The sequence below is a fragment of the Bombus flavifrons genome, chromosome 3 (genome assembly GCF_040668555.2).
Source record: "Bombus flavifrons isolate JBK064 chromosome 3, iyBomFlav1_principal, whole genome shotgun sequence".
NCBI lineage: Eukaryota > Metazoa > Arthropoda > Insecta > Hymenoptera > Apidae > Bombus > Bombus flavifrons.
Window position 1 is genome coordinate 5013078 of NC_138444.1, and position 59436 is coordinate 5072513.

At 30.8% G+C, this 59436-nt stretch overlaps 4 protein-coding genes across 16 annotated transcripts; 2 read left to right on the top strand and 2 right to left on the bottom strand.

The window, feature by feature from the left end:
- Window positions 1-5652: 5652 nt before the first annotated feature.
- Window positions 5653-8404, bottom strand: LOC138177949 (small ribosomal subunit protein eS6-like). Its single transcript, XM_069109309.1, has 5 exons — window positions 8384-8404; window positions 7827-8028; window positions 7566-7714; window positions 6007-6207; window positions 5653-5906 (listed from the first exon to the last, which is right to left on the bottom strand). The coding sequence occupies exons 1-5, from the start codon at window positions 8387-8389 to the stop codon at window positions 5709-5711; spliced, it is 756 nt and encodes a 251-aa protein (XP_068965410.1). The 5' UTR covers window positions 8390-8404; the 3' UTR covers window positions 5653-5708.
- Window positions 8405-10107: 1703 nt separating this feature from the next.
- On the bottom strand, window positions 10108-15086 carry LOC138190195 (small ribosomal subunit protein eS6-like). Of its 2 annotated transcripts, none has more exons than XM_069132827.1 (5): window positions 14960-15086; window positions 12287-12491; window positions 12029-12174; window positions 10470-10670; window positions 10108-10369 (listed from the first exon to the last, which is right to left on the bottom strand). In XM_069132827.1, the coding sequence occupies exons 1-5, from the start codon at window positions 14963-14965 to the stop codon at window positions 10172-10174; spliced, it is 756 nt and encodes a 251-aa protein (XP_068988928.1). In that variant the 5' UTR covers window positions 14966-15086; the 3' UTR covers window positions 10108-10171. The 2 variants fall into 2 exon arrangements, with proteins under 2 accessions (XP_068988928.1, XP_068988929.1); XM_069132828.1 differs by lacking the exon at window positions 14960-15086 and adding an exon at window positions 14673-14790.
- Window positions 15087-15589: 503 nt separating this feature from the next.
- Impbeta11 (importin beta11) lies at window positions 15590-20472 on the top strand. 3 transcript variants are annotated; one of them, XM_069132826.1, is made up of 18 exons: window positions 15590-15739; window positions 15831-15957; window positions 16160-16260; window positions 16351-16464; window positions 16546-16952; window positions 17036-17299; window positions 17374-17529; window positions 17618-17658; window positions 17763-17945; window positions 18019-18130; window positions 18203-18423; window positions 18517-18681; window positions 18827-19019; window positions 19093-19330; window positions 19398-19494; window positions 19576-19853; window positions 19953-20079; window positions 20190-20472. In XM_069132826.1, exons 2-18 carry the CDS (start codon window positions 15835-15837, stop codon window positions 20292-20294), a joined length of 2925 nt encoding a protein of 974 aa, XP_068988927.1. In that variant the 5' UTR covers window positions 15590-15739; window positions 15831-15834; the 3' UTR covers window positions 20295-20472. The 3 variants fall into 3 exon arrangements, with proteins under 3 accessions (XP_068988927.1, XP_068988924.1, XP_068988925.1); XM_069132823.1 differs by having other exon boundaries at window positions 15591-15739; window positions 19938-20079; XM_069132824.1 differs by having other exon boundaries at window positions 15619-15744; window positions 15835-15957; window positions 19938-20079.
- Window positions 20473-20910: 438 nt separating this feature from the next.
- Window positions 20911-48992, top strand: EndoA (SH3 domain containing GRB2 like, endophilin-A). 10 transcript variants are annotated; one of them, XM_069132932.1, is made up of 13 exons: window positions 20911-21002; window positions 29430-29527; window positions 42058-42126; window positions 42400-42616; window positions 42865-42998; window positions 43159-43225; window positions 44178-44243; window positions 44828-44928; window positions 45102-45205; window positions 45755-45873; window positions 46662-46754; window positions 47461-47576; window positions 47992-48992. In XM_069132932.1, exons 2-13 carry the CDS (start codon window positions 29483-29485, stop codon window positions 48109-48111), a joined length of 1251 nt encoding a protein of 416 aa, XP_068989033.1. In that variant the 5' UTR covers window positions 20911-21002; window positions 29430-29482; the 3' UTR covers window positions 48112-48992. The 10 variants fall into 10 exon arrangements, 9 of the variants coding, with proteins under 9 accessions (XP_068989033.1, XP_068989034.1, XP_068989032.1 ...); XR_011176247.1 differs by lacking the exon at window positions 20911-21002 and adding an exon at window positions 26181-26405 and having other exon boundaries at window positions 46662-46861; XM_069132933.1 differs by lacking the exon at window positions 20911-21002 and adding an exon at window positions 26194-26405 and having other exon boundaries at window positions 44843-44928.
- Window positions 48993-59436: the final 10444 nt, after the last annotated feature.

Genomic DNA, 59436 nt, shown 5'->3' on the forward strand with positions numbered 1-59436 from the left:
CGTAATACGTTATAACGTTATACCATACAACGTAATACGTTATAACGTTACACCATATAGCGTTATACTATATAACGTAACACGTTATAACGTTGTACCATATAACGCATTACGTTATAACGTTATACCATATAACGTATTACGTTATAACGTTATACCATATAACGTTATACCATATAACGTAATACGTTATAACGTTATACCTTATAACCTTGTACTACATAACGTAATACGTTATAACGTTTTACCATATAACGTATTACGTTATAACGTTATATTATATAACGTAATACGTTATAACGTTATACCATATAACGTTATACCATATAACGTAATACGTTATGACGTTATACCTTATAACCTTGTGCTACATAACGTAATGCGTTATAACGTTATACCATATAACGAAATACGTAATAACGGTATACCATATAACGTTATACCATATAACGTTATACCATATAACGTTATACTGTATAAAGCAATACGTTATAACGTTATACCATATAACGTTATACCATATATGGAATTACGTTATAACGTCATACCATATAACGTTATACTATATAACGTAATACGTTACAACGGTATACCATATAACGTTATACTACATAATGAAATACGTTATAACGTTATACCATATAACGTAATACTATATAACGTAATACGCTATAACGCTATACCATATGACGTAATACGTTATAACGTTATACCACATAACGTTATACTATAAAAAGTAATACGTAACAACGTTATAAGAATACAACTTGCTACGTTATAACTTTATACCATATAACGTTATACTATATAACGTAATACGTTATAAAGTTATACCGTATAACGGCATATTATATAACGTAATACGTTATAACGTTATACCACATAACGTTATACCATATAACGTAATACGTTATAACGTTATACCTAATAACCTTGTACTACATAACGTAATGCGTTATAACGTTATACCATATAACGAAATACGTAATAACGGTATACCATATAACGTTATACCATATAACGTAATACTATATAACGTAATACGCTATAACGCTATACCATATGACGTAATACGTTATAACGTTATACCACATAACGTTATACTATAAAAAGTAATACGTAACAACGTTATAAGAATACAACTTGCTACGTTATAACTTTATACCATATAACGTTATACTATATAACGTAATACGTTATAAAGTTATACCGTATAACGGCATATTATATAACGTAATACGTTATAACGTTATACCACATAACGTTATACCATATAACGTCTTACGTTATAACGTTATACCATATAACGTTATACTATATAACGTAATACGTTATAACGTTATACCATATAACGTTATGCTCTATAACGTAATACGTTATAACGTTATACCATACAAAGTATTACGTTATAACATTATAGCATATAACGTTATAGTATATAACGCAATACGTTATAACGTTATACCATATAACGTATTACGTTATAACGTCATACCATATAACGTTATACTACGTAACGTAATAGGTTATAACGTTATACCATATAACGTAATACGTTATAACGTTATACCATATAACGTATTACGTTAGAACGTTATACCACATAATGATATACTATATAACTTAATACGTTGTAACATTATACCATATAATGTATAACGTTACTACGTTGTTCCATATAACGTGATACCATCTAATGTAATACTACATAACGTAATAAGGTATAACGTTATAACACATGACGTATTACGATATAACGTAATACGTTTTAACTTTGTACCATATAATGTATTACGTTATAACGTTATACCACATAACGTTATACTATAAAAAGTAATACGTAACAACATTATAAAAATACAACTCACTACGTTATAACGTTATACCATATAACGGAATATTATATAACGTAATACGTTATAACGTTATACCATATATCGTTATACTATATAACGTAATACGTTATAACGTTTTGCCATATAACGTTATAGCATTTAACGAATTACGTTATAACGTTATAACATATAACGTAATACTATATAATGTAATACGTTATAACGTTATACCATATAACGTATTACGTTATAACGTCATGCCATATAAGGCTACACCATATAACGTATTACGTTATATCGTTATACCATACAACGTAATACGTTATAACGTTACACCATATAGCGTTATACTATATAACGTAATAAGTTATGAAGTTATACCATACAACGTATTACGTTATAACGTTATACCACATAACGTTATACTATAAAAAGTAATACGTAACAACGTTATAAAAATACAACTTGCTACGTTATAACGTTATACTATATAACGTTATACTATATAACGTAATACATTATTACGTTATACCATATAACGGTATATTACATAACGTATTACGTTATGACGTTATACCATATAACGGTATATTAAACAACGTAATACGTTACGTTATACTACATATAACGTTATACTACATAACGTAATATTATACGTTATAACGTCATACCATATAACGTTATACTATATAACGTAATACGTTATAACGGTATACCATATAACGTAATACTATATAACGTAATACGCTATAACGTTATACCATATGACGTATTACGTTATAAGGTTATACCATATAACGTTATACAATATAAAGTAATACGAAATAACGTTATACCATACAAATTAATACGTTATAACGTTATACCATATAACGTAATACAATATAATGTAATACGTTATAACGTCATACTATATAACGTAATACGTTATAACGTTATACCATATATCGTTACACTATATAACGTAATACGTTATAACGTTTTGCCATATAACGTTATAGCATTTAACGAATTACGTTATAACGTTATACCATATAACCTTATACTATATGTCGGGTTTGCATTGGAATTAGGATTAGGGGCGTGAAACGAATCGTCGTTTGGTTTACGCATTGTCGATAAGCTATACAGAAGACATTGACTAGTGCAGATACGATTATTATGGAATTGGACATGTAACTGTTGCAATTAGACACTCGAGAAACTAATGATAATGATCCTAGGTTCAATAACGAATCCGCGGTCGACGGGGTGATGGATGAACGTGCCCACAAAATCTAAGTCGGACTCTTTGTTAAAACGGGGAATATCCACCGAGCGTACAGACGCTAAGTGAGTCGCTAATACGATCTCGCGAGAGAATGACTTTTCGTCGCGATGATGCTGCAGAGGAGAACTATGATGGGGTGTGTCTAAGGACACGACATCATCGGATTCGTCGAGGATAGTCTTCGTTCAGAAAGTAAGGGAAATTAACGTTGCTGCTAATTGGTCAATCTCCATATCGGTGGTTAGAAAAGATGCTAGCCGCCCTCGAGGGAAAGTTGCTAGTGGGAGACGCCGTTCGTTGAAAAAAATAGATCTCCCCTATCTTCCCGTAGTTGGGACAAAGACTATTTATCTGTTTGAAGGACTTTAGGTAACTAGATCTTAGTGTTTATAACGGCCCTCGGGCTAGCTGATCACGTACTGAAGGGACACATCGACATCTGGCAATCATCTTACTCGAAGAATAGGGATTGCGTGTGGCCACGGGACAGAGACCGTTGGAATGTTTACTGTCGTGTGTCGCCAGAGATATTTCTTTTAAGGAGAGCTATAGAATTACTTCATACCTTTGTTAGGCAAAGCGTTCATCCCGTGACCGCGGCTACGTTCGGCGACTGGCTATCGCCTCGAGCCCAAGCTCATTATCACAAATCTTGAACAAATACAATCGGATCGAAAGACGACAATTGTTTAGTTACGCCTATGATAGAATCTAGATTACGGTGTTAAGGGATTTTCGCGGGGTTCCAAAGGGAAGACTCCGATGTCCCTTTCATCTCCGACATATATAACGTAATACGCTATAATGTTATACTATATAACGTAATACGTTATAACGTTATACCATATAACGTATTACTATATAACGTAATACGCTATAACGTTATACTATATGACGTATTACGTTATAAGGTTATACCATATAACGTTATACAATATAAAGTAATACGAAATAACGTTATACCATACAAATTAATACGTTATAACGTTATACCATATAACGTAATACAATATAATGTAATACGTTATAACGTTATACCATATAACGTAATACAATATAATGTAATACGTTATAACGTTATACCATATAACGGATTACGTTATAGCGTTATTCCATATAACGTAATACTATATAACGTAATACTTTATAACGTTATACCATACAACGTATTACGTTATAACGTTATACCATATAACCTTGTACTATATAACGCAATACGTTATAACGTTATACCATATAACGTTATACCATATATGGAATTACGTTATAACGTCATACCATATAACGTTATACTATATAACGTAATACGTTATAACGGTATACCATATAACGTTATGCTACATAACAAAATACGTTATAACGTTATACCATATAACGTAATACTATATAACGTAATACGCTATAACGTTATACCATATAGCGTTATACTATATAACGTGATACTGTATAATGTTATACTATATAACATAAAACCATAAAACGTAATTGTTGTAAAGTAATTCTATATGTCGGGGTGGCTTTATTGATAGGGTTGTGGGTGTTTGGTGAATCATCATTGGAATTTGCCATCGTTGTTGTATAACAAAGATACGGTTTATTAACACGAGTATGGATACCACAGACTTGACAATCAACCACGGCGATTAGGCGCTCGCAACACTTGTGCCAATGGCCTTAGGTTCGATAACGCATGCGCGATCAACGGGATCATAGCGTACGTACTCACAAAATCTAAGTCGGACTCTTTGTTAAAAAAACGCGTAATATTCACTGATCGTTAGGTGTTACTCTTTTCGTCGATGAGGTCGCAAGAGAGAATGACTTTCCGTCCCGATGATGCCACAGAGTCAAACTATGGTGGGGTGTTTCTAATGACACGAGATCATCGGATTCGTCTAGGATAGCCTTCGTTCGGATAGTGTTGGAAATTAACGTTGCTGTTAATTGTTCAATTTCCATGTCGGTGGCTAGAAAAGTATGCTAGCGGTCCTTCAGGGAATGTTGCTAGCGGGAAGCTTCGTTTGTTGAAAAATACATCTCCCCTATTTTCCCGTAGTTGGGACAAAGACTGTTTGTCTGTTTGAAGGACTTTAGGTAATAGATCTTAATGTTTATAACGGCCCTCAGACTAGCTGAATATGTACTGTGGAGATGCGTCTGCATCTGGTAACCATCATACCAGAAGAATAGTGTCTGCGTTTGGCGTGCTACGTTACAGAAACCGTTGGGATGTTTACTGTCGCGTGCCGCTACAAATATTTCTTTTAAGGAGAGCTATAGAATTACTCCATACCTTTGTTAGACAAAGCGTTCATCTTCGTGGCGTCAATTACTCAAATCGTAACGGGAATTTACCACTCCCGTTGGCGCGTTTCTTCGAGATCGCGTCTTCCCGCAAACGTGCGAAAGTTCAAGTATAATAGTGTATATATGAACATTATGAATATGGAACATATAAGTAAATATATTACAACAAAAATTACAACAAAAATATAAATATTTATTAGGCTTATATACAACTTACATTTAATAGGTTTATATATAACATATTTATACACAATTTATTAGTTTCATATTTTATTAGATCGTAACATTGCAGTCTTTTACTTTTGAATTGTAGGTGCAGACTGACTGGATGATTTGGAATCTCGCATAGATGCGCTACGTCTTCGCTTTAGTTCTTCTTGACGTCTATTCTTAGCTTCCTTTTGCCGTTGTGCTAACAGCTTCGCATACTCTGCTGCTTGTTGCTTGCGAGCCAAGCAACGCCTCCTCTTTAGAGCCAGTCTATGCCTCTTTCTCTATATAAACATATTTTTATTTTATTATAAACTCCATACTTTTGGAAAATTTTAACTGAAACAAAACAACAATACAATATAGATACATATATGTACAAACCTGGAGTGTAAGTGGGGTAATAAGACGTTGAATTTTAGGGGCTTTCGACCGCTGTGGTTTGCCCTCTTTTTGAATTGGTCGTTTCACAACGAATCGACGGACATCATCTTCCTTGGATAAATTAAATAGTTTGCGAATTTTGCTTGCTCTCTTGGGTCCTAAACGGCGTGGGACTTCCTTGTCAGTTAAATCCGGGATATCCTGTAAGAATTTAATCAACTTATACATTAAATGCTTCTTAGCATTAAAAATGTTCTTTAACACGTTCACGTGGGCGCTGCTTTTTGTATTTCCCGCCGTGGGGCAGCGCTCATATGGATTATTATTTGAAGGCCACATGCAATTTATAGATAGCTATTATACGAGAGTCCCTTTGGTTGAAGAACATTTGCAGAAAAAAAACATTTATTTGTGGTACTATAGAATAAACAAAAATTTTCTACCGCCACGGGCGTTACAAAAACAAAAACGGGGTCACATTGTGAGTTTTGAAAATCGTAGCAGAGTTAAATTTTTTAAATGGACTGACAAAAGACCAGTTTATATGTTTACTACTTCCAAGAATCACATTTGTGCAATTATTCAAGGAAAAAATGGAGAACTAAAGCCTGATGACTTTTTTTATAGTAATGCAAAAAAGAGTGATGACTTATCCTATCAAATGATATCGTACTATAGTTGTTTACGGAAAACCGTTAAATGGTACAAAAAAATTATTATACAATTAATATGGGGGACTTGCCTTATAATTCTGTGGTACATATATCAAAGACGATGTAATAAAGATATTAATATTTTGCAATTTAGAGAAAAAAAATTATTGTTCATCTTTGACCAATAATCACTACATTGCAGAAATGGCTATTGAAAAGCAAATACCTTCACAAAATGTTCACATTTTCTCCATTCACATAAAGGATCTGTAAGAAAGTCAAGAAAAAAATGTAAGGGATGTTACAAATGCTTATATAAAAAAAAAATTAGAGATTATGCCACGGAAAAAACTAAAAAAGTAACGATATATTGCAATCGTTGTGAGAGCCAGCCAGCACTTTGTTTAAAATGCTTTTAAAAATTGCATAGAAATAAATAAACAATTAAGTTAAGTTTATAATATTGAGATGAAATAAAATAAATCCTACTTCTTTTTTATTTAATAGACGTTAAATTTCCACTTAAATTTTCAAATATTCCAAATGGCGACTTTTTCTAGTTACTAAACGAACTACATTTTCGATGGTACACACCATCTGATGGAACATTCAAGTGTGAGTCAGGTGCACGCCGCCTGATGTGAAACTCGAGCGCGAGCCACCGGTGGTACGCGCCGGCGTGAACGTCTTAATGACTTAACTCACTGATCATTACATCCATAGATATGTTGACTTTTAGTGTATCGCTTGTACACTGAGAAAAAGTGTAAATTACATGACACTGTCTCCCAAATCAACACGATAGTTAATCTTCCATGTTTACGATAGTATCGTAAGATAATAAGTCAATTCTAAGATACACCCTGAAACATGGATAATAGATAGAAAGTACAGTCAAATTAATACCTTTTCTCCTTTTTTGACAATGACGAGAGCGAGTACTGAAAGGTTGGAATCGACAATGCATCCACGGACAGATTTACGTTTACGCTCACCATCACGTCTAGGTCTGTAGCATGAATGTCCTTTTGAGAGCAGTAAACGTACGCGCCCCAGTTACAGGAATTTTTAAAAAATTAAAATCAATGCACTATACCAAATCTATAAAATGCATAAACACATAAAGCTGTTACAAACGAAATTAGAATAGAAAATGCTTGTTACCATTAGTCAGAACGCCCTGTTTCATAGGAAATCCTTGTTTATCATTGCCGCCGGAGATACGAACGACATATCCCTTCCATTCGTTACCGAGAGCATCAGCCTCTACTTCTGCACCCATACGCTTTTCATAAAAAATTCTCAACTTATGCTCATCGGAGATTTCAAACAGTTTCTGACATCCTGTTGCAGGATATGATACGTTCAACTAGAAAACACATAAATATCATACAGAATGTGCAAAGATTTAACAGCCTTTGTCAGTTTATTCAATGTACATAATCAAATAAAAAATGTTATATATACATAGCCACATAAAGCTTTATTAAAAAGTTAGAACAAAAATTCAAATTACAAGGGGAATTGTAAGAAACTCGTGATTACTATGTTATAAAATAAGAGTAGATATATCACCTTGTAATAAGACTTCAATTGACTTATATTTATAAAGCATATTTTCCTTGATAATAGCCATAAAATATATTCACAAAGGTTGGCCGTTTGTACTTGTACAGTGACATATAAGTTAAACGTCTAAGACATTTTAATGAGGTTATGCTTACTTTCATAGTATAATAATGAAAATTGTAAATTTTAATGCTCTGAAGAAAATTTAAGTATTCCTCGTTAGAATATGACTTGCTTAATGTTGTTTATAATGTCAAAGTTAAATAAAATGTGTCATATTTCAAAATTGGTTAAGTATACAGATAAACGAATGTTTCATAAATTATATATATCTAAAATTATTTATAGCATTTCAATATATAAATTTGTATAGTAATTGTTTGTAATATTTGTTAGATTCTGAAATTATTACTGGATGCGTACCTTCGTTTCGACAAGTATAAAACAGCACTGCGAGCTATAAACAGAAAGATAGGATGTCGCATTAACGGACACTGCGTGCGTACTGTGAGTGCGTTAACCGGATATCCGGTTTAAGTCCAATGAAATATTAAAGTGAAAATAACAATAAACAAACTCTGTACAAATCTGTAAACAAACCATATTAATATTTATGTTTATATAGTAATTACATAAAACTTAAATTTTTAATGTTAAATTAGTTCATCAACGAATTATATTTCTCTGACAGACAGATGTGATGAAAATTAATAACATTTCTTTCAAATATTTAAAATCACTAATGTGTATGTAGATATTTTATTATATAGAAAATATATAAATGCAAGAAGAAACATTATTGTTTCTTTATTTTTAAAGGATAAGTAAATATCCAAATATTTTATCAAAAGTATTATTTATATTGTTGTCTATTAGAAAGAACTAGTTTTTAGTTCTGGGATAGTTCTTTGGAAAAATTGGAATTTTTGCTTGAGTACATGAATAAATAACATTATTATAATAGATTGATCGTATATGACGATATATGAATAATGGATAAATAAATCGAGAGTAGAATCGCGTTTTGCGCGTGATAAGCTAGTTTACACTATGGCAATAACTGACATTTTGTAGAAAGAGAAAGAATAGCAATAAGTTGTTTAATTAATGTATTTTCAGTCCTATTCATACATATGATTTTAATATGATTAAATCATTTTGTACTTCATTAAAATTTTAAATTATATCGTCAACAATAATTACGAGTAAATAGGGAAACTAAAAATTAAATTAATAATAGACTTTTCATTGATCAATCAATTATAACATAAACAAAATTGTTACTTAGTGTACAAATAATGAGGTTATGTAGATTATGCTTATATATAATGTCTATTTAACGAGACGAGGTAGTAAACGTAAACATTATTTGACTGCCACAGCTGCAATATACAGATTATACATACTTTATCTAAAATCTACATATGTATCTCTGTATATATTATTCGAAATTGAAGAGTTAGGTTCATTACAGAATATCAAATAGGATATGGAATATATTGTGACGTCTTTATATAAAAAATGTATGTGAAATTAAAACAAAAAGTATCAGACAAAAGATTATTTTGCTGTAAACATTTTTTCGGTAAAAAAATTTTACCGAATTTAATAAATTTAGAATCTGCTAGAACTAAACTTTAGTACAATGTTAAGAAATTAAATTCGATATTCGTCTTAAAATAAGAATACTATTAAAATTACCGTTGATGTTGCTAAACACTATAACTCGGCCTAAATCCTTTCAGAATCTTTAAAAATTACTAATTAATTAAAATGATAAGCCTCTACCTTACGTATATGCTGTATAAATTTAAATGAGTATAGTAGTGAGTAAATGAATATTACGAATATGGAACATATAAGTGAGGCCAACAAAGTATTACAACATATTTATACACAATTTATTAGTTTCATATTTTATTAGATCGTAACATTGCAGTCTTTTACTTTTGAATTGTAGGTGCAGACTGACTGGATGATTTGGAATCTCGCATAGATGCGCTACGTCTTCGCTTTAGTTCTTCTTGACGTCTATTCTTAGCTTCCTTTTGCCGTTGTGCTAACAGCTTCGCATACTCTGCTGCTTGTTGCTTGCGAGCCAAGCAACGCCTCCTCTTTAGAGCCAGTCTATGCCTCTTTCTCTATATAAACATATTTTTATTTTATTATAAACTCCATACTTTTGGAAAATTTTAACTGAAACAAAACAACAATACAATATAGATACATATATGTACAAACCTGGAGTGTAAGTGGGGTAATAAGACGTTGAATTTTAGGGGCTTTCGACCGCTGTGGTTTGCCCTCTTTTTGAATTGGTCGTTTCACAACGAATCGACGGACATCATCTTCCTTGGATAAATTAAATAGTTTGCGAATTTTGCTTGCTCTCTTGGGTCCTAAACGGCGTGGGACTTCCTTGTCAGTTAAATCCGGGATATCCTGTAAGAATTTAATCAACTTATACATTAAATGCTTCTTAGCATTAAAAATGTTCTTTAACACGTTCACGTGGGCGCTGCTTTTTGTATTTCCCGCCGTGGGGCAGCGCTCATATGGATTATTATTTGAAGGCCACATGCAATTTATAGATAGCTATTATACGAGAGTCCCTTTGGTTGAAGAACATTTGCAGAAAAAAAACATTTATTTGTGGTACTATAGAATAAACAAAAATTTTCTACCGCCACGGGCGTTACAAAAACAAAAACGGGGTCACATTGTGAGTTTTGAAAATCGTAGCAGAGTTAAATTTTTTAAATGGACTGACAAAAGACCAGTTTATATGTTTACTACTTCCAAGAATCACATTTGTGCAATTATTCAAGGAAAAAATGGAGAACTAAAGCCTGATGACTTTTTTTATAGTAATGCAAAAAAGAGTGATGACTTATCCTATCAAATGATATCGTACTATAGTTGTTTACGGAAAACCGTTAAATGGTACAAAAAAATTATTATACAATTAATATGGGGGACTTGCCTTATAATTCTGTGGTACATATATCAAAGACGATGTAATAAAGATATTAATATTTTGCAATTTAGAGAAAAAAAATTATTGTTCATCTTTGACCAATAATCACTACATTGCAGAAATGGCTATTGAAAAGCAAATACCTTCACAAAATGTTCACATTTTCTCCATTCACATAAAGGATCTGTAAGAAAGTCAAGAAAAAAATGTAAGGGATGTTACAAATGCTTATATAAAAAAAAAATTAGAGATTATGCCACGGAAAAAACTAAAAAAGTAACGATATATTGCAATCGTTGTGAGAGCCAGCCAGCACTTTGTTTAAAATGCTTTTAAAAATTGCATAGAAATAAATAAACAATTAAGTTAAGTTTATAATATTGAGATGAAATAAAATAAATCCTACTTCTTTTTTATTTAATAGACGTTAAATTTCCACTTAAATTTTCAAATATTCCAAATGGCGACTTTTTCTAGTTACTAAACGAACTACATTTTCGATGGTACACACCATCTGATGGAACATTCAAGTGTGAGTCAGGTGCACGCCGCCTGATGTGAAACTCGAGCGCGAGCCACCGGTGGTACGCGCCGGCGTGAACGTCTTAATGACTTAACTCACTGATCATTACATCCATAGATATGTTGACTTTTAGTGTATCGCTTGTACACTGAGAAAAAGTGTAAATTACATGACACTGTCTCCCAAATCAACACGATAGTTAATCTTCCATGTTTACGATAGTATCGTAAGATAATAAGTCAATTCTAAGATACACCCTGAAACATGGATAATAGATAGAAAGTACAGTCAAATTAATACCTTTTCTCCTTTTTTGACAATGACGAGAGCGAGTACTGAAAGGTTGGAATCGACAATGCATCCACGGACAGATTTACGTTTACGCTCACCATCACGTCTAGGTCTGTAGCATGAATGTCCTTTTGAGAGCAGTAAACGTACGCGCCCTAGTTACAGGAATTTTTAAAAAATTAAAATCAATGCACTATACCAAATCTATAAAATGCATAAACACATAAAGCTGTTACAAACGAAATTAGAATAGAAAATGCTTGTTACCATTAGTCAGAACGCCCTGTTTCATAGGAAATCCTTGTTTATCATTGCCACCGGAGATACGAACGACATATCCCTTCCATTCGTTACCGAGAGCATCAGCCTCTACTTCTGCACCCATACGCTTTTCATAAAAAATTCTCAACTTATGCTCATCGGAGATTTCAAACAGTTTCTGACATCCTGTTGCAGGATATGATACGTTCAACTAGAAAACACATAAATATCATACAGAATGTGCAAAGATTTAACAGCCTTTGTCAGTTTATTCAATGTACATAATCAAATAAAAAATGTTATATATACATAGCCACATAAAGCTTTATTAAAAAGTTAGAACAAAAATTCAAATTACAAGGGGAATTGTAAGAAACTCGTGATTACTATGTTATAAAATAAGAGTAGATATATCACCTTGTAATAAGACTTCAATTGACTTATATTTATAAAGCATATTTTCCTTGATAATAGCCATAAAATATATTCACAAAGGTTGGCCGTTTGTACTTGTACAGTGACATATAAGTTAAACGTCTAAGACATTTTAATGAGGTTATGCTTACTTTCATAGTATAATAATGAAAATTGTAAATTTTAATGTTCCATATGAAGAAAATTTAGCCTCTTGCCTTATGATTTAAGTTCCAATAGTGCGTGCCATAAGCAACAACAAGGCTGGTCAAATGTCGAACCATTTCACGATTTGGCTGAGTGTTCAAAATTATGCAAATGGTTCATGCCTTTTTGTAAATGCATGTGTAAGGCACAATTAATTTTATTTTGCAAGATGTTTGATAAATAAATACTACCAACTGATCATTGGACAAGCAAGATTTATTATCTTGAAGTCAATAATATATCAATAACATTTTTATTACAATTTCTAAAGAGACATATATTTTAAATTATGAACGTCTTAATAAAATTTACAAAAATTTAATAATCTTCAATCGTGTGGTATCTTTCAAAGCATATTGGTACATGTAATGCAACTTTACATCTTTTGCACTCCCACGTTGTTTCACTACGTTTTTTATGTTTTGTGCAAACTTTACAGGCTCTTGATGGCTTTGATTTCGATGGTGTTGGATCTATATGCTTGGGAAAATGACCCCAATGTTTCCCGTGTAGTCTCTCTGGTAAATCTCCATTCGATAATCGTCCTTTTCGTTTATACTCTGGTAATGGTACATTTTTTAGTAATGATTGGGCTATTTCAATTCTATATTCAGCATAAGTCTGTTTTTTGTTAGTATCTATTTTGTTGAATAAAATGTACGAGTTAAACAGAGCAATATCAAAGAGGTAAAAGAAAACTTTTCTGTATTCTTCCATACATTTCCTCATCACAGGGAAGCACGCTAGCATTCGATCTTGCCGGTCAATTCCAATCATTCCTTTATTGTACTCAATGACACATTTTGGTTTTGAAGTACAATTGAATTGATTTTTTTCTGTTTCAGTCATTTCTGCTGTTTCGTGTTTTGAAGAAAGAATATAAATGTCTCGTATATCCTTCCATTTTAATGCCAGTATTCCATTGCAGCTTCTCATTATACTTCTTTAAATCTTTGATTCAAAAAACTTATCACAGGTTTTATTTTACATAATTTATCTGTATTGTTAGCTGAATTGTTATCTGCAAAATGCAAACATCTAGTTATTTGCAGAAATCTTTTGAACGGCATTGTTTTTCTGAAAATTGGAGTTTCTATAACTGCTTTCTTAGACCAATTCATTTGAATTGTTGGTTTTTTAACTTCAGCCATTATTATACATAGTGCAAAATATATTTTGATTTCACCACAGTCTACAGGAAACCAAGTTTTATCTATTTTTAGTCTTTCATTGTTCATTATTTGGTTTGCATATCGATTTGTCTCCATGACAATATTTTCCCAAAATATATTATCAAATATTATATTAAAAAAGTCTAATTCTTTTTTGTTTTCACCTAACTGACTCAAAATTGCCACTTTTATGCCAGGAATCTCTGTATAGTTCCAGATTTTTGGATCATTAGTTTCTTCTTTCCAAATCCATAGCTCTGATTGTTGATGATTACTGTGGTCTTCATCGTCGGTATCATCTTCAATAATCAATCGCTTACAACGTTTTCGTACAGGAAGTGAAATATCACTACTATCACTATCACTATTTAAAATATCTATCAAATCACTTTTTGCAATGTTAGCTGAATTTTCAATGTCCTCAACAACGCTTAATATTCTTTTTGAAGACATTTTTGAGGGTACCTTTCTAATATTTTTCAAGAAAATATATCTGCATGTCCGAATGCGGCCAAGAAAATTAGTATTTGTCGCGTGTAGCCCGAAGAACGTACCACGTCTCTCACACGTATTATTTACTTTTGGTCCGAATGACTTACCATGTTTCTCACACGTATTATTTATATTTGGCCCGATCGACGTACCATGTCTCTCACACGATATCGTAGGATAAGGATATCTACATTTGGATATGATTTGCTTGATACTATGATTTGTCGAAGATAAATAAAATAAGTCATATTTCAAAATTGGTTAAGTATACAGATAAACGAATGTTTCATAAATTATATATATCTAAAATTATTTATAGCATTTCAATATATAAATTTGTATAGTAACTATTTGTAATATTTGTTAGATTTTGAAATTATTATTGGATACGTACTTTCATTGTGACAAGTATCAAGTAATGCAGCGAGCTATAAACAGAAAGACCGTATATCGCACAAGCGGACACTGACTGCGTAGTAGAGTGCGTGCACCGGATATCCGGTTTAAGTCCAATGAAATTTTAAAGTGAAAATAGCAATAAACAAACTCCTTATAAATCTGTAAACAAATCATATTAATATTTATGTTTTCATAGAAATTATAACTTAAATTTTTAGTAGTAAATTAATTCACCAACGAATTACATTTCTCTGACAAACAGATGTGAAGAGAATTAATAACATTTCTTTCAAATATTTAAAATCACTAATGTGTATGTAGATATTTTATTATATAGAAAATATATAAATGCAAGAAGAAACATTATTGTTTCTTTATTTTTAAAGGATAAGTAAATATCCAAATATTTTATCAAAAGTATTATTTATATTGTTGTCTATTAGAAAGAACTAGTTTTTAGTTCTGGGATAGTTCTTTGGAAAAATTGGAATTTTTGCTTAAGTACATGAGTAAATAACATTATCATAATAGGTTGATCATATCTTATGACAATATATGAATAATGGATAAGTAAATCTAGACTAGAATCGAGTTTTACGTGTAATAAGGTGGTTTACACTATAACAATAACTGTCATTTTGTAGAAAGAGACGAGAGCAGGAGGGGGGCAGCGTTCTGAAATGCCGACTTGCGGGCGTGTGTGACATTTTGATGTAGAGTGTCTTTGATGATTTTCGTCATGTATTGATTTAATACATAGATATTTCCGAAAAAAGTTAAGTTTAGTTGATCTTTTTAGAGGAAAACAAATAATAATGAGCTATTTGAATTTAATGTAAAACATTGAATATATTAATTTTTTGTAGGAAGATGGATGTCGCAGTGATAGAAGTCCTTCAACAAGCGGGTAGTCAGGATCCCACTATTTTGAAACCAGCTGAACAAACTTTAAAACAATGGGAAACTGAAAGGGGATTCTACACTGCGTTATATGTAAGTTGCATAAATAAATGTAAAATAAATTTGATTAGATTGTAAGGGGGCAAAAATTTATCTTGATCATTTTTATTTTAACTAGCATATATAAGCATATACTATTTGCTTATGTATGTAAGATTATTTTAGGTTATTTATTTTCATTACTAACGAAAGTCTAATTATTATATTGTGAGTAAAATATTAATAATTATTTCAGAATGTGTTTTCTAATCATTCCTTGAGTATCAATATTAGATGGATGGCTATTTTATGTTTCAAAAATGGTGTTGATAAATATTGGAGAAAGAATGCTCCGAAGTAAGTATTCTTTAACGCAATCAAATTTGACTAATAGTATTAACATCTTAATGTAAATTAATAATTAAATAACATGCATTATTACTACAGTGGAATTGCAGATGACGAAAAGGAATTTCTTAGACAACGTTTAATAGTAAACTTTGAAGAACCTGTAAATCAGTTAGCTATCCAATTGGCAGCTCTCATTGCTAAAATTGCAAGGTAATTGATATTGATTAAATAATTTGTGTTTATTTTTCTCTGTGATTCATAAAATAAGTTAAACGAAATAATGTTGTGCAGATATGATTGGCCTAGAGAATGGCGCTCATTAATTCCAACCTTATTGGATGTTATAAGAGGACAAAATCCTTTGGCCCAGCATCGGGCACTGTTAATATTACATCATGTTGTTAAGTGTTTAGCCTCTAAACGTTTAGTTCCTGACAGACGACTCTTCCAAGAATTAACCAGTAGTGTGTTCAGTTTTATTCTGAATGTGTGGAATACTTACACAGAATCTTTTCTTATAATGGCATCAAATGGAGCAGACACAAATCAGATACAGGAAGCTTTGGAAAAAGCATTACTTCTATTGAGAATTCTTAGAACACTCATTGTAAATGGGTTTAATAAGCCTTCAGAATCCCATGATGCTATGTCATTCTTAGAAATTGTTTTTGAACGTGCAAGAACTTGTCTTGAATGTCGTTAGTATATTTCTCCTCTGATACTATCCTTAATATCAGTTATATATTTGTCTCTTTTAATAATGATTTTTATATAATTCTAGGAAAAACATTAATTTCAAGAGGTATACAGATGGAAGTATGCGATAAATTTATAATTCATTTAACTAAAGTATTAATAGGAGTATTAGAAATGCATCCATTTTGTTATGTAGAACTAATACCAACATCATTAGAATTTTCTGTTTTTTATTGTTTTACTGAAGCTGGTCAAGCTCTAGCTTTTGAAAGATTTGTTATACAGTGTTTAAATTTAATGAAAGGCATTTTATTATCTACATACTATAAACCAGCTAAAGTTCTCAAAGGTATACATGATGGATAATGGTATTTTGTAAATTTATGGGTGTGATTTATTAAGCTTGAAAATTTGTTAATACAGATACGAAAAATCCGTTAACGTTGAGAGCGAATCAATTGAGACAAGAATTTTTTACACCTGAAACATTAGCAGAAATTTGTTCAAGGCTTGTGACACATTATTTTCTTCTAACACCTGCTGAATTGGAATTATGGGATACAGATCCAGAAAGTTTTGGTAAATATTTGTATACATACATACATATATGAATATATATATATATGTACATACAATGTTTTATATTTTTTATTTATACTGTTTTCAGTTGTCGATGATGGCGGTGAATCATGGAAATATAGTTTGAGGGTAAATATTGTATAGCCGACTATTTACAAATATTTATAAATGAATTATAATTGTAAAATTATACATTTTTATTTACTTTATAATTAATATTTTATTTTCTTTAGCCTTGTACGGAGTGTCTGTTTGTAGTAATTTTCCATCATTTTGGAGAAGTTCTTGTACCAGTTTTAGTTGAATTAATGCAAAGACATCATCAACCAGTTGACCCGAATAATTTGCATGCTATTCTAGTAAAAGATGCAGTATATAATGCAGTTGGTTTGGCTGCATTTGATTTATACGATGAGGTGAGAACAAAATATCACAAAAAAATCAGTGTAAATAGTCAGTCATCCAGTTTATCACGCTTCTATTTATTAGGTAAATTTTGATCAATGGTTTTCAACTACCTTAAAAGAAGAGTTGAAAATTCGAAGTAATAATTATAGAATTATTAGAAGACGAGTATGTTGGCTTATTGGGCGCTGGACAAGTAAGTAAAGTGCAGCTTTTTAAACAAGTAGGATTTATTATGTAATAATTTTGTATTGTAACAAAATTGCAGCTGTAAAGTTAAGTACAGAGTTAAGACCAGAATTATACAAACTTATGGTTGAAGTTTTGAGTCCTGAAGAAGATCTGGGTGTTCGTTTAGCAGCAAGCGATGCTTTAAAACTTGCGATAGATGATTTTCAATTTAATCCGGAAGAATTCTCGCCATATTTAGAACCAGCATTCTCTTTGTTATTTTCGCTCCTAAAAGAAGTAAAAGAATGTGATACCAAGGTATATATATATATATGTATATATATATACTGTTATATGTTACTTTCAAAATATTGTTGTAGTTCACAAAAACATATTTTAAATAATTTTCAGATGTATGTGTTATACGTATTATCATTTATGATTGAACGTGCTGGTAGTGAAATAAACCCACTTGTTGGAGCCCTCAGTTCATATTTGCCAGCACTTTGGCAAGAATGTGAAGAACATAATATGTTAAGATGTGCTATAATTTCAACACTTGTACATCTGGAAAAGGTACATTTTTTTTTATATTGTTTAATGAATTGAACTATATTAATATAAATCAAATTATTGATCTTGATATTGATAAATCAAATATATAACTCAATGATTTTATTGAAAATTTTAAATAATAGATAATATTTGAATTATTTTTTAGGCTTTAGGTTCTGAAAGCGTCCTTATAGAACCACTAGTAGTAGGTGTTATTGCATTAAGTTGTGACGTCAATCAAAATTGTCACGTTTATTTGTTAGAAGATGGCTTGCAATTATGGTTAGCTTTACTGCAAAATGCAGCTGCGCCAACATTAGCTATAATGGAACTGGCTAAAAATTTGCCTGCTGTATTAGGTTAGTAAATAATTCTATTTGATAATGATTCTTATAAGCATCCAGAAAACTTGATGATCTTTATATTTTTCAGAAAAATCATTTGAACATTTAAAATTATGTTTGTATATAGTTCAAGCATATGTAATATTAAGTCCCCAAGAATTTTTAAGTCAAAGAGGAGCGATTATAATCGAAACACTTAGGTCACTTTTAGGAGATTTGAACTCTGAAGGAGTTGTAATGATAATGACAGTGTTTGAACTATGTTTATGTGCTTCACCTCGGCAAGGTGCAGAACTTATTAAACCTGTTTTAATAACTATATTTGAGTGAGTATAGTTGCTTCAGTATGTTATAACAAGTTACACACATTAATATTTATTTGAATTTTAATAGAAATATGTATAAGGAAGAAGAAGTTACGATGACGATGACTATGTATTTATCTATCGTGGCAAGAGTTTTATGGTTTTACAAAGATATTTTTATACAGGTATTAACATTTCATATATTGTATTTATGTATTTGTCAATTTGTTAATATAATTTGTGTAAGCATTAAAATAATCGTTTAGGTAATAAGCGAATTAACCAGAAAAATGGGTGGAAACGAAGTTAGAGAAGAAGTTGTATTGGGAGAAATAATACGTATATGGGTTAATCGAATGCCATATATTCCTCTACTAGAAAGACGTAAATTATTAGCTCTTGCACTTTGTTCACTTCTTGGACCTGATAGTCCTCCCTGCGTTCTTCATTATTTTCCACTCATAATATCTAATATCGTCGGAACTCTCAATGACATCACCAAACTTGACGACATAAGATGCGAAAATATTGGATATGCCATTGAGTACGTAGAAATTATTCGTACAATACATATAATTGCAATAAAAAATCATACTGCTATAAAAGTTAGCATTTTTACTTATTTTAGATCTTTGTCAATTAGTGGGCAGTCTAGTCCATCTCAGCATGATGATGAAGAATATGGAAATAAACACGAACAGCGAAAAAGAAGACTTGATTTTAGTGATCCTTTGCCTAGTATATCTTTGAAAGATACATTACAAAATCAGGTAAAAAGATAGTTCACTTTTAGTTACAATTATGTACCTATTATATGCTAGAAACCTCCTAATTCAATTATGTATTTGTTATATATTAAAAATCTTTGTTTTTATTTCAGTTACTTACTTTACGCAGATTAATTGGAGATAACCAGTTCAATCAATTGATGTTAACCCTTCACCCAGAAATTGATAAAGAACTTAAACTTTACGTATCTTTATGAAAAAGGAGAAAGTCTAATTGAAAGAGAAGAAAAACAAAATATTATGTTAAACGCCACACTACGTGTAAAAAAAAAAGCTTTACGGCGCTCTATTATAAAACGGCACTATTTTATTGTATTATATTAGCTGTTTCACTGTACTAATAATGTTGATAATAAAAGACTTGACATTTCAAAATTCTATCTTATTCATTTGTTTAAAGTATATATATATAAGTTCTAATAATTGAAGTGTTCCCGCAATAAGGTAATGCCATACTTAAATTGTATTTATTACGAGGGAAAGGAAGGCTTTCATATACAAATAGTTGTTTGATTTTGAGCTGATTTACTCAAATTATTACAAATACTGTAATTTAAGTAGTATAATTATAGCAATTGATTATGAAGAATTATATTCTAATTAGATAATAATTAGATAATTATTATTAGATAATAATCTGCAGTTAAGAATGTAATAGTACTATAATCATATTTGTTCTATTCCAAAAATTATTAAATTTCGTAATATGTATAAGAATTATATATTTAAGTAGAAAAAGGCATTTTTAATTCATAATTTTTCCCGCTTCTTGGTGATTATGATTAAGAGCAATCTAGCGTTGCTGCTGCAAACTACAAACAGCTGTCGTCTATGTCAAATCGTAGCAGGGGGTTTGCCCATTTCCAGTTTCAAATAGTTCTCTGTTCTCACTAAATTGAGGCAAGGTGAGTACTCTAAAACAAATTACATTCATTATTATCCTTAAAATAACTAATTTTCATGTTTTGTGCAAAAGAATGTTTGAATCAGTATCTTTATTCAATACACGGATGTACTGTATATAATATTCGATTGGTCGGTGCACTTGTTTGACATATTCATTGATTTTATACGTTTTTTTGTACATTCAATAAACAATTCAATAAACATGTGTATAGTGATATTGCGATTTCATAAATTACAAAATAGGTTTAAAGTGAAAACAAATGTTAAGTAGACGCCATGTTCATTTTTTGGTTACTTACAGTAACATCTGTGATTGATGGCGTGGTATCATTGTTATTATCGTTTTAAATTTTGGTGAAATATTTAAATTGCAGACAATATACAAAACACGCAAGATTAAATTGTAAAAAAATCATATACAAGTCAATGTATTTTTTTAATTACAACAAAAACATTGACAATGTTATTGGTTCTATAAAATAGTTTTCACGCTGAATATCTAATAACAAGATATGTACATGTGTAAGTAAGTACATTATACATATAGAAATATACTTTCTAGTCGCTAATAACTGATTAATTATGAATGACTTAATATTTGTTCATGATCGTAGTATACGATGCGCATTCAAAGTATATACAGGGTGTTCCAGAAATAATGTACAATCGTCATGAAGGCGATTCCACATGAAAAATGAATTAAAAATATAGATTAAAATTTGTTCATATAGTGTTTCCTTTTCGATAAAATAAAATTTGGAGATTTGGTTCGTATATGTGATTTGGCTAATTCATGACTGAGTACAAATAGACAATCAGCAGGACATTATCCTGTATGCATAGATAAGTAAAAAATGTAGAATAAAATGTCGTCGTAAAGGTTTCGTTTTTAAGAAAATAGAGTTTGTATGTGCTTAGTTAAGAATTTATCTGGCACTTGATAAATTTTCAAATTCCATTTTCTCGGAAACGAAACGTTACGTGAACAAAACTTGTTCCTCGAATGTCTTCGAATCTTTTTTTCACGTAGAATCTTTCCCTTGCCGATTGTACTATGATTACTAGGACACCCTGTAGCTCTCACTCTTGGAATCTTCATTGGGCAAAAGCAGATGTCATTCATTTCATTCTTTTTATGTAAACTCTTTATATTTTTTAACATTAACTTTTTTAACATTAGCATCCTACTTCTAAAATCAGTATAAGGAGGCTATTTACCAAAATAGCCATCACGATGTTTCTTATATTAAAGGGTCATTAATAAAAAAAAAAAAGAAAACTATGATACGTTGGCATGAATATTCGTATATATGAATTGAAAATTTGCTATCTATTACTTTTGTACAATTCTAGATCTTCCGATGGAATTAATTATAGATAAGTACAGGTTTATCTTTGTTAGCATAGATTTTGATAAATGATAAATTGTTATAAGTGACATAACATAGGTTTGTTTTTTAATCTATATACATATTTATTGTTTACATAGTAAAGTGACAATCACAAAAGATAAAATAAATACAAATATTGTAGATAGGTTAGTTTTTTCTTTATAATTAATTTCTTTATAGTCTTTGCAAAGAAATTAATTATAAAATGAATATCGTGTCCTAACAACATCTATAATGATATCATATTCATGATAGAATGATAAAGCTATATGGTTGATACAATTGTAAACAAATCAATTGCATAATAAGAAAATGATATTGAATTTTTTAAAATAAAATTCATGATCGTGGAGCTATACTTGTAACAAAATAGAAAAATGTTATTTGAACACAAAGAATTAACAGAAAATTGCAGAGATATTTCACGCTTCGTTGCGATATCATTGTTTCCTTTTCCGTGTTTATTTTATGAACGTTAAAGAGAGTTCATAATGGAAAGCTGCTGTAGAAAAATGAAAGTAAGAGTTATTTCAATTTTGGCAGATTAATATTGTCTCCTGCTGAACCGGCATATATTTTTAGAACTATTTTCAAGAGGCCCGCGTGGGGGTGGTTTGTATAGCGGATGCATACTCAGTATAGGGGGCGTACAAAGCGACAGAATGTTATCGAATGATAGCAGTACCATGACCTAATCGTATTTCTCTTATGATTCTTCGCTGACCAAATGTCTGAGATTTACGAAATTTTAACATTTAATTTCCTCACTTATAGATGATACTTTTATTTTATTTTTTTACCGAAATTATAATTATTGTTGTTATATTAAGGTAATAGTAATTCGAAGAATAAGTTCATGATAAATATCATGATAAATATTCATTTAGGACTGCGATAAAAATATTTCGTATCGCTTCTTTGCCCTTTCTTTGTCAATGGGAGTCATGAGTTTTCAAACAAATATACTTTCTTGCGCCCCTTTCGTTGCATGTAACACCGTGACCTTTTCATGTAAAATCCTTTGAATCCCTGAAGTGCTAGTGTCGGTCATAACGAAGAACGCCAATAATGCGTATTGCGTTATAGACATACCAGAAAAATTAATTGAAATTAGATAGGTATTAGATAGTGTTTTTTTTCATGGCTTTGTATATAATTATTCCGTTTTCGTCTATTTCATATTAAAATATATTCTTTTAGCTACCAAATATTATCAAACTAAAAAACTGACAAAAATGGATTTATCACATTTTTTCCTGTGGTTTTTATTTGGTATGTATTTTTAGCAATAGAAATGCTCAAGCTTGTTCATTGAGTATCAAAAATCTTGTTAGTATTTGTTTACTTCTCATTGATTATATATAGTTACATCAATCGCTATAATAGATTAGCGATAATTGAAATTATAGGTTCAGTTTTATAATTTTTGGAAACGATTGGTTTGCTTAATAAATTTTAGCAAAATATTTTAAATTATCTCTTACAAAAGAAGCATAGTATTTGATAACGAAAAATAGAAGCGAGTTGTAAAATAGAAATTTCGCTATACTATAAAAACGGAAGAGAACGGCAATGTTTCAAGAACTAAAGATCGATTTTTCCGCATTTTCGTAATTTTTTGTTACTTAATAATTTGAATCGAACATTTTGTAGAGCATTTCTTTTTTTCGCGACATTCTGAGTAGGGGGAAGTCAAAACTAGTGTTGTAGGTATATAATAATGTGATGGCGCGAAGTTTCGAGTCAATAGCCTGTTCATAAAAAGATTTCAAAAATTGTAAACCATAAGAATTGTAATAAGATATTATTGTTTTTTGGAAAGCAAAAACGTCAAATTTTCGTATCGAAGTAAACGTTGAATTGTATCTTACAATATGCCATTTCTCTATAATAAATTTTTTCTGTCTAACCAAATAATAAAAGCTCTTAACAACAACTTCTTACACGTTTTTCAAAATCTTATTCTGAGGTATCCCATACACAGCAGGAGATTCACGTTGATTTACATCACTTACATAGTTGGGGCAAAAACAGAAAGGAAGAAAATATAGTAAATATGGGCAAATATATGCTGGCAAGGTATTATACCTCGACGAATGTTCAAACTGGATCAATAAGAAACAGCGCAAAATCTAACAAAAACTTGTAAGCTACGTGTATTTTCTGCTCGATAAAATCGTTCTAAGTAGAGGTTCGTATTCAATTAGTTGACTTGTTGTTTCTGTTGCATACTTTCGACATATGTAATGCCGTATAACCTTCAGTAATAATCTTCAAAGTTAACCAAAGTTGAAATTCCCATCAGATAAATGTGGGAAATTCGTACAAAATTATATACTTATGATTCTAGGTCTATAACTTTTTAGTTTATGTAACAAATTCTGTAAATAAAATTATATTTATTAAATGTTTTCACAATGAACATAAAGTAACAAAAGTAAAATTCAAAAGTTTAAATATAGCGCTCAAATTAACAGCAAATTAAATCTCTTCTCTTCTCGATTTTAGCCCTTTGGTTGGATAAACCGTATATATTATACAATATTAACCCCGGATCTAAACTAAAAACGATAATATTGAAAATCATCCAGTATTTCGGATTCACAGGCAGTGTAATTGTCATATGCCCAATATGTTTATTAAACACATCTTACACACTATATACTATCTTCATCTAAGTGGCTTAGTCTATATTTCTCGTGATAATATATGTAAAAGTTATTTCCATTATCATCATGTTTGTTTTAGTTTTTTTATTCATCAATTTTCGTCTTTCAACTATTATTGCCAAAAGATTAAACGATTTTTAATGAATAATGGTTCGGAATACAATACTTCACATAGTGTTTTCATTCTGTATAGTCATAGCCAGGACTTACGAACAGAATTTTCTGCTTGAACCTAAATATTAATACGGGACTGATTGGCAATGATTTTAAAAATACAATGTAAATAGATACTGTTAATATGTTTTTTCGTGTAATTTACCTACAAACCTATGCGATCTCCAATGTTACTTTCCTATTCTGCTTATTTCACAAAGGGTCAAACCTAACCTAACCTAATTTTTATCCAGTATTACTCTATTAATTCCACAGAAACATCGTTTTTTGTTTTCTGCCTATTATTTCCAATCTCTTTCTACTCTGTCTGTTTTACAAGCGATCAAACATAACCTGATCTAATTTATACCTAACATTACTGTGCATGGAATTAATGAATCGAGTCAAAAGGAACACCATTCTTCGCTTCATTTCCACGATCCTCAGCGCCACTTTCCTTTGCTGCCTTCGTAAGCGACAAAAATGCGTGGCTGATCCCGTAAGGGGTTGCGATTAGACGGTGCGTGGGCGTAAATCTAGCGACACGCAGCGGCTTGCAGAAAAAGCTGTAGAAAGAAAAAAAGCGTGCGCACTTGGAACCTATTGGAAGTCTAGGAAAACCCACGGAGATGAGAAAACAGGTTGAAGGAAGGAACGAAAAGGGAATAAGGGAAAGTGTAGTAAATACAAAAGCTTGAGACAATTACGACAAAGTGGAAGTAGGAATCGCAAACGAGACAAGTAGTGGGGATACGATGTAGCGAATGTTGAACAGAGATATTCATGTAATTTTTGTGCATGCGACAAGAATAGACAATACGCGTGGAAAGGGAAGGCATGAGAGTGAGGGTAGAGGGAGTTGGCAAGCGTGCGCGTGAAAGAGTGGGGGAAGTAGAAAGAGATGGAGAATGCGATATACTCTACCATGTTGGTTTGAGAAAGACAGATTGATTTTGGTCGCCGGGTATCGATCGTCGCGTTGAAAACTACCCCTCGAGTCGGAGGCGCAGTGTGCAAAACCGACTACGTACGAGTCGGTGGTGCTCGTGGTGATCGCGGTCCACGCGGATCTCTACGCTTTAGACTCCTAGAGTTTTCACTTGCGTGTTCATCGCGATTTTCTCAGTTGTGGACTATCCACGGCACAGATCATCAACGGTTTTAAAAGTGCCGCAAGGACGTGTATAAGGTGAGATGTCTGCTCTATCGTTACATCTGCATCTGTTAAGAATCCCTCAGCAGTTCGATCTATCTGTTAGTCCGTGTATTATACTCGATATACGTTGCTTCTTTGGTCCGAGTGTCTTTTATTTGTGGAAAGGAAACAAATTATTCTGGAATATTTAGAGTTTAGAGCAATCGCCAGTCGTTTGGTGTCTTTGATGCTCTTTGCACGAATTTTGGCTCATTGGTCATTTTCTAACCATTTTTGCTTGCAGATAGTTGAGAATATATTTTATTGCCTTCTTCGTGTTTTCAACGTTATCACGATGGTTAACTTTTAGATTGCGAATGTCCTCTGTAGCTAAAATCTCAGAAAACCGAAGTTCCCTTCATTCGATTTCAAATATATAGTATTAACTTTTCGTATTTTAATTTTAATGTTACTTTTGTTGTATTTTAATCTTAGTATTAATTGCTCATATTTTAATTTTAATATTAATTATTATTTCGGAACACATTGTGTGACATAACTTTACTTATAAGATAGAGGATACTAAAAGAGAGATATTTTTGACATATTTCTACATATTTTGAAAGATGAGAAAAATGCTAGATTTTAGCTAAATAGATAGAATTTTGGGTGTTTTTAACATTGTCACAAATAAAGGTGAACATAGAGCGGAGACCAGCGCTGTCAGCACCGGGTCAATTGGAAGGGAATTTAGTTCTATGTAACACCAGTGTACACTTGTATTATTCTTGATGTTAACCGATAGCAGTCATTATTAGCCCGTTATTAAATGCATAGGTGAATCCTTTTCCCTCCAATGCAACCTTTGCCCTTATTCGTCTGACACTTGTTCTGTTCTCCTCGAAGAAGCGCGCGGCTTATTAAGAGGGACGCCACTCGTTAATTCCTCTTTATGAACGTGACTCTATTTTTGGAGTTTTTGCTCCATGACGGAAAGGCCTTATAAGAATCTCGCTAGGACTAAAACGTATGATGTAATTTTCTATGAAAATTTGCGTCAAGATTAGCGATGAGCCCGAACACACTGCGAGTAGCACATTCATCGATTAGATTCGAACTCTGTATAAGTGTATTAGGTTGTACAAAAAGTTGATAGCGTTTCTATTATATGAATTTCTATGGAATAGTGGAACGTTCGTAAAATTTGTTAATGAAACAGCTTTCTTTTTTGAAGTGAGACAACGTTGAGATTTGTATATCCAAGAAGTGTTGAATCGTAGCTAGCATGTTCACCTCTATCTGTCTCATTCAACAAATATGGCAGAGTCTCGTTATTGTTTATCATGGTCTTTATAAATCTTATTCAGAAGAAATAGATGAGAAATGAAATATACCAGAAGGCTATAAAAGCTATGTGATGGGATTTATTAGTCAAGACGAACAATTTTTCATGCCGACACTCATTTCGTAAAGCTACAGATGGTAAAAGGATTAATTCTAGATAAATTTTTCTTAACATTCAGTATGAACTTTTGGTACAGACTGGTATTAATTGTCTAATTAAACAGATAATAGGCCTTACAGATTTACTTACGTTTTCGAAAGTGTCCTAGTACCTATGAATTTATATTTAGTACCAATTTTATATCTTGTAAGTTTATTTCTCTGATCATTATATTTCTAAATTGTTCCTTTGTTCCATTTCCTATGTATCAGTTTCTTCAAAATAGTAATTATTTTGTAAAATGATGAATATATTATGATACAGTTATTATTATATTTTCATATCCATGCAAATATATGTAATATTGGAAAGTATACATTACAAGTATGTTCAAACATTGATCAATGAGGTTCGAACACTCTACATATAAGTATTTCGAAAGAAACTACTTTTAACTAGACTCGAACCTAAACACATCAGATTCGCATCTTCTACGAGTACTTTAGCAAATAAAAATAATAGAATAGTCCCAAGTAGAATCGATCGAACTGATCAAATAAATTCGAAACTATACGAGCGCCTTTCCGGAAATTCTCCAATCGCTCAAAGTCATTTTTTAAATACTTACAAGTGCAAAACGTTCAAATAAAATTTATACGAATTCCATATATCATCTACAGTTCTATAGATTTTTCCTTTTTTTAGAAAAATTCAACAAGATGATAATGTTTTCCTGATTCTCGTAATTCGATTGCTGATACTGAACTATTCTGAACTTCGAGTACTCGTTCCAGGGTTCGAAGCCAGCTTGTGAGGATCGAATATTTGGCAAATAGAATTAATGAAACGTTGTATGTTACAAGTACTATTCGAATTTTATGAAATTATTTATAGGATTTATGAGTTACATATGTATATATAATAATGAATTTGATGCTATCACTAGTATACAGTCAGTTTCATCCATGAATTTTTATTTTATTATTTCAAACTTGCTTTCATCTCAGCAAAAAGAAAAGATTTCTTTATTCTTTTAGAAGATGTTTATCTTAAGATAATAATATTCTTTTTGTATTTTGTTCAAACGAGATATTTTTTAGCATCAGAAGAATACAATTAAGTTGAAAATGATTGAAATGCAATAGGATTGTTTAGAATTTTCACTTGAAAAAATTCGTGAATATTTCTCAAACGTTACTAAACATATATGCAAAAAGCCAATGCAGAAAGTGTTCCAATTTCTTGAAAAAAAATCTCAAAAAATATTTGAAACGAGGTAGGTATTTTAAAACAGAATACCCTCGTTTAAATATATTCGTAATTTCTTAATCATTTCTGATGATATTTTTTCGTCACACTGATTCTGTATACGCGTGTGTGAAATATTGGAAAGGATTAGCATGTACATGTGTGTCGGCGTTTATTACATCAGAAGTAAGTCAGGATGCTGGAAAACGTGGTCGATCGATAACATTGAAAATCATCCGTCCGTGGATGGCTGGATCTGGCGAGCAACCAACCGACCAGTCATAAATTCAAACCCTTCCTCTCTTCGTTTTTCGAAAATTTGCTGCGATCGTTTCGCGACACACACACACATCGATTATTCTTTTTTCTCTTTTTTCTGTTTGCAGGCTTCCTGCTTATTTCCGTCTAGAGAGAGAATAGAAGTATCATCAACACCACCATGGCGTTCGCAGGGTTAAAAAAACAGATTAACAAAGCAAATCAGGTGAGTGTATAACTTTATTTAATATTTGTTTATATCGCATTTCTCATGGTACAATCAACAAGGGGGGTGATTCTATGGGAAAAAATAAATCAGGAATAGACAATACAATTTTTTCATATTCCACCTCATTTTTGATAAAATTATATTTGAAAGTTTGCTTAATAACGTGAATTTGTTTATTTATCGTCTGGGTACGAGTAAACATAACCAGCAAGAGGTTATTCCACGTGGAAAAATAAGTGAAAAATATAGAATACATATAATTTTTTCGAATCTAAGGCCTTGTTTTCAAGAAAATAGAGTTTTAACATGTTTAATTAACTTGAATATGAATTTTATTTTTGTTAACCACTTTATTATAACATTCTATATCTCATTGTACTATAATCAGCAGTCATGATCGGTTTGAATGTTGAAATTTTTATTACGTTTCGCGATTCCTCATCGGTGATCTTTTATCAACACGAATTTTATTACTACCGTAATTTTCATGAAACGAACAGGAATACTTTATAATTTAATAACGTAGTAAAATACTGTGGAATGAAAAATTGAACGTAAAATTTAATATATTCAAATATTAAATAGAACTCTACGTTACAATGTTACAAATTAGATAATTTTTCAATCCAAAAAGAATTTCAAGTCTTTAGCACAGGTTCCCAATTTAGTACAGCGCTGAATACGCAATGGAGTCAGTTGAACATATTATCATAATTAGCAGTTCTGTTTTAATTTTAACTAGTATGTTTAACCAGTGACTGATTCAGAATCAGAGTTGGTCACTTTTTACTTGGAAAAGAAATAATAGACGAAAAAATCAAGTATTTACACTAAATAAAATAATAAGAAAGTTTATTTGAAAATAAAACCATTTGCAAACAAATTCCAAAATCGTACTTGAAATGTAAATTATTTCTAAATAATTTATTTACCAAATATTTCATTGTTTCAAATAATAATGGGAGATAAAGGATAACGAATAATTGTTTTTCGTGTAGAAGGGATGTTAATTACTCTATATGCTGATATTTAACACTATCTTTTGAAAATCATTTCGCGATCCACACTTTTACAATCTATGGAATAGCATGTTACTTATGTGTCGGTGTTCAATGTTTCTTGTAATGTAATTACGGTATGCTATGAATGTGAGAGGCGAAGTCGCGTTATCCTCGCCTACGCACGGTTAACTGACCGAGATTCGTGGAGTTTTTTTGAGGCCAGATTTTCAAGCTTACTTCGCCACCGGGGAATCACCGTTGTCCCTTTGTAGTCGCACGTATATCGCTGACTTTTACTAGGTCACGCTGTAATTTCAATTGCATTTCACCGTTTGATAAATCATTATTATGCACGTATTATGATTTCGAAGACATTGCATATTTCGGTATTACAATGACAAAGAGACGAGTAGAATATTTCTTTTTGTTAAACTGGGGTTTGCAGGTTTGGAAATATATATATATATATATATATATATATATATATATATATATATTCTTATCTATATCTATCTAACATATATTTTTTTATTGCAATTTAATTATAGTTATAGCAAAATAGTTAATACATATAAACATACATACGTAAATGAATGGAATATATATTCCTTTCTTTCTCTTTGCTAAATTGAGATTTTAAAATTAAATTTCTTTTAAATCCAGAAATTTTGATATACTTCTTTATTGTATTTTTTATGTTTAGTTCTTGAAGTATAATTTTTGGTCATAAAGTATACATTAACCATATTTTCGAATTATTGGATCATCACTTTTTCCTTTCCTTTACTGCTTTATAGTTTCATAATAAGTCAGAGTGATATTCGTGAAAATATATGGATTGTCCGTGGGCGATAATGATTATTCCTATACGATGCAACAAAGTTTCATCTTATATAATTATCGAACGAAATGTAAATTGATCGTAATGCGGTAACTAACGGCACGGATAGATTTTAAAATGCACTATTGAGGTTTCAAATGCAGGTTCAAATGCTATTTTCACTTTAATTTTCGATAATATTTTATAAAGTACTTTTAACAATTTGTTCCACTGGAACATATCGTTATTTATGAAATCTGTCCATAGAAGCATTAGTTATAATATGTAAATATTTGAAAAAGGGAAAGTTTACGCAATTTTTAGTTAATAAATAAGATCATACAACTACGTTAACAATATTTAACATACAATTGATATAATTAATATAATTAATAAAAACAATTTTAAACTGTTTTCTTCTTGAAAAATTTCAAAACATAATAATCTTTTAAATTTAATTTTTATTTATATTCGTTGTAACTTCAAATATTCAATTTTTGCTTAAATAATATTATGTTAGTTATTTATATAATAATACTATATTTTATATGTTTACCATAATATAATAAATTATTATTATAAAGTTTCCACTTGAAATAGTGCCACGGAATATATCTTATTAAACTTATTCATTAGGATAAAAGAAAATACTCTTTTATAGAATTAAAAGATTATCTACAACCAATTATACAATTTATTTCATGCATTCATAATATGTAATTTATTGATTCTTAATCGCTTTTAACAGAAAACTGAAACAAGCAAATTGTCCTCGGAACAATACGAAGAACATAACAAACAGTACATTAAATCAGTCTTGCAGTGCAATTTGTATCGTTATATCGTTCTTTAATGATCAATTTACCGGTATCCTAAACTGCTTATCGGATAGTCCTTGTCGATAATTAGTTTTACCGTTATATTAGGTCATCCCATAAGTTCGTGCCGTTTTTCGAGCGGTTATATATGTTAAGATTGTTTACATACCTTTCATGTAAAAAATATAATCCTCCTCTCGTTGTACAACTTCTTCCCATCTTTCTGGTACGGCCATTATTCCGTCTCGATAAAAGTTCTCTTGTTTTTCTTTAAAATAATTTTCTAAGCTATTTTTGAGAATGTCGATATTTTCAAATTTTTTACCTACTAAAAAGTGTTGTATTGCTCTGAACAGGTGGTAATCAGATGGGACAGTGTCTGGGGAATATGGGGGATGTGGTAAAATTTCCCAATTAAATTCAGACAATTTTTTTGTAACGCTTTTCGCGACATGCGGTCTAGCGTTGTCGTGATGGAAGATAACGTTGTTCCTATTCACTAAACCTGGTCGTTTTTCAGCTAGTGCTTCCCTTAATTTTTTTAACTGAGTGCAATATTTGTCTGAATTAATGGTATCGCCGCTAGATAAAAGTTCAAAATAGAGTATTCCTTTTTATAAAAAGAGTATTCCCACCATACACACAAAAGAACTTTACGTGGATGTAACCCTGGTTTTGCACAGCGTTGAGATGGCTGATTTCGTTGGGACCAGCTACGTTTCCGTTCAGGGTTTTCGTAAAGTATCCACTTTTCATCACCAGTTACTAGGCGTTTAAGGAATGGCTCATGTTTAATACGCGCAAGTAATGACATGCAGTAATGACGCTGTCTTTCGTTCAAGACGGTTCCGTTCCGTAAGTTCATGGGGCACCCAAACGTTCAACTTTGACACCATCCTCATTTTTTTTAAACACCTATGAATCGTTGTCTTAGGTATTTTTAGAACATTTGACATCTCTTGAACTGTCAAACTTCGTGATTTTTCAACAAGATCCCGAATTTTATCTTCGTCTGTCTGAGGAGGACGCCCGGAGCGTTCCCCATCTTCTAAACAGAAATTCCCAGCTCTAAAACGTTGGAACCACTTCCTACAGGTGCGAGATAAAAGCGCATTTTCTCCGTAAACAGCACATATGTTTTTCGTGGCAATTGTTATAGAACTTCCTTTCCGAAATTCATATAACATGAGATGTCGAAAATGGATACGCATTCCACTCATGATTTTTTACTGTTAGAAGTCACTGTGTTCACTATATTACGATCTTATACCCACGAAAATCTGCTCTAGCCTGTTCTCGATCAGCTAAGCTCAAGTGCATTGGTCCCTTATCGTCGTATGTTTATAAATCGACACATGAAATGTATACACAAAAGTCGGCACGAACTTATGGGATGACCTAATACATGGTTTTATCGTAAAATAATTCTGTATACGTTCACGTTCGACGAAATATTTTATACAAGTACTTTAATTAAATATTATTAGTATATTTTATGAATAATAATAATATTAAAAATACATTCACAAAGATCAAAAGCATACATTAGTTTAACTTCATTGAACTTCTACATCAGAAATATTTAAATTTTCACAAAATTCGATTCAAACATTTTTAATGTGCAAATTTGATGAAGTTAAACTGATATTGCTGACTGAATTCAATTCAGCCAACAGATAAAAAATGTGGAATTTTTAACGCAGATCGAAATACAATATTTATTTCTTTCCTGAAACTCAATTTGCCTGGTTTACTATCGACAATAATTTATACTTGTCCGTTTCCAATAAACTTCTCCCTTTTCTATTTCTTCACGTAATCACGATATTATTTTACTTATACTTGCTAAGTTTCTCTTCATTGACGATTAAAAATGAATAAATATTCGAGGTGATTTACTTTTGAATATCGATTTCTCTCTGTTATATCATTAGGCTCCACTTGAGTTTGATTCTCTCTTCTCGAAGCTTATTATTGTCATTTTTCATTTTTCAAATGTACAACATTAATATGAATTAATTCGTTAAACCTCTAGTTCGTAATCGTAAAAGATCAATATTAAATAAAGGTAAAGTATGGCCATAGAGAAAGTAACTAAGAATAATTACGATTTCATATCGATCGACGTTCCAACCATTAGTACAGTGTTTTGACCCGTGAACAGGGGTCTCGTTCGTCACAATGCGCCTTGAGTGGAACAATTAATTCTTATTTAGGCTGACACTTATTAAATTCGAGATGGGAGACGTGTTCATAGTTTTACATGGTTAAAGATAAACTTTCTCAAACCAGGAAAAGTATTGCAAAGACCAATAATTGGATAAATATAATCTTATATAATTTTTGAAAAATTATAAAATTTTAATAATTACAAATTATATTATATAAAAGGATTTGCTTTGCAATGAGTGATATTCATAGGTATATTTAGATAAATGAAGTACTACTGTACTTACACATGTACATTATGGTATTTTCAGTTGCAGTTACTATTATAGAACAATTTGTATACAGTTCTTTTCTCAGTGTTTCTGTGTCAAACAATTTATTCCTGTGTAATTACAAAGAAAATATTCATTGAAAAATTAATTGAAATCGTTATATCGTGAAACAGATGAATGTAATTATTTTGTTATACATATGTATGGTGTAGAAAGAAAGAGAGAATTTATGGCAAGATTGTTCTATGAAGTAATGCAAATAGCAGACGGTTTCAATGAAGTTCTCCGTGTATTTTATACGGGCATTAATTCAAATTTACCGGCTTTTTAAACGAGTCTGGGAAATGATACTCGAGGTTGCAAGAACGACTTTTATTTCAATCATAGAAAGACAATATTCGATTCATGAAAATTTATATTCGCCAACCAAGGGCGTAAATGTATTTTTATCCTTTTGAAGTCGCAGTTATGAAAGTTCATTATGGCACGGTTTTTGTCAATGTATTAATTAACTTTTAGAGTTACTGTTTATTACTCACTTATTGTTCTTAATGACCAACAAAAAAAAGAATAATTTTAAATATACTACAGAAAATTGCAAAATAAAATTATCCTGTAATCTTAAATAATTTAGGTTTGTCAGTTTATTTTTTTATATACTAATTACAAATATCAAAGTATTATTTTTATAATTAAAAAATCAGGTTTATTTGTTGTTTTTGTTTTGTTTTGTTTTGTTTTGTTTTGTTTTGTTTTGTTTTGTTTTGTTTTGTTTTGTTTTGTTTTGTTTTGTTTTGTTTTGTTTTGTTTTGTTTTGTTTTGTTTTGTTTTGTTTTGTTTTGTTTTGTTTTGTTTTGTTTTGTTTTGTTTTGTTTTGTTTTGTTTTGTTTTGTTTTGTTTTGTTTTGTTTTGTTTTGTTTTGTTTTGTTTTGTTTTGTTTTGTTTTGTTTTGTTTTGTTTTGTTTTGTTTTGTTTTGTTTTGTTTTGTTTTGTTTTGTTTTGTTTTGTTTTGTTTTGTTTTGTTTTGTTTTGTTTTGTTTTGTTTTGTTTTGTTTTGTTTTGTTTTGTTTTGTTTTGTTTTGTTTTGTTTTGTTTTGTTTTGTTTTGTTTTGTTTTGTTTTGTTTTGTTTTGTTTTGTTTTGTTTTGTTTTGTTTTGTTTTGTTTTGTTTTGTTTTGTTTTGTTTTGTTTTGTTTTGTTTTGTTTTGTTTTGTTTTGTTTTGTTTTGTTTTGTTTTGTTTTGTTTTGTTTTGTTTTGTTTTGTTTTGTTTTGTTTTGTTTTGTTTTGTTTTGTTTTGTTTTGTTTTGTTTTGTTTTGTTTTGTTTTGTTTTGTTTTGTTTTGTTTTGTTTTGTTTTGTTTTGTTTTGTTTTGTTTTGTTTTGTTTTGTTTTGTTTTGTTTTGTTTTGTTTTGTTTTGTTTTGTTTTGTTTTGTTTTGTTTTGTTTTGTTTTGTTTTGTTTTGTTTTGTTTTGTTTTGTTTTGTTTTGTTTTGTTTTGTTTTGTTTTGTTTTGTTTTGTTTTGTTTTGTTTTGTTTTGTTTTGTTTTGTTTTGTTTTGTTTTGTTTTGTTTTGTTTTGTTTTGTTTTGTTTTGTTTTGTTTTGTTTTGTTTTGTTTTGTTTTGTTTTGTTTTGTTTTGTTTTGTTTTGTTTTGTTGCGTTAAGGAATCAAATGCTTGTAATAAAAGAAATATGAAAAAAATTCTAATGACCTTCTTTTAGAAATAAAAAATTTTAAATATTAGGTATGGTATAAATTATGTAAAATTTACAAAATGTTTACTTTTATTATAGATATAACATAGCTTTACATATTAATTTTGACATGCGTGTAACAATTATATAGTTTTGGATTTTACGTAATTGATTTCGTAGCAGCTACATTTAAAATTTTAGCTACGAATATTTTAACTACGAATATTATAGAAACAGTATAACGTAAATGTTGCATGAATTACAGATTTATTCAAAGTATCGCAATTATTGCATATAGGTAATAATAATTACGTTAGCAAGTGTTATTGGTAATAGATGCTCATTTGCCCTTTATAAACATGAAATATGTAAAACTAAGCTATAATTATATTCTAATTCTTAATCGTGTTGTGTTATATATTAACCAGCATAGAGAGATATAAAATTTTATTATATTAGAAATTAGGAAATCATCTTTATAATAAATTTCCGGAAATATCATTTTAATGTAATGTATGTTTGTATGTATGTGCAACGCATTAAGTAAATTAACTAAGCATTTGGTAATATGTTTGATAGAATGTATGTGTTAATTAGAGATTAAAATAGTCTTATCATGGTATCTCATCATTATCATCAGTTGCAAAATAATAATTTAAGGGGCAGTGAAAAATTTGAAAATAATTTGACAAAAATTCAGAAGTTTGAGAATAATTTGAAAGAAGTTGAAAAATTTGAGAGTAAAGAACTAGTAACGCCGATTATAGTCGGTGCTCAAATAATAATATGCTCGGTTCTAATTACATCTGAAATTATTGTTTTGATTTTGTGTTTGATTACGTATTAATAATGTAGTTCCTTCGAGGAAAGAGATTGGAACAAACCAGCTATCTGTACATCTGTTAATTTCTTCAGTTGTCGAGGTTACATTTTTATCTTATCCTAACCCTTTTTTTATCCAAAGTGAATATTCGTGGCGAGTAGAGGAAATATACTCACAGCCATGTGCGCCTTAAAGAGAAGGTTAATGCAGGATATGAGGAAGATTTTTTCGTACTTAACGTCAACGTTTTTCGTCCTTCATAAACGAAGAAGATTTACAAGAAATGAACTCGTTTGCGCACGATTGAAATATTATTAATACTATTTTAAAATGGCAAGTTATAAGCTGCCAGTATCAATAAGAACTTATCCGAGTTGAAAAATTACAAATTATCTGTTTTTATTTTTTGTTATTCTTTACTACTTGAAATTTGTACGTTAGCTTAAGGTTATTTATATTGTATCCTAATTCTAAAAAAAAAAAAAAAACTGTTTAACAATAAACGTACAAAAGCCACATTCACAGCCATGTGCGCTGTAAGGAAAGGTTTAACGCGAGTAACTGTATTTACCGAATAATTCGTTGAAACCGGATTTTCATGGTAACCATTCTCAGAATATTTCATCGGCAGTTGTAACGTCGCGAGCATTACGATATAATCGGTGCATAAATTCGAATCAAACAGCATGTGATATTGCAACTACCGGATGTGGGTCAGATTTACTCTAGGACAACGTGTAATCGGCAACGGTGCGCTACCTATGTTTCTGCGTGTGATGCCGCTTCACAAGTGGGTCACTGTTAAATATAGGTCATGGTCGTATGGGACCTTCGTCAAATAATCGTGTTGCTTGGCTTTTACACTTTTCAAGGATCCTGACATAGTGTCGCTCTCGTCTGTAACTTGCGACTCAACTACAAACGACTCGATATTCGCGATTATCTTAGATTTGCTATATTAAGTTACGCGATCACTTAATAGAAATAAATGATTTTCAACTTAGCTTTAAACCGGAAGCTTCTATAATTATAAGATTAAAAGTTAATAACGATAAAGTAGTTTTAGCTTTTTAGACTTTCTGCAAACATAGATACGATATTATTTATTTCCTAAGTTATCTCGGCATAACTTCATAAAAATGAGATACTTTTAACTTATTCATTATGCTAATGAATTTCATATATACAAATACACGAATAGAAATGCTACCTATAAATCATGAATTGTTCAATAGGAAAAGAATTAAAGTACACATGTGATTAACAACACTCTCGCGATATTGTTTGAAATTCTATTATATTCATTATATGGAATAGTGAATGAAGATAATTTCGAATTAAACAGAGCTGAACAAAAACGAGAAGAGAAAGAGAGATTGTGGGTGGGTTCGCGATGCGATATTCGTTGTTATTATGTAAAATGAATTGCTTTCATTTCGCGTTTCAAATATTGTAGACGATTCATCTTTCTCGAGAAAAGATGTGTAGAATATTTTGCTTGTTATTGCGAAAGGGCGCGTAGTAATGTTTGCAATCCTCATTCATACGTTCCCGTTTCATTGAAATTACTTGCGTGTTTCTCAAATGAAAAGAATTAAGCCACCGTGATAATCTTTATTCATATATGCAAAGTAAGAGAGAAGACCAAGGAATGGCACGAAATGTATTTATTAAGAAAATCTTCTCGAACTTTTAGATGGATTAAAATAAATGAAATAAATAACGAATGAAATAGAAATTATATTTGTATAATCATTTGAATAAATAATAAAAATAGTTCACTTCCGTAATGTCCAACTTTGAAACGATACATTTAAGGGATAAAAAGATATAACCGCTCTAGAAAGCTCGTTTGTAGGCCGGATATGATGGACAACCGGAAACTGGCCCATCTGTCGCCATAAAAGAAAGCATCGTAGAAATCTCGAGCACATATATTGTGATAGTCGATTGGTCAATGTTGGTTAATTGCTCGTAAACCGAGATGATCTTGAAAGATGAAACGAGATTTCCTATGGACGAGAGATATCCGTAGGTCAGAGGCGAGGGCAAAGGATATATGTAGTATGGTAAGATGTTTGAAAAGGGAAGAAAATACCACTGCCAGAAACGATAGGCTCTCCGGATCAATAATACCCGTCGTCAATTGATCTAAAGTGATGTATACCTCTGAAATCTTGGCAACTAGTACGAAGGAACTCTCGACCGATATTCAACCATTTTTATCATGCAATCATCACCGCCATAATAATCAATAATCAATATTAAACAAAGATATTTGAAACTATTAATTCATTACATAATTGAAGTCTATACTATATGAGTTATTGATATAACTGTTTCCATTTTAGATTTATCTAGTCGTCATATTATACAAATACATTTTGTATCGTATCTGTATAATATAAATATCTCCATTGTTTTTATTATCGAACGAAAGTTCTTGAATAACATTAACATAAACTTGCATATTCAAATGTATAACGTTGTGAGCAACAGAACACAATAATAAAAAGCAAGAGATTGAAATCTATTGAAATCGCGCGATTAAATTGACGTACTTCCTTTTCCTCAAATAGCAAAGGTGAATTTAACGAGCAAAAATCGAATAAGATGAAAAGCATGTCTATATAATACGAGATATGAAAATACAAGAAAAACAAAACAATGAGTATTTATTTTTTAGTGAACGGTTACAAACAGAAAATGTTCATGTTAGATAATATTAAATATTTGATGTGCTAGTTAAAAATAGGAATTGTGGATCATTCACCTGGTTGAAACGAAAAATGACCTCACTCTTCCTACTTTCACTATTTCTGATTAGTAGAGATAAATTTGCGTTACGTCAAGAATAAGAAAACTTTCAACAAAAATAATATAAAGTTGATTAATTTTAATAAATTAATAAGTATAAAAAATATGCTAAATGTAATTTCTATAAATCCAACTGCTTTTTTTACCCAGTTACAATTTTAGGCAGAAAATTGATACGAAAGTTACAGTTTGAAAATTAAACAGACTAAACTAAACTAAATTAAATCAACTAAGTTTAACAAATTGTAAAGTACATCACTGAGGTTTCAGATATGATTGGAGACACATTATGAAGATTTTAAATGCAGTTTTAAGTGTATCATGAAGAAGATAATTATTGTTCTTCATAACCTTGTTATTGCTGTAGAAATTCATTTAACCAGCTTATCCGGTTCGTTTATGTACAATCAATTTCCTGAAACATAATTAATAGAGAAAATATGAAAGAGAGCGTGATAATTAAAGTAGAAATTATACTACTTATTAACGCAGCGTTAAAAAGATAGGAAATAATACAAAAATTTGTTTTTTTTTAATATTTTCTTTTTATAGATTATGAAAATAAAAATAAATGTTTGAAAATAATAAGGAATTGATCGACATTGCGTTCAACTTACAAGAGTAAAAAATTTGTGATTTTTACGAAAAATAGGTAATATAAATTTTCTTGTATTATTTAGTAATCAACATGAATTAACGAGTATTATTCAAGAAATTAAAAATATGCGCAAATAATATTCAGTTCCTGCATAATTATAATCACTGTAGTGATTATAATTATGTGTTTTTTTTTTTTTTTGTTTTTAATCAAATTTTCGTTTATACATTTAACAAAAATGTGCAATAATGAGTATACATAAATGACATGCATTAACGTTGCCGGTTATTATATAATTTATTATATAATACATTAAATAATTTATTATATAATAAAAGTGTAAATAAAAGTGTAGTAAACATTCATAAAATGAAGTTAATAAAAGAAAAATTTTATTAAATGTGTCAGAGAATATTTACGTAATATACGTAATTATAAGGAAACAAGACCGAGAGGAAACGAAGATCGCGAAAATTTATTAAGTTAATGAAAAACTCGTTATTAATTTATCTATTAAAAAATTACTAAATTATAAAATTTCAAGTATTCAATCTCTGACACATAGAGTTAAAAACAATAAAAATGTCTCTAATAAAGACATTAAAGAAATGTGTTTCATAACTTCTTTAAATTCTATTTATTAGTAATTAGTAGTCGACATTATTTATTGTGAAATTAATAATTTGCAGTGATGGTCGCATGTAAGTCAAATGTACTTTGCATTTATTTCAGTAACAATAAATGCAAATGTACTTTGCATTTATTTAAGTAACTCTGCATTACACCGTTATTTATAGGTTCCAAGCACACCTCTTGATTACTGCAGGCGTATTCCAAGAGTCTTTCCCTTTAATTATTTACGGTAAAACCAAGGATTACTTTCGGAAAAATAGTTACGCCCATCCATTCATGCTCTTGCATTACGATCTCTTTTGTGAATTATTATAAAAAACACTAAAGATTTATTAAGAAAGAGACATTTTTCATTCATATAAATTTTATAATGGATAAATCCGTAATCTTGACATTTTCGAGTTATAAAGGCTCGTCTGTATCCATAAAAACATATATTTAATCACAGAAATAAATAAAAAGGTAGAGTTAGAAACATAGAATTTAAAAATTATTCCTGCGGTCTTCAGTTCGAAAAGCAACAATGGAAGGAATCATTTGCTATTTTCGCGTGTACCTGCAGATTTTAAGGTTTTTATGATTCATGAATTTGAAGGCTTCCCGAATAAACAAAATGTAATCTTGTCACGATTTTCGAATTACCACGGATCGACTGTACTTAACTCTTAACTGGTATTATTGGATCACAGGCAACCATAACAATTTGGAATTAGATTACTTAATTTGAAGAATGGAAAATATAAAATAAAATTAGACATGCTAAGTTTCAGTAATCTAACATAAGTTATAATAGTTATACATACATAATCTAACAGTACTATTTGAAGGGTAAAATTATAACGTTTAATCTTATTATTTAATTCTAATGAAATTTGTATTTCCAGTATATGACAGAGAAGATGGGCGGAGCGGAAGGAACCAAGCTCGACGTTGACTTCATGGATATGGAGAGGGTGAGTATACGTTTCTACATTTTTAAGGTTTCCGGAAGGTGTTCTTATTGCATCGCCTTTAACCTTCAATCAATCTTCTCGCCAATGAAACCTTCTTGATGAAATTTGTTCGCATCTCTTTTACTTCAAAGAAATGAACTCCTTATGTATTTTGAAATATTATTTAGAAATAGAATTTAGGAAAAAGAAAATAAGAAAACGAAATAAAAGTAGAAATTTGATAATGTAATATCATTTAAGCTAACGTACAGTATGATATAATTTTGATCGTAGAAAACGGATGTCACGTATGAGCTGGTGGAGGAGTTACAAATGAAAACGAAAGAGTTCCTTCAGCCAAATCCAACTGCAAGAGCGAAGATGGCCGCGGTCAAGGGCATCAGTAAGCTCAGCGGTCAGGCAAAAGCCTCGACTTACCCTCAACCAGAAGGTGTTCTCGGCGATTGCATGCTTATTTATGGAAAGAAATTGGGAGAGGATAGTATTTTCGGTACGTTTGTTCAGTTCATATAGTTAGACTTAATTAATAATTAATTGTTATTTTAAAACATTCATATTCACTTCCTATCACCAAAAAGCTGTGCCGCTACTTTAACTTTCGGAGGACATTCGCATCTCAACTCATAACTTTCGTAATTGCATACCTAACGAAGAAACTAGTAGAGCAGACGCATAAATTATGCATCTAAGTACAAGCAAACATTCGGCTCATTAATCTTTCCTAATTTCTGTTTACAGCTCAGGCTCTGGTTGAAATGGGTGAGGCGATGAAACAGATGGCGGACGTGAAATATTCTCTGGACGACAACATTAAACAAAACTTCCTGGAGCCTCTGCACCATTTGCAGACCAAAGACTTGAAAGAAGTGATGGTAGGTTGGTTATTAAAAAAAGTTGGCTTTTCTTCTTGACTCGTTGAGTAGCGTTGTCCCAGTTTAACGCGACAAGAATACGCGACGAGACAGAAAGAAAGAAAGAGGGGAAAAGTGCATGTATTCGAGAACGGGAATTGATATCCCTTTTTGTTTTCAGCATCACCGGAAAAAGCTTCAGGGACGAAGGCTGGACTTCGATTGCAAGCGGAGACGTCAAGCGAAAGGTATACTTGGACGCGAGTTGACTTTATCTTTCTCTGCGATATTTATTGATTTATTTAAGCACAACACATTGGGGCCGCGCACATTGTGTCCTTGCACACCTTGTACATACATCATGTCCTTGTACAAAAACTCGATGCGTATCGTTTGCAATTATACGCACGTAGAGTGGCTCACAAAAGCGTTCGAACACTTCTGAAAACCTCTTATGGATATACTATACCTGTTACATATTTTGATATTTCATTGGTATTGTAGTAAGATAGAAGTATCATAATTTACGTTGGTAAAATATAAAACAGATGTACAGTGGCTACACAAAGTATTTACATGTCATTGTATTTATTATTGCATTTACTTACTAATTATTTAGATTCGATTTCGTCATGTTATATTTTATATGGTAATAACAATTTATGACTAAGAAGAAATATTTTAATATATGACAGGTAAAAGTTCTGTGTCATGATAGCCATATCTCACTACAGTATTAATGCAGTTTCAAACAGTTCTGTATAACACACATAACACATTCATAGAAGATTTCTATAAATATTCAAATAGTTTCATGGGCCACTCTACTAAAAATAAAGATAACATGTAAAGATAAAATCTAAAATCGGACAAGAAATGCAGCTTTATCAAATGATTTATGTGTGTTCTTCCTTCATTTTCAGTTCATTGTCTTAGTTTACAGGCATTCCATTCGCACGTTCTGCTGCATGTGCACTTTGTCATAGATAAATTATAGTTGGCTGATGTTACCATGATAATTTTTTATTTGTTTATATGGGGTGTTTCATCAAGTTAAAATGCGGATTATTTATTGCAGATGATCTTAATGCGTATGAAGGTCCATATTTATTTGCAAATTATCAATCATTAAGTTTTTCAGTTTAGTATGAGAGAAAAATATTTGTTTTCCGTTTGTTTGTCTGCATTCTTAATAATTAGCAACTGGAAAAAGATCAGCCAGTCCTCATTTTGGAAGTCCAGTGAAGTCTTCTTCACCATACACTGGTACGTGTTTTCCCTACGTGCAATAGTTATTAAATTCCTCACTTTATTTCCAATTTTTTAGATTTAGTTGCTTTTTTTAGAAACATATAGAATAATCAACACTTTAATTATTTCCCTTTAAATCCATAATCATTACGTTACATTATGTTCATATAAATAACAATCCAAGTTATGATCTTTCTTTTTTCATCTTTGATGTATCTTTGTATATTTTTTCTAAAATAAATGTATGTAGATTTATATCATAGGAATTCACAATCCTTTCAGATGATTATATCAAAAATACTAAGCATAACAAATATAAATATATTCAGAAGTGCACTAAAGGTACTGCGAATGTTGAATGTATTGTACTTATTCTGTATATATTTTCTAGTGAAACTTCAATATCTGTATTATAAATGCTTGTGTTTCGAGAAAGAAGGAATGTACACGATCAAAGCACTTAGGCGTTCCGTATGGTTTAATTTCGCTAACTTTTACTCCTTGTTGTGTGTATATCTTATAATGTATCAAACGTAGGCATTTAAGCAACCCTGTAGTACAATTTTTAATACCTTCACCGGCGCAAACTTTGCGAGCAGGTTCTCACGTTTCAGACGACGAGATTCGTCAAGCAGAAGAGAAATTTGCAGAGAGTCTCCATCTGGCACAATTGGGCATGTTCAACCTTTTGGAGAATGATGTAAGTAAAAAACTAATTGAATGTGTATTAATTTTCACTTGAACAAGTTCTTATATAGAGATGTATCAAATTATTCATGGAAGAATTGAGCAATTAACATGATAAAAACTTAAGGATGTTTGCTTATCATTGTTATATTGCTATATTGTTGCTTTTCATTGCTTTTTCCTTAGGTTGAACAAGTGGCACAGTTGGCAACATTCAGTGAAGGTCTCCTGGAGTACCATCAGCAGTGTACTGAGATTCTAAGAACACTAACAGAAACACTTTTGGAGAAGTATGTACTGATACAGTATACATATCTCACCAGACTTAGAACATCTTTTATTTTTTATAATTCTTTACAAGAAAATATATAGAATATAAATGTTAATTAGTAAATTGAAAAATTATGGCAATTTATATAACATAATTTTCACTTTATGTATTGCTCTAAAAAAGAATTTTTATTCTTTGTGTAATTTAATGTGACTATATTATGTACAGGGTATATGAATACTATTGTATATTGAATATATTGTTAAAGATCATCACAGTGCGACATTATACCTCTGGATCAGTGGAAGTTTGAAATTCGAAGTTAAAGACAATTTTTTGTAGCAACTTCTTTAACGAATCTCTATCGATCAAAAGATGTAGAATCGCACTATAGTGGCCTTTATTAACAATATCTATACATCTTTTACTTTATTATATGAATTTTTTTTAATTTTTATAGTTTTAAGGTTCCTAATAACATTATTTTATGCTATGAAATAATCTTCCACTTATTATCCATAATAATTTTGTAATGATTATATTATTGTATTTTTATCTTTAATCACAGGAAAGACGAGGCAGCGAACAAACCAAAAATGGAATTTATACCGAAGACATTGGCCGATTTACACGTCGATGCATTACCTACATCGGATGCTATGAACGGTGGGAACTTCTCCTTCCACGGTAAAACACATTCACACATATGTTCACATCCAAGATAATGACTTTTGCGGGTGGATTGGCTGTCTGTTTCTTGTTTCCTCTGTCATGCAACATTTCTACGTGTCCTGCAACTATACACTATAGTCGTATACATTGTACTCTTTCCTGATTGAGTTTCCCTCGCCATTACTCTGACTGTCAAACGGACATTAAATTTTTGTTATCTTTTCCACTCAAAGGAATATATTACATACGCACTAAAATATGACATAATAGTAAGATATAAAAGTCGATGAAATCATATCTGAACTTCAATGTGGAGATTGATCTCCTTTTTTATTATGGTTTCGTCGAGATTGTAATAGAACTAACAAATTGAATAACAAATTTTCCTGCAGTTTTATGTTAATTCTGATAAATAATATTATATAATATTTCTGGGTTTAGCATTTCGTTTTTTCAAATGCTAGAAAGTTATTCTATATAAATTTATTTATTTATCTATTTAAAGGTGATAAAAGGTGAAATTGCTTCACTTATTATTATTGCTTCATTTAATTGAACATTTAACACGATTACTTACCTATCACCTTAAATGCTTTTATTTTACTGTTTCCAAGCTAAGCAATAATTTTTTTGTATTTTTGATACTTCGAGAAATAATTGTACGCAAATATGAACTATGTATATATTGATTCACCAACGTAATTTCGCGAAACTCATCTCTAACACACTTATTACACGTTATCCGATTGTTTTGTGTGTATACTCTCGTATACCTGAATGTCTGTCCTTTTGACACAATGTAGGGGCAAGTCGAGCCGGGTCTCCGATTCATGGGGATGGGAAGCGCTCGCAGCTTGAGCTATTTCCAGCCGGAAACCCGCCACAATCTGCCAATGGTAAATTTTGCATGGGGTTGGTTTCTCCTATCGTAGGTTTCGATCGATCGATTAATTATTCAATTTCAATTCTATCGCTTTTCGTGCACCGCAAACAGGGCAAGAAAGTAATTACTATTTTGCTTCTTGTGTATCTTCTATCGATGTATCCTAATTTAGCCATTTACCGATCATTAAGTATATACATGCATGTTTATGTAATGGTTATACATTTCTTTTTGTGTGTACTGTTATGAAATACTTTGTTTTTCTTAATTTTATAAGATATAGTGATTCACAATAAAACTTGAATGTCAAGATCATTATGTTGTTTACTATCATTTTTTAATAATATAATATTTATTGGATTGTTGTAGATTTCTCTATAAAAATTATATAAAAAGTCTGCTTAGAACCGATAGAAATCTAATTTTCTAATTTAATTTTCACTGCATATATAAATCTCAGACATTATTGTATTTAAATATTAATGTGATTCACTGTACTTCATAATTTTATCTAGATTTTAGCGAGAATAGCTGTTTAAGTTGATCATCAGATATTATCATACATTTAGTTTTGCATTATGTTTTATTTTATTGAAGATAAAATTCAAATTATTTAGATACTGTAGTGCTCTAATTTAAGACTGTTGCAGCAAGCCTAATATTTTGTTGCATTATCTATTTGTATCTAATATAATTCTAAAATTTTTTATGGTTTTTAGCTTCGCCCTTGCCATCACCGAGCAAATCGCCAGCCAGGACTCCGATGACAAGACAACCTTGCTGCACAGCTTTGTACGATTTCGAGGCAGAAAATCCTGGAGAACTCGGCTTTAAAGTAAATATAATACAATTATATATACAATTTTCCATTTTTGATTGTTTTTTTGTGTGAGTAATCTGAATTGGTAAATGTATTTAATTAAATATTTTGTAACTTAATTTTTTGTTATCGTAATCGAGGCATTGAAAATAAAAGTGAACTAACAACATAGAAACATTCTCAAGTGTAAATCACAGATTTTAATAAAATTTATGTTGTATGATGTAGTTCTTGAAAAAGTATTTGACACATATCTTTTTTATGTACTGATATTCATGTTGAAAGAGTGAAAACAGCTCCCGAAGTTGAATGTTGGAAACATATTTGACGGAATATCTCCGAAGCTATTAGGTTTAGAAAAATTGTCCAAATGTAAAAAGAAATGTTTTTAAATAAGTAATGTATCTAACAATGGTGTATTATATTTCAGGAAAACGATACGATCACTTTGACCAAAAAGATTGACGAGAACTGGTTCGAGGGTAGCCTGAACGGTCGTACGGGTTATTTCCCAGTAACTTACGTGCAAGTCGTAGTGCCATTACCTTAAGGAGACGCGGTGCGTCTCGAAACCAAAGACCCTGCATTCGTTCATCAGCGTTTACCACGAGAATTACCTTAAATTAACAAACAATTAGCCTAAAAATCTCTCTTTCAAGATTACTCTCTTCCCTATTGAAATCACTTATTGCGTTATGGTTCGCTTATTCGAAATGGATGAATCCTCAAGTTCTACTCTATTCACTTATTTTATTTCTTTCCTTTTGTCCCCAGGAATAGCTCTATACGCATGTTAATGTACATATATAATGTTATAGTGTCTTTTATCGACGTAAGGACCTTCGCGCGCGCAGATACATATATATATAACACATGACTTACAGTACTACAATTAAGTATGAATACACGTATACACGTACACGAGATATACATGTAAACACAATATTATACATCATGAAGTACCTACGATGGCAGTCCACTGTCAAGGGCGGCTCTTTTCTCACTTTTTAATGTCGCTTCATGTGTCATCGATTTAATATCATTAATTTCTCACCAAAGTTTTATTGCACAAAGACATCAGAGCGCCAAGACTGCATTGAAATTTTTCAAAATACTTTTTACCTCAAGTATTTTCCCGTTCATTCAGTCAACAATCATATACTCGTTTAGTAGACATAGAACAAAATAATATTGCCTATTAAGTGATGGTTGATCTGCTCGGAATCGATTTTTCAGCCATAAGTATTTGAATCACTCAATACATCATGTTCATATTTCATGATTTCATTCAACGTTCATGTTTTCATGTTGTATATTTCTTTCCATACATTTGTTATTTGTTCATCATGTTCTCAAGTGCATTGTTCCTAATATAAGGGGAGAGAGAGAGAGAGAGAGAGAGAGAGAGAGAGAGAGAGAGAGAGAAAGAGAAAGAGAGAGAGAGAGAGAGATAATTGAAATCATGTCATCCATTTTGCGTTGGTCCGCACGGCGCAGCAAAAAAGAAGCCACATAATTCGTATTATTAATATGGATTCGTATGTTGTATAGTAATTCCTTTTCATTCCTCTATCATTTTTTCAACGTTTATCTCGTATCATTTGTCATTTTTTTTTAATCATTTAGGTGACACCGACTAGAGAGTTAGAATTTAGTTAAGCGATCTTCAAAATGGCGGCGAACCTCTTCCACGAAGTCGTCGATTAATATTTAATGAATAATTAGAAATATTCCATGTTTTCCATTCTGACTGTTTCGAGTCGTGACGCAGAATATGATTAACTATGTATTTCTGTCAGTCAGCATTTCTTTAATTCATTCAATTCATTTAAAACTCGTTAATTCTGAGCTCCTTCTGTGTTATAGTCTTAAATTATCTTCTTTTTTTTAAGATTTTAGTTCTTGTTAAGTGTAACTTCTTAGAAAATTAATTCGAATGACTAGTAAAACGCGATACTTTCGGAAGAAAATAGATTTTACTTTACTAAGTATTTTTGAGATTAGATATTTTAATTTCTATCCTTCTTGGACTTTGTACGAGAGTTCAACCGCCAGAACAATGAAAGTAATTAAGGAACTTGGTTATTTGTTGCCACGTGGATTTTAGGTAAAAAATCTTCAAACAAAATATTTGCTAAGCATAATATAATAATGTTAGAGTATATAACTTACATATTATATACATATACAATATATATATACATATATGTTGTCGATGACGGCGACAACAGTGATGACTACGACGATGGCATTATTATTACTGGTACTCGTATATTTTTCCATTTACTGTTACAATGAAAACATTTTCCATGATGAAAAACGTTCTTGGCCTTATCTTATATTTTTAACTGTTCCAATAACAGTTTCATATAGTTGGTATTTTATGAATTATAACAACTCGCTAAGAACAACGTTCCAATGTGAGTGCGTTTCATGATTAAAAATTTTATGACTGGGATCTTTCCTAATGTAGAGATTATAACAGATTATAAAATTTCAAATCCGCATATAATTTACGATAGCTTATGTAAATTCATATTTTTATGTGTATATGAATATGAGGACTTCTTTCATCCTCTAAATATTGTCGTCGCAATCTAATTATTAATCATTTAATGTACATATCCGTGATACACATTACATTTAATTTAACCAATATTAAAATTTAACCTATATAAATTTTTATAATATAACCAATTTTACTGTTTATTTTATGAGCGAAATGAAAAGATTAATAATTATTACCTGTTGATCTTTTCCTGAACTCTTTTTAGTTGTCATGATGATAAAAAGGAAAAAGGGAATCCTAATTTCAAAAAAGATATAAATTATAATACATTTTATTTCTTGAAGATACAAGATATAAGAATCGAGGAGAAATGAATTGGAACGTTGTTCTTACGACGTTTAAAATTCTTAAGAACGAAACCTATAGTTTGATTTGCCACGAGAATGAAAATCGTTCCGAGTTATCAGCTGATGTATTTGAATACCACACTACTATCGTCATCAGCATTCAGTCATTGCGAAGACGAAACAGAAATAGAAAAAAAGAAAACGAAGAAGAAGAGACATTCATATAATTTTATCTATTGTAATTCATCATAAGTCGCATAAAACTTTTTCCGACAAAAAAAAGTCGAAGTGTTATCGATGTTGTGCAATATTAAAATTTTAACGTCATGCTGTTTAAGTCACAATCGCTGGATCAGTGTTTCTCAAAGGCACGATTGAAGAAAAGGGAAAAGATAAATCTGATAGTAGATAAACAAATGCCTTCGATGTTAGATATCAATGATCTTTCGAATGAAAGCGTAATCTTATTACGTATTTCTTCTTTCGAGCAATAGAGGAACAAAACTCTCGTTCTTTGTGATTTTTGTCTTCGGCAGAGCAAAACGACGCGAAAGAACGTAACAATTGTAGCGACTAGGTGCCATACAGAGAATGTATTCGTAATTATAATTGTCGAAAATGTAACAGCTTATAGCTACAAAACCACAGGTTGTAATGACCTTATGTTCTTTCGAGCGTTAGCCGCTGCTAAAGAATTTCGTCAATTAATAAAAATACGCGAATTAGTGAGGCGCGAGTTTCATCTTCCAAGCGTTGTCGAGAATCGTTGAGTGATATATAGTTAGATAAAATCATGATTGAGAAGGTTGGGAATCCTGTAACTTGCGTCCACATGCAAACGATAGCAATATAAGTATCTTTCTGGAACGAGAGACATATCATCGAGATTATCTTTTTGCGGTTTGAGAAACACTGCACTGGTACATACATACATATGTACGTTTAAAAAAAGAGTATCATGAGGGATTTATTCTCGTTGAGTGATAATTATTGTTGCCCTCGCGGACCTATAACAACAATCTCTGTCAACTGGGAATTATAATACGATCGACGATTGTCGAGAAAAATAAAAGGAGAACGAGATGAAACGATCTATGAATAACTAAAAAAAAAAAACAGATCGGTATCTTACTCTATAAATGTTGGCTATTGTTAAATGTTGAATATTGTTCTGCGGAGGGCTTGCCTCCTTTTCGAACGATAGAGCACGCTCGAAGCTTCGAATTGACTGTTCATTTTAAAGAATTATTTTAGTAGTTTTATAGTGATTATTAGACTGCGAATATTTATGTGTTGAATATATATTATATATTTATGGAAATCTCAAAGTGCAAAATTACATAAAATATTCGAAGTGTAGTAAAACAGATCTTTGCTTAGATTTCATTTTCTTAATTATATTAAAAAGAATGTAAATGCTTGCAGTCTAGTAATCGTTATTCTTGTTTTTCTTTTTTTTACCTTTCTTAATGGCGACGAAGAAGTATTTTATATATATATATATAAGTACATATGGTACGTTTACTAGGTTATATTTCTTATAGAAATGCGTTATTTGTAATATGTATATGTAGGTAGATTTACTATTTTAGGGTGTTCTGAAAATTCTTAGCGAAAGTTAAGAAAGATTTAATTGAAATTGGAATTTTCGCAATCTATAATTTCACGAATTTATTTTTAAAAAATTGTTTGTTCAGTAATGGGTTTCCTCAAATAGGTTTTACCGCCTTCTAGAGTATTTCACTTTTTTATCTTTCGAATAAGCTTTACAAAGAGTTTTACGCAATAAATAACAATGAGACTATACTATATTCAGTGAATGAGACAAAGGTAAATCTGTCAGTTACGACTCAAAATTTCTTGAATGTTTGAGATTCAACATCGTTTCAATGAAAAAAGGAAACTTATTTTATTAACGAATTTTCGGTGTTCCTCCTTAATTCTCTCTAGTATTCAACTAAGAGCAGCGAACGTTTCGTTATTCAATAGAAATTTATAATAAAAATACTACGAACTTTTTGAAAAAAACATTATTTCAAGTAGTGTATTTTATGTAGAGGTTAACTTATTTTCGAACGCATAAATTTCGTTCGAAACGACAAGCTCTCCGCATTTTAATTGTAATCTAACTATTTCGGGGTCGGGCCGACATTGAATCTATCGCCCCCCGCAGTCACTGAGCATCCTTGGTCTGGAAAACTCGAATTACAGACACTATTCTTTTTTCCTCCTATCTTGTATTGTTTAGCTTTTCATCGTTCTTCTATAACCCACGGTTCTTTATTCGAAACTCTTCCTTTCGAATTTCTCGTGATTCTGGTCCACTTATATTTTGTAAGCGTGAAAATGTTTGGAATTCATGGAGAAACACGAAAGGATGCGGGATATTTTTCTTCCTTTGTTCTTTTTGTAGGTTATGTTTTTTAAGTTTCTTGTTTCGGATCTCGTTTTCTTGTTAATTTGTTTGGTTGTCCTTGACGAAGTGCGAAGAGACGACCAGTGGATGCAACGCAGTGATACTTTCAGACAATACATTACAATTAATTACACTTATATTAATAAATTAATCTATTATGATTATTGAACTTCGATCGAAGAGGAATATACGATATGTACTCGATTTCGATCAATGCTAAATAATTATTATCACTAATTAAGAAATAAAGTGTGCTCTATGTCATGCTACTTTCGGTCTTCAATGATTTCTTAGATCTTTCATTTTTTGCATTTTAAAGTAGTTTGTTAAACATCTAATAACACTTAACATACTATACAATTCATTTCAATAAATTTTCTATATATTTTCTAACTATTTATTCTATTTATTTCAATCAGCACAATTAAATGCTTTTTTTTTTTAATTACTTCATAATTGAACTTCATTTACATAAAACCTAAAGAGTACTGTTAACTAATTTATTATCAAGTAAAATATAGTAAATATATTGCATAATGGAAATAAATATATTACGTTAAAAACATAATGATGTATACTAAAAAGTAATGTACAATAAAAGTTTAATTAATTTTAACACTAGATTTACCGACATTTCGATTGCGTTAAATTGACATGTATCCGAAGAGATAGATATACCACATAGAAAACTTCAAAACGAGAAAGCTTTGAAGAAAATGAATTTCGATATATATTTATCTCGTTAAATGGATAAGTGAGTACAAATGGTAGAAGAAAAGTGTAAACGGTTCGTGTAATTTTCCTCATGGAATTCAAAATGCAACAAAATGACGGGTCCCCTAAAATCTAGTGTTAAATATTTTACTAAATTAAATTTTAGTTATTTTAACTAATTTAATATTTTTCATTATTTATTAAAATTTGTTACAATTTTTTATTCGCAATGCATACATAATAAAATATACAAAAATATACCTCCATTTTATAATACATTTACTATTTTTTACTTTCTAATAGATACAACCAACAAATATAAAAATAATAGTTCTTTATCGCAGCAGCTACATTAATTACTTCATTTATATCAAATATTATTCTTAACTTCATTTCATACACATTTGAAATCTAAAGAAAGTAGTATCAATCGTAAAAAGAAAGAAGGCTTGCTTATCTTTGGGAAGGTGGTTAGGCGTGATTCTGCAGATCATTTGCAGAGTTAACCAAGCCTGCGACATGATTTACTGAGCATAAAAGCTGCATCCATAATGCATATCTGCCCTTTGGTGGACATAATTGTATATGATATTACCCGAGGGAGCACGGTTCTTCCCGGTAACAAGGCATACCATCAACTCAAAAAGAACCCTCATAAAGCATCCTCTCCACGTGGCGTCGCTTCCACATACTAGTTCGCGCCGCAAGATCGAGCCTCTATTCGCGTTTTCTTGAGCTGCGTTATTATCTGGCTACCGCAAACTCAGCTTTTCCCGAAGTTAACCGCGGAAAATACAGCCTTTTCATGCCCAATTACAGAGCTAGTTTCTCTTTATGTGCTCCTGGTCGTGGAATTTTTTTCACCAGTGTTTAGCAAGCTGAAAAGTCTCAAGATGAATCTCAAGATATTTTAAAGGATTTAAGTTATATGTGAAATAATAGGTAGGTTAATTTTATATTTATTTCAAGTTTTATTAGATTAAAATTGTTTATACAAGATGTTTCAAAAGTAGGCTTTTTTTATTTCTTTTGGTTATGGTATTCATCGAAAGGGATAAAGAAATGTTTAATTAATATACACAGAACATAAAATCGATCAACGAAATAGTAGTTTTTACATTTGTAGAAGTTAATAAGTTGATATTTATTGTTATATATTAATTAGTTGATATACTTTAAGTAAACTACCGTCTAAAAGCATGTAATTTAATTATAAAATTTTTACAGATGGAGATAATTATTCTAAATTTTATACGAGTCTTTCTCAAAAATTTTTTATTAGCTTAGGTTCCTTTTGTAATTCTTTTAAATAGGTTTCACAAATGTTTATATTTTTATTTTAAATGAACGTAAGAACTGACAAAAAATAAAAAAGAAAGAGGGAAAGGAAGAGTTCCAGAAATTTGCAAAAAATAAATATCTTTAATCTCATCGAGAATGCCAATTTAATTTGATACTTCAATTGACAACGATTTGACAAAGCAACATCCTTCAGAATATTATTCATTGTTCCTCTTCTAGAGTTTAAGAAATATTCGTTCAGGAACGCTTTTCTTCGAGGGAAAAGTCGAATTACTTTCTGGCAGATACAATACCCGCTGCTTGTTCGCATCCCGTAACAGGAGGGTCGTTTTTATTAATGCATGCGAGAGGGGGCACGTAAGCGGCTTACCTCGTGCAATTAAAATGTTTCTTTAAATACTCAGCTTGTCGACTTTATTGTAGATGACTGAAAGTTGTGTTTAAATCCTTGCTTGTTATACTGGCTTCCGATACATTCTTCGCCTCTGCACGAGGGCTATAGGTAAAAACATCATGTTTTTCCTCTCTTCTCTTTTCCAATATAGTTTGTGATGCAAAATTCGTAACATTCGCTTGCATAATGTTTTTTATAATATTAAATGAAATGATTATATTTAAACATGTTTTGCATTTATTATGACACATTTTGTCATATGGTAGAATTATTTATGAGAATTAATGCAACGCGACGATTTAAATTATAATGAGTTAAGTTAACATATGGCGTAACATTGCTATTACTATTGTCATTATTTTAATTGTTTCATTATGCAGACATTTAAGATTGGAAGACTGACGTTAAATCATTTCGGCAGTGTATTGGACAAAATTACTTCAAAATTCCTGTATCACGCAAGAATCGAAGACACCTTTATCGATCACATTGTGGGTGGATTCTATTTTGTGTATTATTCATACGATATCAACAATTGACAATTTAACGATACCAGTTAACAGTTAAGAAAAATGTAGTATTCATCAAATAGATGATTAATCTGTATTTTTTTTTTTTATTGTTGGAAAAGAAGCAAGTGGAATTTCGTGAAATATCTCTATCGATTATAGTCGATCGCAAACGGGCAATATCAATAATAGGTATCGTTGAAGAAACACCGTCTGCGGCTAATGTTCCGGCAAATTGGCTTCGCGAACGAAGACACCGTTGCCTCTCGGGAGGAATCTACAAGTACGACTGGCTTTTCTCGCGCTGACTTCTCCCGTAACTACCTCACGTTCCGACAATACATGCTCATGTGCCAATATAAAGGGTCATCTAGACTCTGAAACCGGAAGTATTTGTAAAGGTTTGTTTCGTTCAGGAACATGGGGTGTCCTGCAGAACGTGTAACAAACTGTTATATGTATAAAAAGGAAACGTGAAATTAGTCTTCTGGAATTGACGGTTAATTAGGATTTAATTAGCATTAGGTATGTGTATTATGCAAATTTTATATAATTACTATTGAAATTTTTTTTTTGTTTTTAATGGCTATCATTGTTATAGTTGAATGTAAAATTCTGAGTATTAAATGCTATATTTTATACTTAATTTATTTTAGTATTATAAAATGTATGTGATATTTTTGAAAGCCAGAAACATTAATTCTTCTGAAACCGTATTTAATTAAAATGGAATTAAAATGATTTATATGTGTTGGATTAATGTCAAAATTCAAGTGCATTATACAAACTATGAATAATAGTTAAATTTACAAGCATAGAGTCAATTAAACTCAAGAACTTAATTTCGAACAAAGCGATTAATCTTATCTTTTTATTATTTTTTATTATCTTAATTACTTACGGAAGAAGTCTTAAAAAAACATATTTTATACTCTCCTATAAATAAACATTTTAGAAGAAAACTACAATTTTCAAATTTCGTATTTGAAAAAATATATAATATGACTGTTGCACAAACTTCTTTTCTGAACGTTAAAGATAACTCTCCTCTGTATGTAAGTAGTACATACGATCGCGTATATTTTATGAAAAGACGATTGAGTTCTTCATATTTCTTTTGCCGATACGCTTACGAAAATAGTATCGTGAGTACCATATGTGGTCGAAATCTGAAATTTTGCTGACGATCGTCCAGGGACTACAAACTGTATCTGTTAAGGGTTTCTGCTCATTGGAGCGTCCTCGTGTAAGCGGGAGTGCTCCCCGAGGATTTCACAGCCAGGATACATCCAACGACCAAAATTACACCGTGCATTCTACTATACACCAGTTTCTCCAGTAATCGAAAGAGATTTGCTTTTTTCTGGTCAGCCTAATGTATCTTTGTATTTGTTATATTTACGTGACTGCTTCGTACTTTTGGTTTTCTGTTTTATAATTTAATTTAACTTTACTGTGTATTATATAAAATCTTATCACTAATTATATATCTATATTGATATTTTTATATAAAGAAGATTTCCGAAATTAAAAGTAGCAAAGATATAATAGAGTTAAAAATAAACTTTTCTTTCATTGCTCAATACTATGCAAATGTTCTATTTTGTTTCTTTTACGTTTTTTCATTATATGCAAAACAGTTAAAAATTATTGTGCACGTCAAAATTTTGGAGTTTTAATGTTAACTCACCTCCTCATTTCTCACAATTTATAGGTTAGGAACAAAAAAACAAATCAATGAAATAAAACACGATTTATGAATAAATAGAGCATAATCAACATACACCAGTGATCAGAACTTTTATTGTTATTCGGATTACACATAGTGTTTCCATATGCTGCCGCTTATACTTGTTATGTACTTTATCAACAATACGTTTCGTACCATCTACACGGCATCCTTTACAGCTGTGTTGCGTATACACCGGTATTCTACGAGATAAAAAGCAGAGGAAATTACTTTCATCGAATACCGTACCTCACGATACGACATAATAACACAGATTCTCTCCATTGACTGTAATATTTCATGTATAGGTAATTCATTTCCTTTATATGTAGATTCGTAGCTGAAGACCACATGGGATAAACAATAAAAGACGAAAACAACCAGTTGAATCTGAAGATAAAAACAGATGATAAATAGTCGAATTTTGATAATTTGAGTCTCAAGGGGAGGAGGGAAGAACTAAAATCTTCTCAGAAGCAATAAAAAGGGTGAATTAAAAACGGGGTGATTAGAATTTTAATTCTTAAATAGTATCGTTTTATAAAGTTTAGGTTATTTCACTTTATTTTGTATTTCATATTCTTTACGAATAAGTAAAGTAACTAGTAAATAAACTAGTAGTGAAACTACTAATAAAGTGAAATTAAATAAAAAATTCCAAAGTTAAGTAACCTAATCCTAAATTGTTATGGTCCCAAATGGTTTAAGTATACCAGTTATGAGTTAAAATTGACATGAAACGCAAATAATGTAACTTATCATGTTTTATCCCTATGGTCTTCAATTCCAAAAGTGTCGATGAAGAGAATCTGTTGATATCTTCACGTCAATTTTCAGGAACATCCGCTCCATATATATTTTCGCTATCTTTTTTATCGGACAAGCGATCGCAACGACTAACCATTCGCTCGAGAGGCTAATAACCGTAAGGAGTACCTATATTGCACAGCATATCGACTCGCGCAGAGAAGCCAATTTCAAGCTGCATTAGCTCCTCGGTGCACTAAGTAGAGTAATTATTACAATGTAAAGGAATCCTTGAATGCATGTTTGTGCATGCACGTCTTAGTGAATCGTACTTAACCCTGGAATTCATACCAATGATCGTGAAATCGAAATATGTTTCGTTGCAGAAATGCTTCTGTTCCGTAATATGAATAGGTTAAGTAGGCATTAATTAATTTCATATTGCCACATGAATAAAATAATGTGCGTGAAATATACAATGGCAAATATAGAAATGTTACTCGTAAATTCAACTATATATTATTATATAATTCAATTATAAATTGTATTACGAAGGAATTTATTTCTACGATACAAAATTTCTTATACTTTCAAACGCTGTACCTAAATAAAGAACAATGTTTCAATTTTTATTTCGAGTAATTAATTATAAAATAAATTAAGGTAAACTTAATATAAGATTCTAACCTGTTTATATATATATATATATATATATATATATATATATATATATATATATATATATATAGAATATATATACAGGGTGGTTGGTAACTGGCGGTACAAGCGGAAAGGGGGTGATTCTACGTGAGAAAAGAAGTCGAAAATATAGAATAAAAATTGTTCATTTGAGGCTTTGTTTTCGAGAAAATCGACTTTGAATTTTCACTCGGTACGCGTGCACTTTATCACGTCTCGTTATAACGGATCTCACTGTAGATTTAAAAAAAAATGAAAAAAAAATAAAAAAATTTTTGTTCTGTATTTTCGACTTCTTTTTTCGCGTAGAATCACCCCCTTTCCGTTTGTACCACCAGTTACCAACCACCCTGTATATAAACAGGTTAGATTCTTATATTAAATTTACCTTAATTTATTTTATAATTAATTACTCGAAATAAAAATTGAAACCTTGTTCTTTATTTAGATACAGCGTTTGAAAGTATAAGAAATTTTGTATCGTAGGAATAAATTCTTTCGTAATACAA

What these genes read in the sequence shown, in the direction of transcription:
- EndoA (XM_069132932.1), top strand. Translation starts at nt 29,483, where the DNA reads ATGGCGTTCGCAGGGTTAAAAAAACAGATTAACAAAGCAAATCAG. An exon ending in ACTTCATGGATATGGAGAGG is followed by an intron (nt 42,127 to 42,399) that starts GTGAGTATACGT and finishes TTTTGATCGTAG; the next exon opens with AAAACGGATGTCACGTATGA. An exon ending in AAGACTTGAAAGAAGTGATG is followed by an intron (nt 42,999 to 43,158) that starts GTAGGTTGGTTA and finishes TTTTGTTTTCAG; the next exon opens with CATCACCGGAAAAAGCTTCA.
- Impbeta11 (XM_069132823.1), top strand. Translation starts at nt 15,835, where the DNA reads ATGGATGTCGCAGTGATAGAAGTCCTTCAACAAGCGGGTAGTCAGGAT. An exon ending in CATTTGATTTATACGATGAG is followed by an intron (nt 17,946 to 18,018) that starts GTGAGAACAAAA and finishes TCTATTTATTAG; the next exon opens with GTAAATTTTGATCAATGGTT. An exon ending in ACAAAGATATTTTTATACAG is followed by an intron (nt 19,495 to 19,575) that starts GTATTAACATTT and finishes ATAATCGTTTAG; the next exon opens with GTAATAAGCGAATTAACCAG.
- LOC138177949 (XM_069109309.1), bottom strand. An exon ending in GAAACAGGGCGTTCTGACTA is followed by an intron (nt 7,715 to 7,826) that starts ATGGTAACAAGC and finishes AATTCCTGTAAC; the next exon opens with TGGGGCGCGTACGTTTACTG. An exon ending in TTACCCCACTTACACTCCAG is followed by an intron (nt 5,907 to 6,006) that starts GTTTGTACATAT and finishes ATGTTTATATAG; the next exon opens with AGAAAGAGGCATAGACTGGC.
- LOC138190195 (XM_069132827.1), bottom strand. An exon ending in ACAGGGCGTTCTGACTAATG is followed by an intron (nt 12,175 to 12,286) that starts GTAACAAGCATT and finishes TCCTGTAACTAG; the next exon opens with GGCGCGTACGTTTACTGCTC. An exon ending in TTGTCAAAAAAGGAGAAAAG is followed by an intron (nt 10,671 to 12,028) that starts GTATTAATTTGA and finishes AAATTCTTACAG; the next exon opens with GATATCCCGGATTTAACTGA.